This window comes from Convolutriloba macropyga, chromosome 7, assembly GCF_964194025.1.
Source record: "Convolutriloba macropyga chromosome 7, txConMacr16.3, whole genome shotgun sequence".
In the NCBI taxonomy this organism is placed as follows: domain Eukaryota; kingdom Metazoa; phylum Xenacoelomorpha; order Acoela; family Convolutidae; genus Convolutriloba; species Convolutriloba macropyga.
Window position 1 is genome coordinate 14596258 of NC_134474.1, and position 60948 is coordinate 14657205.

Genomic DNA, 60948 nt, shown 5'->3' on the forward strand with positions numbered 1-60948 from the left:
CTTAAGCAGATCGCCTACGGCCTTCAGTGCTTGTGTAAACAAACATCTTCATGCATGCGTTGCAAGCGATAGATGCTTTGTCTATTTCGATGACTTAGGATCAGGAGCAATCGATGAAATGCACTTATTGAAAATTTGGAACACATTTTCGTTAAAATAGAAGGTCTCGGATTCAAATTGTCAATAGAAAAAAGCGAATTCGGAAAACCGGAAAGTAATTTTCTTGGTCATAGAATTACAGCAGATGGTATCAAACCTAATAAAGACAAGCTAGAAAAATTTCTAGGAACAGTAAAATTACCAAAATCTGTAAAACAGACAAGAAGATTAATTGAATTTCTTTAGTACTTTCAGAAATTTATTCCAAACTTGGCTGAAAAACTGCAACCATTCTTTAAGCTACTACGAAAAGAAAGCACATTCATTTTTACTTCTGAACATCACATAAGTCTTGAAAAGCTGAAAGATGACCTAGAAAAAGCGTGTTCATTGTCACTAAAGTTGGCAAAACCAAACTGCCAATTCGTTATCATGTGTGATGCAAGTTTCTCAAATACTCATTGAAGATTACTCTATTCCCAATAATACCACTTCAAAATCTTACGCACCAGTAGCCTTTGGTTCCCATTTATTCTCACCAGCACAGCTGAAACATTCAATCTATGTCAAGGAATTTCTTAGTGTAGAATATGCCTTTGAATTGTTTGAACATTACATATGGAGAGTCTCAAACAAACCAATATTGTGTTAACAGACAACAAAAGTGTAACACGTTTCTTACAAGCAAAACGGCTACCGGGCAAGCTTTGGAACGCTGTTGACTACGTACTTTCATTCAATTTTGTATTAGGCCATATTCCAGGCAAAGCAAATGCAGCTGCGGATTACTTGTCTCGAGTACATATAAATCCGCCAACGAAAATGAAAATGAAGCTAGAAGATCAAATACCACTACATAAAATCCAAATTGACGTTTTATCAAATACACCAGATAATTCAATAATGTCAGTACATACTACTGAAGAAGTTGCGCCACAAGCTACTCACCACAAAAATCAAGAAATCATAGTTACAAATGCGGATAATGAAATAGAAGCAGAAATTACCGAGCTGAGTTCACTGCATTTTAATCAAATATGTGCAGTTTCGGAAGAAAACCCGCTGGATAAATTAGACTTGAGTGAAAGCCTTTTACCATTGAATGTTGAGAAAGAACAACGCAACGACCCAGACATAGTGAAAATAAAAACTTGGATATTGAATAAAATTTAAAAGGAAACGACGTATTCAACGTATGACTTGAAGAAATACCATAAGCACCTTAGCCAACTAACATTAGAACATGGTATACTGTATAGAAAATTCTTTGATCATACAGGACAAAATTACCATAAGCAGTTGGTTCTTTCTAAACATTTACGTACAGAGTTACTGTACCGTACTCACAACAGTAAAATTAAGGGACACTTGGGAATACAAAAAACAGTACGTGAAATCCGCAGAAAGTAATATTTTCCTGGTTTCATTGACTTTCTAGTAGTGTATTTTAATAATTATTTAACGTGCGCACAAGCAAAATCTCCACAGCACAAATACTTAACACCTCCACTAAATCCATTCAGTTCCAACACCAGCCTACCAGCTGACATGCTCCAAATAGACATTGTAGGAAAATTACCCCATAGTGGCGGGTATTCCTATATATTGACCCGAATGGACGTTTTTACAAAATACATGTTCGCGCAATCACTCACTTCAAAATCAGCAGAAACAGTAGCAAAGTTTCTTGCACAATGGTTTATGCGACACTCATATATACCACTTCTAATAGTCACTGATCAAGGTTCACAATTTATCTCAAAATTACTCCATGAACTCGCAAACATCTTAGAAGTAAAACTCGAGCATGCTACAGTAAAGCACGCACAAACAATTGGTGTAGTTGTGCGATCTAACGGACCACTGAAGCGCTATTTAGAAATATACGAAAATCAATTACCACACGATTGGCATAAGCACATAGAGTTAGCAGCATTCAAGCACAATACTAGCTACCATACAACTATTGTTTGCCCACCGACGCTACTATTTCATAGCCGCATTCCAATGAATCCTATAGATATAAGATTTAACAACAGAACATTGTACCATCATAGTAGCAGGTATGACTACATATCTGATTTACAGAGCAAAATGACGACACTTTTTGGGCATACAAAAGAATTACTCGTGAAATCTTTCAACAAATATAAAGAGTACTATGATAGAAAAGCAGCAGCCGCGCCATTGAAATTACATGAATATTGTGTCATGTTGAGCCTAAAACTGTCTAACGAGCACGAGAAAATGGGCAACCTCCAATGTAAATGGAATGGGCTATATCGTATTGAGAAATTTCTTTCCAGAAGCAATTACGTAGTCAGAAAAGTTAATACAGTCCATACTCAAATAGTCCACAGAGTTCGATTAAAACCTATCATACCACACTACAAAATAAAAGACCTTGCTAATACTGACAGTAAACAATTCCCTCCAGATCTTTTAGTGCCTCAAGCTTTACGATAACCCGAAATTTTTTACAGTAGTTTAGGCGAAACGCTTTACAATCCATGGGATTTAAATAGAGTAACCAAAGTAGAAACAAAAATAACAAAATCGAAACCAAATGATCAACCAATAGATAATACCCCTGAAATGAGAACGGCTGATTCAAGCATCTCTAATAGCCAAACACAATCAAGTGCTGACTCATCAAATTCGATCTTTAAAACTCCAGAATCAATTAGAAATGATCTTGTACATTCAACATCAAGTTCAGAAGTTTTAAGTCCAGAACCCGTCACAACCAGAAAAGCGACCCCATCACCTGAACCAAAAGCACCAGTACCAATTTTAGCAAAAGTAATAGCAGATAAAAAGGCTGAAAGAGCGGCACAATAAAGTAGTAATAATTCAACTTCACTTTCAACGGCTCAAAAACCAGTTCAGCAAACTGTAACAGTGCAAGCTAAACAACATTCTCTGCAAGTTTCCAACATGGTTCCACGATATGGTCGAGTCAGGAAACAGACTCAGCACTTTCAATCTAGTTAGAGATTTTTCTGCCAAAAAATTTTTCTATTTGAATTACCACAACATTATTTCTTCTATAAAGCAACGCATTGATATTAGAGTATGTTTATATTCATATAGATTACTTTCCTATTTTAATTGCATTACACACTGAATGAACAACAACCACTCCGAACTTGCCTCTGGCAAAACTGTAAAATGCACAAATCGAAAGCGAAGAAATGAAAATCTTTATCCCAGATTATTCATGTTTATAATAAAATTATAATTAGAAAAACCCACAAAAATGCAATTATTTCAATTTACATTAAAAAATTGAAAAATCCGTCTGCATACGATTGTAGCTTAGGTTCTTGTGCATTGAATTAACCCATACTCATTATCGAAACTTTTATATGCTAGCAGCGTAAATTACAATACTTTACAAAAACGTACTTTTATTGGGAATTTTGGTCATTTGGTCATTTCAATTCCAGCCCGACATGTTTGATACGCATTCCAGAGACCTGTTATTCTGTAGAAACTAATTGAATGCAGTTCATTCACTGCTGTACAGTCTCTGCCAACACCACGGTGCAATCTTAGCTGAAGGCTTTCTAAATAATACAAACAAATTCTTATAATTATATTCCTATATTCCCTACTTTATTTTTCTAAATTATTTATACCTATATCCTTATTTCGGTTTTCTTCATTTTGTGCTTTCTGGCCAGGCAAGAAAAAACTCCGCTCGCGGCTTTTACTTGGACAAGCAGGGCGACCGCGTTTACTTGTACTACTGGTAATAACAACATTTTGTCCAGAAGAAGCATAAGATTGTAAATGCTCCGTTATTCCACTGACTCTTCCAAGTTGATTATCACAAAAACTACTCCATTCAACAGCTCCCTTTACGCCATGAAAGTTAGGCAGACATTTGAATGCATTGTTTTTTGTAAACCATAGTTGCTGAGTGTTTCTTATGCGCGACTAATATCATTTATATTATTCGCCTCCCAACCCAAGACAAGTGACGGACCGGTTGTGTAGGTTAAAACTGAATGCGCGCACAAGACAGGCTGGCAAAGGAAATGAGATTTGCTTGGAATGTAATAGTACATGGAAAGTTTGTATTTACCCGGGCCATTCTTTACAAATTGAATGAAATTCTTAACACTTCTAAGCTGCCTTTCCAATAAAACACTTTGTTTGCCACGGTTACAAATTATGAACAACTTTTCACCAACAGGAGTATTTGAAATTGAATCCTTTCCACTAGTTTCAACGTGTCCATCTGTATAATATGGATTAAATTGAAATAATGCATCAAAATTAGTAAAAGTTACCGACTCAGAAATACAAAAAGTACATAAATTTAACAAAGAAAAACTTGCAGAAAATGAAAATTCGTTTAAATCAGAATCAGGACAGCAATGAGTTTGGTAAATTCGTGATTCAAGACAACTGTTTATTACAGTTGAAGGCAGGGTATAATAATTATCAACAATTTCACGAAACTGATTCAAACTACTAATATTTTCAACATCGTCTAAAAAGCTAGTATCAATTTTGAACAAATTATGATTTGTTATTGCAACGGGTACCTTCATCCAGCTGGTACTTATTATATAATTAAAACCTTGATTGTTGAACTCCGCCATAACATCAGCCCAATTTGAAGCGCCTTGAAAATTGATAATTGGTACAGGTTTCCAGCCAATGGATTTTAAAGTCGAGTCATTATAGAAGCTGTTCTTAAAAAATTCAATTTCTTCATATAATGATAACGGAAAATTTCGTGTATTTGGCATGTTTTATCTTAAATAAAAATTACGTCTCATTACATTACGAATGAAGAATATTTTACTTGTTTTCCTTTGAATCGTTAAAAATTGAGTTACACTGAAAGATTAAATTTCAGAGGTACTTAGCGAAAGTACAACAAGAGAGAAGCAATTAAACACGGCCAGCAGCATACACACAATACACAGGCCAGAGAGAACAACCACCAACTCTGAATTACAGAAGACTCCACAACCTCTGAAATGCAGGGATACTCTACACTATCCGAGGTGAAGACAACCACCCCGGACTCGAAGAAAATGGTTGCATCTTTGCAACACAAAATTTTTGTTTCAACGTCTACATTAATTTCGTTACAGGCCGAAGCCAACATAAAGAGAAACACAAAGAAGACAAACATGTTTCAACTGAAAACATACTTACCATTAGTGATGAGTTAAATTATTTCATACATTACGTTACAACAGAAGACAACTGAAAACAAACATTTCACTTCAGTTACCAAAACATTGCTAAAATTATGCAAAATTTAAATAAACGGTTACACGTTGAAAGGCGAGGTCTAGTCTAGACCCCCATTAGTTTTAAAAAATTGCAAAAAAAAACAATAAAATTCAGCTATTAAACATTTACGACAAAACAGCAAAATTACACGCTACAGTTCAACAAGACTGCTTTCGGCATGAGAATTGCAACAAATTAATCCTAGAGTTATTTTGAAAACAAAATTATTACTGCAGGATATTTCTTTAAAGAACCTAGTTACCTAAAAACGCTTTTAGCAGAGCCCGCAGATATTTTCTTGTAAGTCTCAATGCTTGGATTTATTATTATTTTTAATTACAATGTCTTGATGAAAACTCAGTAGGTACAAATTATTCTTAGCTTGGCCACCTAAGGATAAAAATCAAATTCTACCAAAAATCTGTCATATTCTCAAAAAATGGTTTTGCTGCCATATCTGAGTCTAATAGTTACAGTAACTATTTTATCGAGTTATTGTGAATATCAAAATAATGGCATAGAATTTGTTTACCAACAAAAACTTTTGCTAGCTGAAAAATTTATCAAGGTTCAATTTTTGGTTCTTTTACCAAAACTTAATGAAACAATTGACGAGCAAATCAAACATCTGACAACTACGTTATCAACAGCATGGAGCAAATACGAGTTCGGTTGCGACCTGTCAAATATGTCAACGAATGAATCATCGCTGGATTTTGAATTGATTTCAAAACACGTTGAAAAACAACTACAAGCAGCCAAAATTGACATTGGAGAACTTCAAGAAGAGCTTATTGAAACAATGGGATCAACAACATCAGTGAGTAATTAAGCATCTTAGAATAGAATCAAAAGAGGAGCTGGCTTAATAGCGTTCGGAGCATTAACTGCTTTACCAGCAGGGGCAGGCATTGCATGTACGTTAGGGTCAATATTTGGAAGTTGCGTAGAACCAAGTCACAGTCAAGAAGACATTGACTATGCCTTACAAGAACTGGAAGAAAATAAATATCGCTGGACCGAAGTCAACTCGAAATTAAACGAAAAATTTTTCATAATTGCATCGCAAATGAAAGACATACAAAAAACGCAATCACTTCTCACTGCAACGCAGAAAAACCACAGCATAATTTTAAACAATGCTATCAAATTGCTAAATGAAAATACGAGACGCTTAATGGCATGTAATCAGAATTTCTACGCACGAGACGAGCTGCTACAAGTTCAAACAAACTTAGCAGCTTCACTACTTGCAATTAACAATGAATTTAAAGCCTACAGATTCGCCGTTTACGCCTACAAACTCAATATACTCGATTCTGTCATGTCAATGGTTAACAAAGCTATACCGATGTCTCTACTACCGCGATCAATGCTATTCGAAATTCTTCAAAAGATAGCTTTAACTCAAGTTCACCAGACAGATAGATTAACACTTCCTATTCCAACGAACCAAATTCTTACATATTACGAGACAAAGATCTTGACAAATGTAGCTGTAGTCAATTAAGGAATGATTTTCAACCTGGCAGTGCCCTTTGCATCCTTTGCATCTGGATCCACAGCTCTCAACTTATATAGAGCAACTCCAGTACCAATGCCAAATGGAGAAGATGGTTACGCCTCGCAATATGAATTGGAATCAATTTATATTGCAATTGCTGAATCTACAAACCGCATAGCATTACTCTCACAACCACAAACTGACAACTGTGTGGGCTCCAGTAGCTTTTCTGTATGCATAAATGGATTCTCATTGGAAACCGCAGAAAAAACATGTCTTGGTTCACTACTAATTGGTAATCAGTTCTCAGCATTATGGAATTGTACTATCTCGACGGTCAAACTTCCGCTTAAAAAAAAGCGAAAAATCTTGGTAATGGTAAATCGCTGATAACATTGTCCAGTAAAAATTCTGATCTTTTTCTCAGTGATTTGAAAAATACGGACCATCTTAAACGAACAAAACTTCCTGGGTGTCAGGTATGTGTATTAAAAATAAAATGCGGAACTAAAATAGAGACTAGCTCAATGGAACTGAGAGCGGATAAGTTTTCTTGCAAAAATGACAGCGCAATAAAGATTGACATTAAACTAGCTGATCCATTACAGCATCTCTTTAGTAAGCTACCAGATTTGGCGAAACTCCCACACATCTCATCAATGTCTGAAGCTCGCAGACAAATTGTCGAACAAGTACAATTAAAAATGCTAACGGTGCCTGAATTTCACAGAAAATAACTCGATAAATTGGACAAAATTTCATAACCTATTATTCTCAACATGAAAAACTTAAGACCAAGCATTCAGAACAAATTTCTAGAAGCTGGAACTTGGAAAATGTCAGTAACGATCGGATTTTGTTCTTTTTGTATTTCCTTACTATTGCATTTTGGACTAACATATGTTCGCCTATGTTATCGTCAAGGATATGCTAGAGTTTTTACATCAGTGGTTGGTGAAAAGAGAGTTAAATCAAAGCCGTTGTTGGTTGTGTCCGCAACAGATTATCAGTATCTACAACTACATCCAAAGCGTAAACTTGCAAACAATAATATTGTTTTGAGTGAGCAACAGTTGATGCAACAGTTCAACCTGACTAATCAAGCGAGTGCTCCAGCAGATATAGACAACATGCAACTTGTTTGCAAACAAATTGCACGAAACCTGAATACCCCATTTTGATTAATTTATATCTTAAAATTAGATACTTATTGCATGCAAAACTGTACTGTGCCAACTATAACACCAAAAGCCGTCCTGTTGATGTGGTTTTTTTAAAATGCTTCAAAGAATCAAGGCTTTATGAATGAATGGTAAGTAGTATAATCTTTAATATTAAAGAAGCGCAGAGTAATGTCTAAACTTTGATTGGATTTAAAGTTAAGCCGTTTCTATTTAGATTTAGTTAAATCTTATTGGTGGAAAAAATGTATGAATTATTGAATGAATTAGTTGTACATAACTTGCCGTTAGAAGGATTGGATTTGTAGAATTGAAGTAGTAGAAAGATTTTGAATAGTTGAAGAAGATTTAGAAGGAATGAAGAAGAGAATTGATTGTTAGAATTATTATTGTTTTAGGATAACTGCTAGACCCACATCCGAAGACCTGAAATTTATTTTAATTATTATCAGATACTCAATAACATAACCAGAGGGATCCAATATAAGTCATATTGCCCCCTGCTCCTAGACTATCGACATAGAATTGGAAAAAATTGAAAACAATCTATGCCGGAAGTATCGGTCGGAAAAAGAACTGCCTGGCACGCCTTATACTGCATTGCAGGAGTTGATCCTACCCGTCTCTGGACAGACCTTGAAAAAGCTGCCGAAGCAATCCAGTTTCTTTGGGCTTAGAACAAGGGCAAAAGCCAAGCAACCATTACCTGGACGTTTCTTGCAAGCTGTTTGTCCGCAAACAAACGGTGAAATTGTGTAAACTAACATTCTGGGACAACAGTAGGCTTCATACGGATTCAAAATATGTTAAGTTATCTGAGAAATGAGAAGCAATAGGAGCCGTGGCATTGCTTTGTTAATCAAAAATTGCACTATTCAGTTACAATAACGTATTGCAGCAAACTGATCGCTTTAAATCAATTAATAGCCGCAAAGTGGTAGCTGTGGCTATTATTAAACTTCTCTTGGTTTTTTTGTGACGCGAAGAATTTCTGGTAGAGCGTCTGTATTTTTTGATTGCTAATTTTTGGGAGTGTTTTCGAAAATCAAAATAAGATAAGTGAAATTAAAATAATTAGGTCCCAAATGCAATCTTCATATTTTGTCCCCTGCTCTTAGACTATTGACATAAAATTGGCAAAATTGAAAACAACCTATGCCGGAACTACTTGTCTCTGGACAGATCCTGAAAAAACTGCCGAAGCAATCCAGGTCCTTCGGGCCTAGAAAAAGAACAACAACCAAGTAACCATTACCTGGAATTTTCATGCAAGCTGTTTGTCCGCAAACAAATGGTGAAATTGTTGAAATAACACTCTGCGACAACACTAAGTTTCATGCTGATTTAAGATTTAAGGTTCTCTGAAAAAAAGAAGCAATAGGAGCCGTGGCATTGCTTTGTTCACCAAAAATTGCACTATTCAATTACAATATTAACGTATTGCAGCAAACTGGTTGCTTTAAAACAATTAATAGCCGCAAATTGATATTTAATAGCCGGAAAGCGGTAGCTGTGGCTATTATCAACCTTCTCTTGACTTTTTTGCGACGCGAATGATTTTTGTTAGAGCGTCTGTATTTTTTGATTGCTAATTTTTTGGGAGTGTTTTTGAAAAACAAAATAAGATAAGTGAAATTAAAATAATTAGGTCAAATAGCTGAAGAGCTGAGAGATGTTTGTATTGTTTACCCAAACCAGTAATAATGGTTTTGAACGCTTTTTTTTAGCCATCTGAATAGAGAAAGTATGTTTTTATTTAAGTCTTTTTTTTACCATTTTGCCCCGATGTAAATTTTTATTGCAGTTTTTGTATGCTTTAAGTTTTTTTTGGCTGTGGCTGTGGTTCAAGTTAGCTGTTTTAGTGCTCTTGTTTCTACTTTCTTGGTGTTTTTTGCCCTTGCTTTCTTTTTCTTTTCTATCGTTTTCTATGTATGAAATGTTCGTTTGCTCATTTTGTCAATTGACAGTCGTTTATTGAATGAGAACTAACTGTGTCGAAAAGTTTTTGCCAGTAGTTGTTTTGGAGCCGCAATTTTTTTATCAGTTTTGAATTGATAATTTGCTATTGCTTCAAATTAATTAGCATAAGCAATTAGGGGGTGCATTATGTTAGTTAGGGTAGTTAGTTTTCTACTCGAAGTCGTTTTCGGAAGTCTTCGACTATGTTTCCAAGATCTGTTCACATAATTTTGTGATTTTTTGAAGGCAAAAAGGGTGAAGATCGCAGAAGTGGAACGGAAAAAACTAGAAGATTTGCGGCTTGAATGTGTTTGCGCTAATTTCAAAGAGATAAAATGGCTGTTGAAAAAAAATTGCTTTCTTGCTACTGGTTTTTTGTTCATATACGGCATTTTTTCATGACTTTTACAGCTTTTTCAGTTTTTTCAGTTTTTTTTTATTCTAGGTCTTGTTAGTCAAGGAAGCCTTCTATTGTTTTTTCAATTCAAAGAAATTGAATTAAACTGGGGCACTGGAGTGTAAATTAATTGGACTGTATTTGAAACAGGAAGTGAAATGCGTGAAAACAAAGCGTTTAGGTCAAATTGGTGAAGAACTGAGAAAAAACTTTTTTCTTGACCGTCAGATATCAACAATTTCTGACTTTCAAAAAATAACTCAGATTAAGTTTGAGCTGTTTTTACCATATTGCCGTGTTTACGCTTTATTAAGCAGTTTTTGTAATCCTAATTTTTTTTAGCATTTGTGTGTTCAGCTTGAAAGTTTTTGCTAATATTAGGCTTGCTGCCATATTTTTGTTCTTCAATCTATAGTGTAGAGCTGATGTTTAGGCGTTGTTCCTAATAGATACCATTAAAGGTCGTAGACGGAATTTTCACTGAATTAAATAAATTTTTTTTCATATTCTTTTTTTCGTTCGGAAGTTTTTTTGTTGTCTTTTAAGTTTCTGCCAGGTGCCGAATAATGGATTGGAAATAGCTTCTAGCACTTTTTGGATAATTTTGTTCTTTTGTTTTGAATATTTTCCCGCCTTGTCCTTCATTTATTTTTCTTTTCCTCGGTTTTTTCTAATTGATTTTTATGGTCGCTTTTCCGTCAAATGGCAATTGTTGGTTGAGTGAGAATTAATTGTGGTGAAGAATATTTGCCAATATTTTTCTTGGAGCCGCAGTTTCAAAAAAAGTTTTTTATTAGATTCTTTCAGTTTCTGTCAGTTACTTTTTCACCGTTAATTTACCTTTTATTGTTTTATATTGACTAGCAAAATCAATAGGAAGTTTATTAGTTAGGGTGGTCAAATGTCTTCTCAGAGTTGTTTCCGGAAGTTTTCCGGCACTTTTATCATAGTTCTTTGCCAAGATTTTGTAACGACCACATGATCACAATCACGTCCTATCTGCGTTCTGTTCTTTCATTAATGCAATTTCATTTAAATTGGGTACTTGAAGTCATTTTTCAACCATTTTCGAGCGAGTTTTTGTTCATTAGCTTGATGAAATTTTCGGTAACACGTGGCTTACCTCACTCTCAATCATGACTTCCTCCTTCTGAAATTGACTTTTCTTTACTTAAATTAAAGACGATATGGTAAAGTAAATGTTGGTCACTCTAATTGAAGGTTTTCTGAGGGCAGCTTAAAAAGAAAGCAATAAGTTATACATATTCCTAATCAACATATAACATCCCTGCACTTAATGAGAAATTTCTGTTCAATAGCCGCACAGCGATATCTTTTTGTTCATCTGCTTTTTGTTTATTCGTTCATGCAATTTCAACTGAAGTGCGTGTGTGACGCCATTTTTTGGTCTTAGTGGAGCGAGTTTTTTTGATCATTTGCGTGATTAAATTTTTGGTCACACTTGACTTACCTCACTCTCAAAAATGGTTTCCTCACTTTGAAATTGACTTTTATTTACTTTAATGCAAAAAGATAAGGTCAAATGGTCGTGTGTCACTCTAAATGAAGGTTATTAGAGGCAGCAAAAACTTATACAGATTTTTAAAATCAAAATATAACATATCAGCCTTCAATGAAAATACTAATTTTTTTGGTCTGTCTTTCTTACTGTTTTTTTGAGACTGCAGATCTACAAAGCTATTACGGATATTTTCTGGCAATCTGCCAGCTATGTTTGTTTTTTTGGATCCTTTCCGTTTTTGCCCCCCCCCCCCCCCAATTTAGTGGGTGAATAATTATTTGCACCCCCAGACGCCCCTGGCATAATAATTTACTGTATAATGACAGGTGCTCTGTTACTGGGGGCGGGGCGCATAGCGTTATGGGGGCACTGGTGCTATCTTTTTGAAACTGTAGATCTACGAAGCTATTGCTATAGCAATCTACCAGCTATGTTTTTACGGATGTGCTATTTATATATATTGGTGCTTTACTCTCCACTTGTTAGTTATTTTTTTTGACTGGGCCGTCTTTACACTGTCTGGAGGGGAACAGCTTGGAGTGCAGCATCCGGCTAAGTGCTACTCATCATCCCTTATGTTCAGACTTACATCATCGTTGCCGGATGGTGTACACGGTCCTTTTTATATTTTTTAAAGAAGATACATAAAGATATTTTTTTACGGATAGCATGTTTGTAAATTTTGCTGGGTGAATTAGTGATATTTGGAGTTATCCATGCTAAAATTTTCTTTGTGTATAATGTCAATTTTCATACCAAGAGAATTCATTGTAGGTTCAATTCAGGAGGGGCATCTTTTGACTTTTTAAAAATTTAAAAATTTAAAATTTATGAGATACTAGAAATATTTGACAAGGTACTGTTGGTTCTGAACAAAACTTTTGCACCGTAACGCTCTTCAGGTTTTTCACTGGTAGATTGCTTCTTCTTTGACTTCACTTTATCTTCAGGATTAATGCGAGTGAGTTTTAATGATTTAAGAACTTCCGCTATATCTTCGTGCCTGTGTTTCATTGCATGATCTATTGCTGAATACCCGTCGTAATCTCTTAGTTTTCGCTTGGCTCCTAATTGAAGAAGCGATTCTACGATTTTGTGAGTGCCGTGTACGCTTGCATGGTGCAACGGAGTCATTCCATTCATATCACGCGTGTTTATGTCAGCTCCTTCTCGAAGCAAAATCCCTGAAAAAGTGTTTTTATCATTAAGATATAGTAACCTGAGAATATGAACTAAAACAATAAATGCGACTTGGTCACCGGACAATAGATCGAAGACGGAAAAATTGAGACAATTGATCAAAAATAATCTCGGATATATTCTCTTCGGGCCCCAGTGTTTTTATTCCCCCCCAGTTACAAAATAATGTGTTGTTATATAGCATAGAACGTGTTGTTGTTGCTGTAACCTGCCAGAGAGAGAGAGAGAGAGAGAGAGAGAGAGAGAGAGAGAGAGAGGGTGCAGGAAATTACAAAAGGTGAGGCTGGCGTATGAGGTTGTATCGTCGTTGCGGTTCGTCGGTTTGGGGGTGCTCTTGTCGTTTTGTCCACCTCCCTGATCTGCCTCCTCACCGGTGTATCCACGCGAGGTGCTTACTTACTTATTATGATACAAATGCAACTAGGTACCAGTTAAAACGGCAACAAGCGCCTGTATCCCGCCAAAATTACCTGCGAATCGCAGCTCTGTGCGACAGCTATAACAACAACAGGTGCTTACTCATCGGATCAACATCTGAGCAGGCGGGTCCCAGGCAGCCAGGGCTTGTATCTCGTCCTGAGCTCGTTTCAGCTCCGTTTCTGTTTTTCGTCCGTGTTGGAGAATAGTGTAAAACTCCCTCAGATTTTGCTTTTTCCGGAGAACCGGTGCAAAAAAACACGCCCAGTGTCAACTTTTCCTTATTTAGAAACTGCGCAACTTCTACTGGGTCGAGCCACACATCTTCGCCACTCAGTGTGGTTGGGTTCGAAGGGCAGCTGAAGATGTGAACAGTGGTGTGGACACTCAGGTGACACAAATCAGACATTTATCTTTCGGTTAATTTTGCCGAGGAAACTGTCTAACATGGAGACGTACCCCGAGCGTAGTTGTGCTAATTTGCACCTTGTTTTCTTCGACAGTTTCTTTTCTTCGTCGCTCAATGCAGAGGTTTTGTAGGTCAGCAGTTTCGACTGATTAATTATTCGATAGTTCTAATGACGTCTTCAGCATTTATTGGGTGCACACTTCTCGTGTAGTTGATTAGATGAAGTTCTCCTTCTGGGTTCAGATTGCTTATCTCCTTTGAGTAGCGCGTCTGGGGGGATTCTTATTATTCGGCGTGCACTAGGATGTGGTTCATAAACTATATGGTGGTCAACCCTTTCAGGGAGGTGACAGCTCAAAAGAAATCGCACTGACCCTGATGATGATATTTTCTACATGTAAGTGATCTATTGGGGTCACGTCGACGCTGCCAGTAATAGTTCTGAGTGCAACGTTTTGTGTTGACCGGAGCTTCAGCCAGTTAGTGTCGCTCAGCGTTGCAGTCCAAATGGGCGCACCGTACTTAAGCACGCTTCTACCAATGGCTTCGAAGGTGAAAGTTAGGGTGTCGTTTTCACAGCTCCAACTGGTACCAGCTAGATCCATGATGCTGTAATTTATCGCAAACTTTCGAGTAATGATTTCCAAAATGCTGTCGGGTCGGGAACAAAACCCAAAATTTTAGAGTGCTTCACTGTTTCCAGGGTGACTTCATTGATTCTGATGTTTGGCTGAAAGTTGAATTTCTTGTTCCTTGTATTGAAGATGGTGACACTCGATTTCGGAAAAGAAAAGTACCAATCTTCTTCCTACTATCCAAACGTTTAGGTCATGGAGATCTTGATCCAGTGGAGCTTCCACTTTCATATAGTTTTGGGCCTGTGGCAAAGACGGCGATGTCATCAGCATATGAGACCACTCATGCCCTCATCTTCAGGGACGGGCATCGATTACATTTATAAGATGAGCAGCGCGGGAGATAAGATGCCTCTTTGAGGGACTCCTTGTTTAACCTTTCCTGCTGGAGGACTTGTTCCTGAACTCAACGCATGTGTATCGTTCTTACAGGTAGGCAACTGGACGTCTTTTGGTGCTGCTGGTCAGGCCGAGACTTTTGATGTCTTCGAAAAGGCTTCCATGACTATCTGTTGAAGGCGGCTGTCAAATCGAGAGCGACCATGCGGATACGGTGACAGGGCCTTGGGTTGTTCAGACCCGACCTAATGTGGCTAGGGATGACGTTGAAAGCTGTTGAGGTTGACCTGCTTTTCCTGAATCCATGCTGGTGTTGTCTGTACTGAGCATAGCACGTGTGCCTGAGAGGCGCGTAAAAGTTATACCCATCAAGCTCTGGCGAAACAGAATAGATTAATCTCTATTTTGGTTGGCTGAAATTACATGCAAATGAACAAGGAAGTGCTGATCTCTAAAAGTTTTAAAATTGACCTTTGAAATTTTCGATAGCGTTACAACTTTATGGAACTAACTATAGTAGTATTTCCGAGCTGGCATAAAATTACCGCTTCTGGTCATGCATCGTGAACCATAGGCAGCATGCCTTAGCGGCCTGTGGGAATTGATGAATCTATCGCAACCGAACATAATATCTCGAGCAAACATGTTATGCTCTGTATTGTAAGTGAATAATTAAATCTGATTGGCCAATAAGCAACTGGATTATTTTCTAGTTTTCGTCCCAATTTTAGCTTTCGATATATTGTCCTAGCACGGGGACTCTTGTATAGAAATATTTAGAGTTGATTTTTAAGTGCAGAAGAAATTGTTGAAATAATTTTACAAAAATTTGGCATCGATAGAGAAAATGCTTTTGGAAATTTCTATGAAGATGCAAAAAATGCAACAATGTTTATCTCAGTTATCTATACTACTACACTTTCCGCTTCTGCGTAGAATTTTTCAGGCGCATTTGCTGCTATCAATGCCGAATATTTTTTTTAAATGCAGAAATTTCAGCAATATAGATAAGTCTGGTAGACTAGACTGACAAACGAACGAAAACCCTGGAGCAATGGTTATCTACTGAAACTAGTCACGAATTCTCCTAATGCACGAATTTTTGGTTATAGCTATATCTATGTTTTTAATTATTTTATTCTACACAATACCTGCAATAGTTGGCTGGTTGGCGAAGCAAGCAACATGCAAAGGTGCATAACCATCGGCAGAAAGTCCGTTAATATCGAATTTCATCCTCGGAACTGCGAGTATTACCTCAACTACCTCGACGTGACCTCGTCTACAAGCCTCGTGGAATGCTTTCTTTCCTTCTTGATTAGGGATATTGATATTTGCTCCCGCTTCTTTCAATAATTTCACCGCATTTGCCCGTCCGTTGATACATGCAAGGAATAGTGGAGTTTCTAAGAAAGTTGAAGTTCTGTGAACTTTGGCATTGCTCTTAAGCAAAACCTTCAAAATTTCCACGTATCCCCTGGATGCAGTATAATGTAGAGACGAATATCCCAATTTGTCAAGAACTGCTGGGTCGTGATCTGCCTGTAATAGCATGCTCGTGAGTTCAAAGTTTCCTGCTTTACATGCCAAATGCAAGGGAGTCGTTCCCGATACAAAATCGTCCGGTAAAAAATTCGGCAGCATTTTCTGACAGACTGAGACCATCTGGTTTTGAACAGCGTATTGTAATGGATACCATCCTTTACCGTCTATGAGTTTTATATTTGCGTTTTTATCAATCAGAAAGTGAGCAGTATCACTGTTTCTAAATATACAACTTAAGTGTAACGGTGTGAAACGACGCTTTTTTGTTTGATTATTAATATCTACTTCATCATGTTTCTCTAAAACCTCCATGCACTCTAAATCGCCGTACTGAGCCACAATATGGGTCGGCGTTAAAGTGTCTCTAATGGGCGTTTCATAAGGCTGAACTTTTTTAGATTTGTAATATTTTGTCAACAGAAAGTCTAAAATGATAGCTTGCGAGGCGGCACATGCTAAGGTTACTGCCGTGTGTCTGTCAGCGGTCAGTAAATCTAATTGATGAGTTCCATGCTTTAAAACTTCTTTGGCGGCTTTCAAATTTCCGGAAGTTATTGCGAAATGCAGGCTCGTGCAATCTCGATCGTCGGAGACAGTGTAAAAGGTCCTGTATTTTTTCAACTGGTGGAAAAAATCCTCGTGCATTGCCATGAAGTGGAAAACGTATTGGCCTTTTTTGGTACGCACGCCCAGGCAAGCATTGTGTTCCTTTAGAGAATTAAAAATAGCTAAATTGCCTCTTAGTGTCGCCAGTAATATTGGAGTGAGACCCTGTTCATCTTGTATATCAGGATTTGCGCCCATTTTGAGAAGCGTTTCAACCATGAGTTTGTCGTCGTTACTGACAGCTATATGTAGTATCGTTTCTTCTGAATGTCCTTGAATGTTGATGTCTACGTTGTAGTCACTTATAAGCTTTTGTACTGTCTGAAAACAAAGAAAACCGTATTTACTATTATACCTTAAGAGTAAGCAAAAGGTTTTTATAGCTGCGAAGCTGTAAGCTGAGCGTAGCTATATTGCGGTGCTCTTGGTTTTTTACAATTCAAAGAATTTGAATTGTATTGGGGCGCTGTCTTTTTTTTACGACTCGAAGAGGAGTATTGGCTTTCTTAAGGTTTTTTTTTTACCGGAAGTACTATTCGTTCAGACGATGTTTTGACCTAAAAGCGAAAGCGAGTAAAATTGCAGTGTGAACTAATTTTTTTTGAGCGAGAGAAGTTTTTTGATCATGCGCTGCGTTTAGTGAATGACTTTTTGACATTGAAAAGTAGTTTTTGACTGAAGGGCACATACAGATAACCGTTTTTAGCCGTTTTTTCGTCTAAGTGGCCTAGTTTTTTTGCTTGTAATTTGGTTTTCTGTAGAAATGATTTTTATTCGATGCTATATTGAAATGTAAACCCCGGAAATTGATAGCACAGTATTTTGCATAGCCTGAAATTGCGTTTCAAATGCGAAATTGGCACATATTTCTTGATTTTTTAGTTAATTTTTAGCTTTTTTTCTATTAATTTCGTCATTTTTGGATCTTTTAGCTGTTTTTTTGTCAAAAATCAGTTAATATGGCAACTTCCCTTTGATAATTCATATACTCAATGCCTCTTTCTACCTCGATGTAATTTTGTTTCATAAAATTGTATATTTGCTAATCCGATTTTCGTAGTTTTTTGCCAATTTTTTTCAGTTTTTTGTTTGTATTTTGCTTTTCATTACCAGAAATAGTACTTTGGGGAACATGAAGGACTTCAATTTCGTTTCAATAAAAAATCAATCATTTTTTGGTGTTAAGTTTTTGAAAAAACAGATAAATTTTTTTCATAAATGCAGTCTTAATTATTTTCTGACCACTTTTTTGCAAAATGTTTCATTGTTTCGTATGTCTGAATTTTGCTTTTTCTTGTTTTATTCGGTTCAGCAAGTTGGATTTTTGTCTCGAATGACTCGTTGTCTTTTCTATGTCTCGAATGCTGATCAATGAAATGTACTCGTTTTTCTTGATTTTTTTAAGTTTGATTTTTAACTTTCAAAAATCAAGATTTGGTCTTTTTGTTACGGTGTTCCTAACATTGTGTCCAAATTCTTCACATTCTCGTTTGTATCATTCTAGTATTGTCCTGGCACCTACTTCTATATTCGTTATATTGATTTTTTCAGTTGTTAAAAAATTGAATGAATTCAGCTTTTTCTTAGATCTTGGTTTCTTCGGTTTGCAATTGATTTAATTCAAAATAAGGCAGTACTGGGAGTTTGCTAGAAAGTCTTTTCCAACATTTCTAGTTATTACTATTCATTGGAATTTTCTTCCGGGCTTGGTATTGTTTTTAGACGATTTTTCGCCTTTGAATAATATTCTGTTGCGTTTGTTTTTCTATGATTAATATTTTTGAATTAGTATGAAATCATGTTGTCTAGCATATATACAACAAGGAAGAATCATGTATTATTTTTGTCTTAATTGCCGTGATTAGAAATCTAATTGTAGTGGTTCTCTGATTCCTAAGTTTGAGCACTCTTTTTTGAATAATTTTGACTTTTGTCTTTTTTGAAAAGTTTTTATCAGCCGTTTGCTTTCGCGATCTTTTTGAGATTAGAATCATTAATTATCTGAGGGCAATTGATGGCCCTGTGAACTTTGTCAGGCTATCAGTTTTTTGATCATCCTAAAAGTTTCAGACTTTTTTAACGTTACCAAACGTTTTCAATAATAAAATTTTGCTGCATTTTCCTTCTCTTGGTGACAGTGGTTTAAGTTTCACCGATTTTTAGATCAGACCCGTGGAGGTAATGAGTTATTGGTTTAATACAAAAGGTAATGGCTTCAGCTTTTTGTGAAGTTTGGGTGCTTCGAGTCGCTTCCGGAATTCTTCCGGCTATGTTTTTTTTTAATATCTGTTCACACATTTTCATGATTTTTGAAGTCAAATTGGAGTGGTGATTTTGGTCACGCCGAAACAGGAAATGGAGCGGAAAAGCGAGTGGTTTTGCGGCGTGAATTTTTTTCGCTCTAATTTTAAAGTAGAGTGAGAAAACGGTGTTTGAACAAAAATTCGCTTTCTCGATAGTGGTTTTTTTGTTCACATGCGGCAATTTCATTCTGATTTTTACTGTTTTTTCGAATTTTTGGATCGGATTTTTTTCTAATTGGTTTTCCCAATCCATTCACAGCTCATTCTAGGCCTAGTTTCTTGTTTGAATTAAAATTTCATTTCTCGCTAGTGGTTTTTTTTGTTCACATGCGGCATTTTGACATTGATTTTCTGTTTTTTTCTTATTTTTTTATCTTATTTTTTAATATGGTTTTCTCAATTCACTCATAGTCCATTCTAGGTCTAGTTTTTCTGTTTAGTCAATGAAAATTTTTTGAATTGTACGTCAGGACTTGTCCTGCTTTTTTTTTTTGTTTCGTCGTCTGACGCTTCATTTTCGTTTTACATTTGTTCTAGAACATTCTGTCTCGTCACTGCTTAAATGGCTTTTTCGCGCTTGATTTCACGCTTTCTGCGTGACCTAAATTGCGGTTATTCAGAAACAGAATCTGTTCCTAAAACAAATTTGATTGTAAGAAAACAGATTGTATGGTCCGACAGCCGAGTGGTTAAGGCGACTGGCTGGTAATCCGGAGATCGCCGGTTCGAGACGCGACAGGGAAACTTTTTTTGCACCCAAAAACAACCTCCTTTGAAATAAACTTGTAAGTTTTATAGGCGGCGGCGATAACTATTATCAACTCACTTCTGTATCTTTTTCCATCTGTATTTTACGGCACGCAAGTCTACTTCGCAGCTATTCCGGCAATCTGCCGGCTATGTTCTAATTTTTTATTGATTTGTGTTTTTACAAAAGAAATCGCTCTGTCAATCTGAGTGAAGACGACACTCAGAAATTGACGACACTCAGAAACTGGACGTGCTTTTTCTGAAATAGTCCCTTTTCACCCGTACAATAATACGTTAATAAACAAAGTTTGCTTAATTATTTTGTGCTCAAAATCTGTGATTTCAACATTGTAACCTTAATGCGGCCATGTATTGCTGCCACAAAAATCGGATGAACTGGCGACTTTTCGGTAACAAATGCCGCCCCGTTAACTTTCAAGATATCCAAAATTTCATCCAGGCCCAGCTGAGCTGCTATATGTATAGCTCGCAGCCCACCGATCAAAGTAGAATTGATGTCGAAATCGCGTCTTCTGTGACTGAGTAAAAGGTTTTCAACTTGAAGCAAATTGTTGTCCATAACTGCCGCGTGAAATTTCTGATTTAAGTCGTGCTTTGATTTTGCTTCGACTCGAAAGCTTCTTTTCGCAGAATGAGGTCTGGTCGTTGTGTGAGGACTGGCGTCGTTCGTGGTTTGTGCATTTATAACCAACGACTTAACTTGGTCACTGAATTTGGGGTAGTGTAAATCGTACTCAACATGGTCGACTTTTAATCTTGACTCAAGCATTTTAAGCAGCTGTAAAAACAAACTGGATTGTACAGAAATGCTCGAAGAAAATGATACTGTAATGGTTTGCAGTTGTAATTAGTTTAATGTGTTTAGATTTTGTTCGTAATTTGCAGTTAGTCATAGAAGCCATGGTTTGTCATAGTCGCTTTTTTGTTTTACTTGAGCACCGTAATGGCACCGATTAGTAATAAGGTGAATGAAGTTATGAAGTTGTCAGCCAACTGCTTTACAAATGTTCAGTTTTCAGTTTTTTTTTAAACTTCTGGAAATTCAGTAGTGTTGACAAGATATGGTAAAGCTTGAAACTTAGTTAACCCTTTCATCTTGTAATTATCTGCAGAATCTGTATGTTGATTTACTCAGATTTTAAAAATTAGAATGTAATTTTAATAATTGTTAACTAAAAAGGAAGAGGCGCTGTTGACTCAGTGACGTTACCAATTTATCGTTAAACCAATTGTTGTTGTATTCGGCTCCTTATATGCTTTAATAAATTTGGAAACTATTGATAATTTAAGTTATGCTAATGGTTTTTTGCACTCAGTAATAAAATGGATGGAAACTGGTTATTAATTGCCCTGAAACGAAGTTTAGCAATTATAATATTCGTGGTCTTTTTAATGCAATTTTTTACTTGACCGATTTTTTGTCTGACCCGTTTGAATTTTCGTCCTCAATAACGGTATAAATAGGTAACGCTTGGAGGGCATTAAGTATATGTTAGAAAAGTCGCCCGAGTGCTGGGCACGAGGCCCGAGGGAGACTAAGATTTTGTTCTAACATATTAAAAGGACCAAAAGGTAGGAAAGTGGCAAATTTCATTCGAAACTGAAGTTAAGTGTACAATTTTCAGATTAGTGAAAGAAATGTTTTCTTCAATTTTGACAATTTCATGTTTTTGTTTTTCAATAATCTTTTTCTCCAATTCATCGTTACTGTCGAAATCTATTGACCCAATAGTACAATAGTACTATTCCACCACTAAGCTCTGAGTTGCTTAAAAATATACAGGAGTTGAAATAAACCGAGCGTCTCCTATAGAGAAGCAGCTGATTTTTTATAGCGGTCTGATTCAAGTGTCAAAAGTTAGATTTCTTAGTTTGAAAGATTAAACTTAGACTTGAAGACGTGAAAAACTAATTTTTTGTCCTAAACGTTGTGATCTATAGGACACTAAGTTTAGGACAAAAAAATTGGTCTTTCTTTTCTTTAAGTCTAAGTTCAATCTGTTTCGCCTAGAGTCATAAGCCTTGCTATACTCTAAGAATGCGATCCTAGCATCTAGCCTTCGCAACTCTACCCACATTCGCTTGACCCCCCCCCCCCCTCACACAGACACACTCAAGTGCCCTTTAATGCTAACATCCCCAAATCCCAGCTGACTTCTACCAAATACAACCTCTCGCGGGTCGTTTGAGGCAATTCACCCGACGTTAGTCGGTTATGTTTACGCGAATTTTGGCCGATCGATCTTTTGTAGAGAAGGAAAAGTTTTATCATTGAAAAGTTGCTGACGAGACGTCTCTATTGTTGACGTTTCGAGGAAGAGTCCAGTCTAATTTTGTTCAAAATGTAGTAGTTTGCTTCAAAGACGCTTTCTCTGAATGCTTCAAAATTGCCAAAGATACTCTAAATGATAGAACGGTGTTTTTCATACAATATACTTGTTTTAAATAAAAAATTTTCTCCATATGCAAACGTTTTTTGATCTCCAATTACGAATTTCAATTTAATGGAAATATTTTGGGCACACTTTGAGCCTCATTTTCTTAAAAGGTACTTTAGATACTTCTAGTGACCTCGTGTACTATCCTAGAGAATGCAATCAATTAAAGAAGTTTTCTTTCTTCACTTTTTGTAGTCCGCACATGACAGCCATAAATTTGTTTAGATATTGTATTATACAGGATAATTTTATCAAATTAGCACTCGCTCTAGAACCAAAAACTATTTTTTGTTGCATTTTTTTGTTTTATTAATCAACTTTTTGTCCTAAAATACAGGATAAACAGGTAGAGCACGGTTAAGCTCTTGGAGCTTTTTTGTACGATTCACCGACTCTGTCTAGGAATAGCAGGAATACATGGTGGACATTTTAAGCAACTGTGGACCCTGGTCCTGTTTTTTTCTTCACTTGTCTTTAGCAAGTGTGGAGTTCTCGTTCTCTACTTTCCCCCTCCCTAAATGTCGGTTATATCAAGCTACAATTTTTTTTCACTTTTAAAAATTTATTTTAAATATCTCTTTGTCAAACACGAATAAGAAAGTAGTTAGTTGTTGGATAGCGAAAGGATGAACGAGAATCCTCTACTCAAGAGTACATTATAGTGATGATGGGATCAAGAGAAATCCTAGATCGTTAATGGTCTACTAGCAGGGGTCTTCTGTTTTAGCCCCACCCCCCCCCCCCACTTTATTATATAGCCAATCTGTTTGCCCACCCCCTCCCCCCGAAATTCAATTTTCGTTTCTTATCAATACTTGTTTCGGTAAATGTATGTCCTCATCGTTAGCCTAATTGTTGTGATAAACTTATTAAATAGTCTCCATGTGCACCCGGGAGGCTTTTTAATTTCGTTTCAGCTTCTGATTGCAATCATCTACTGGATCAATAGAAGCCGGACATATTTTGGGTAGCCCCAGTTATAGGGGATTTCAGATTCCGGCGGAAGGTTTTCTTTTGCGATAATCGTTGGAATTTATCACTTGTCAAACCATACGAAGTCAAACCATATTTATTACTTGTTAAACCATACGAAGCCTCAGATAGGTTTCACAGGTATCTGACTTTTTTCTCAGTCAACATTTGGCGTGAGGGTTTTCCACATTTGTTGTTCTGATTTTTCTATTTTTCTTGTAGTTATTTATTTACATAGAATTTAGATTATTCGTTTAATTAGGACCTATTCGTTTAATTAGGACCTAATCAGCGCTTACTGCGGTCTTCGGACTGCATTTATTTGTCCCAAACAATGACGGCTTTATCCCCGCCGCCTCCCCCAACCGATCCGCCATGCACTGTCTGCATGGGTTTATCTACAGAACAAGAACGTGTTATGTGTTCGGTGTAAATCTAAATGTGTTCATGGATCTTGCCTTGGAATTGCTCAGAAAAATTGCATTGGAATGATATTCTTGTCTTGTCCGAGTTGTTTGCCAACTTTTACAACAGATTTATGAGCCATTGATCGAATATCTGCTCTTGAAGTTAAATTAGAAAAAGTAGATCTGCCGATTTCTGAAATTTAATCACTGAAGCTGGAGTTAAATTCTCTGAAGAAACCGGATTACCCGTGTCTTAGAGCTGCTTTCAGAAATCGGACTGACAGCTCTGCTGGCGATCGTAATTCAAAGAAACGGAACGCTGAAGCCAATGAAAATTTGTTTGCTGACAAAGAGTCCCAGAACAGAAAACCGAAATTTTTCAAGACGGGCACAAATATTAATCATCAGACGACAGTCAGCGCAATTAAAAGGCCACCGAAAAGAAGGCATCTCTTCATTGGTTGTTTAAGCAACTCTGTCTCTACGGATGATATAACAGAATATTGCAAGAAAAAGGGAGTTGATATACTGTGTATTCGTGCAATATCCAGAACCAAATCTCGTCTGAAATCTTTCCTCTTTTTCAAATTTGATAATGATCAAGTTGAATCTCCCGATTTCTGGCCCAAAGATGTTTCATTTTCTCGATTTTATTTGAATCAGAAAGCGAGGGAGTGGCTGGCCTCCTTTGATACATGACTATCTAATGTTAAATCCGTCAGTGTTTGTGTAAAAGTTTGTTTACATAATGCAAGATTGGTTCGCAATAAGACCTCGCAAATAAGAAATCTTATTGAAGCTAATGAATTTAACCTTATATTTTTAACAGAAACTTAGATCGAAAATAACTCAAATGATGAGTTTTTTCTCCAGCAGTGTTGCCCAAATGGTTATTATTACTTGATTGCAAACAGAAAAGATAGGAATGGTGGAGGATTAGCGGTGTTCTATGATGGAACTGTACGTGTCGATAATTTTTCCAACAAGTGTTTAACAAACGCGGAGCTGGCTTCTCTTGAGTTTAAGCTTCGCAAATTGGTGTATCTTTTGGTTTGTATAATCAGACGACCAAATACTCCTGTCTTTATAAATGCTCATGTCTTTATAAATGCTCCTGTCTTTATAAATGGGCCTGTCTTTATAAATGAGTTAACATCATTTTTTGAGGAGAAAGCTGTTTTTCAAAAAATTACTTATTGTAGGTGATCTCAATATTTCTATGCTGCTATCAAATGATGCGTCAAGAAATTGGATTTCTTCTTTGGATGAATCTGGTTTGCAACAGCAAGTTACTTTGCCTACTCACAAAAGTGGTGGAGTGTTAGACCAGGTTATAACATCCGAGGAGGTTGAAGTATCAGAACCTCTTGTAAATTTCATTACAAGCTCTGATCATGGAGTTGTGCACTTTGACCTTCTACAAAAGCATGAGAATTCAGCTATAAGGAAGGCCTCGTGCAGAAATTGGCAAAATTTTAACGTGGAAGCGTTTGCAGAATATATTGTTGCTCCAATCGACAGAGATAATCCTGAAAATGTTTGGAATAATGTTTTAATGAACGAAGTTAGTTATGTCGATAAGAACCATCCTCTGAAAACTAAATATGTTCGAAATCATACGTGCCCTTTCTTTGACGATGAGCTAAGAACCATGAAAAGATCGAGAAGAAAATTTAAGAAAGTTTATCGAAAGAATGGAAATTCCCAAGACAAAAGCCGGTTTATTAATTCAGTTTTGGAGTATTTTGAGCTGTTTACCAAAAAGAAAAGTGAATACCTCTACAAATGTGTCGCTAGTGAAAATAAGAGTGTTAGGAATTCTATGCTTCAGCAACTCTTAGGAAAAAATAATGTTGTCCCGCCGCAGTCACTAGGGGAACCTGAATGCCTAGCAAAGAAGTTTAATGCTTTCTTTGTTAAGAAAATAGAAACCGTGTTAGTTTCAATACCTCTAACGAATGGTTTAAAGATGAACAATTCACATACAACTACCCTGGAAACTTTTTAGGTTTTTACACTGAGCGATCTGAAATTACTTCTACCAAAAATTTCGAACAGCACAGCACCCAATGATGTTATACCAACTAGGTTATGCAAAATTGTTTTGACAAATTCTCCGGACTACTTCATTGCATTAATCAGTTTATTTCTCCAGACAGCGTACTTTCCAAATCAATTCAAACAAGGCGTCGTGAGGACGCTCATGAAGAAGTCAAACCTTGATCCTGAATTGTTGTCGAGTTATTGTCCAGTTACAAATCTAAGATTCATGTCAAAAGTTGTTGAAAGAGTTGTTTTTGAGCAAATTAATTTGTATCTGGAATCTAATAATCTCAGGAGCAAGAATCAGAGTGCTTTTCGTTGCTCGCATTCAACTGAAACGGATTTACTGAAAGTCTTTAATGATCTTCTGTGTTATCTGGACGAGTCGCGTTGCGTGAAGTATATTGGATTCGACTTGTCCGCAGCGTTTGATATAATTTATCATCAGTTTTTATTTGAGATATTAATGAAAAAGATTGGTTTGCAATCTGTTGCGTTACTGTTTATTAAAATTTATCTTTCGAATCGCTCGCAACAAGTTATCATAAATGGATGTCTTTCTGGTGATGTCAAAGTTAAGACGGGTGTGTCACAAGGATCGGTTCTTGGTCCTTTACTTTTTTCTTGTGACATGTTGCCTTTAGAAGATAAGCTGAAAGAATTAGAAATAAACTACCATTTCTACGCACATGATACCGTTCTTTATTTTTTATTCGGTTCGGCCCTCAGTCAATGCGTGTTTGATAATATTTTGACCTCGATTCAACGTTGGTTCAGCAATGCAAAATTGAAGTTGAATGCGGATAAGAGTGAGTATATGATTATTCGGAAATGTAAAATTGTTAAACATGGTCTCTTACGTCTGCCAGAAGATGGTAACTACACTCAACAGGTAAAAGTTCTAGGATTTGATATTGATTGTCAACTTACTTTGCAACGACAGATTAACTTTGTTTGTTCGAATTCGTTTTATTATCTCCGCAAAGTATGGTCAATTCGAGATCAAGTTAAAACATCAGTCCTAATTGAGTTAATTAGAGTTTTAATGTTATCACGTGTTGACTACTGTAATTCGCTTTATTATGGTCTGCCAAACTTTTTATTAGCAAAAATTCAGCGAATAATGAACCTTGCCGCGCGTTTGATTTTTCGATTGTCACCTTCAACACCAATCTCGTCAAACCTGAAGCAGCTACACTGGTTGCCAATTAGGCAACGCATTATCTTCAAAATCCTATTGTATGCGCATTGCTTTGTACATCAGCCTGGCAAACTCCCACTATATTATCGGATTTAATGAAACTAAACACGATGGTTACAAGGTCTCAATATTTTTTTACAATTTTTATTTTCCCAAATTTCGCTCTAATTTTGAAGACGTTCGTTCTCGCATGCCATCGCTGTTGAGTTGAATAAACTCTCTTTTGAGCTGAAATTTATACCATCTGAAATTTTTGTCAGGCGAAAGCTCAAAACTTATCTGTTTTATTTTTTCTGCACTCTTGAGGTTTTAAATGGTGCTTAAACCAATAATATTCATAATAATCAGACGTAAATTGAAGAGATTTTTGCTCTTGTATATTTGAAAAAGTTCGATAGTAAAACTTCTTGGACAAGATAGATATCGAATTAATAATAACACGCATCCGATTGCCGCGCCAGGGGGTCCGGTCACGGATATGCCAAGTGGAATTCCACACGACTGCACACCAAACATAATGGTCCACGAAGATACTGATTTATTGATCAATGATGTAGTTTGACCAATACTGATATAACTGTCGGCTAAATTTCTCATTTTTTCCTTGTCGGCTAGACGCCCTGTCGGCCCATTTTCCTGGCACCCTCATTTATGAGCGTGTTTACTTTGTCCTATTTGAGTTTGAAGTGTTTTTCTGAAATCTACTGTTTAGGCATATTACCCCCACATCATATTTACACTATTGGATTTAGTTAACTGTTGCTTTTTTCAATTTTGAGTGCAGTGCAATTAAGGCGTTGCACACCATCTTGCTTTATGGAGATCTTTTCCGCTAGCGCCCCCCCCCCCCCAGTAATTTAGGCACACCCCATTTGTATATGTTTAAACATTGTAGGTATTTGAGGGATCTACTTCTTTTCACTCCTATTCATTTAACCCCCTATCGTTTAACCCCGATTTATTAACCCCTGTATCATTTCACCCTTCTATCATTTCATCCCGCCAATTAGCAGTCGACATTGAAGGCATGTTTTGTCATAATTAAGTGGATAAATTAATCCCACGTTCGGTTGTGATAGTTTCATATCGAGTCCCAGGGGCCGCTTAGGCATGGCCATGGTCCGCGAGGCATGGCCAAATGATTATATTGCTAATTTAATAATCCTTACTTTATAGAAAGATTAAAATCGGGGTGAAATGATAGAGGAGTTAAAAGATAGAGGGGTTAAATGATACAGGGGTGAATAAAGCGGGGTTAAATGAATAGGGGTAAAAAAGCGGGACTCCGTATTTGAGTTATTACGTATGCATGCTTGTGAATAGGCATTTAGAATATACTAATAGAGCGGAGGTTTGAAAATAATATGTGTACAGCAATAAGTCCTTGCATATAATGTAAACATCAACCAGAAACTTGTTCATATTGCATTTTTAGTATTTACGAGCTTTGTAAAGAGCTCTACTACTATTATTTTATTTGATTGTTGATGTATTATACCAGGAATGATTTTGTGAAAATAAATAACCCTCTCAGAAGGGAGCAGAAACATTTTTTTTTTTTTTGGGGGGGGGGGGGTGGTGCCTAAATTTCGGCTATATAGGACTGGGGGGCGCTAGCAGAAAAGATCCCTTTATGGCAATTTAAGTAATTAGAGGACTCCATTAATGTTAGATAGATCGAACTATCGATTGAACCACTACAATTATTGATCAAAATTGTGTATCTTTTAGAGAATTAGGGCGACAATTCTCCGCGGCTGTAACTGAGCAAATATCCAAAATTCTCAACAGAAGGCGAGGACTATTTCGTAAACGACAACTTTGTGTGGGAAAATATTTATAGAGAACTTCTGCAAAATCTAGTCTTTGGAGGAAAATTACATTAATTGTGAAGCTGAAAGTCTTGTTCTTAAAAGTTTTTGGTTTAGTTAATTTTGTTTAGTTAATATGCCGAGATAACCCCAGCTTAGTTGGTGCACGTTAAGTGTACCCCCCCCCCCCAGACGCACTTGCCAGGGCATAATGTACTGAGGGGGGGGGACAAACGGAACAGATCCAATTTTTGTTACAGTGTTGTAAAGTTATAAAACTTTTTCAGAATCTGCAATGGGCAAACCTAAAAAGGAATCAAAAGTTTCACGGTCAGCCCATAGTAATGGCGACCCTGGAATGGAATCGAGAAAATTGGGTGTTGTTGATTTTGGACGGAAGCAGATAATTCAGTTCAGAGATGAAATCAAAATACATATGGAGAACATCTCGGCTTTGCGTACCAAAACAGACGAAAAATTAGAGCAGTTAGTTTTTCTCGAATTACTCAATATATATGAATGCACTGTTTGGTTGCTTTCAAACTAAGTTTGTAGCAAGTATTTCAGCCCTGTTGGTCTTTTTAATTCAATTTTCTGTTTTTTGTCTGACTGATATGGCTTTTCGTCGAGAGAAAGATGATAAACTGTCTAAGCCCGTGGAAATTTAAGTCTGGGTTCAGTTCTGCTGGTCTGTAAGTGTCCGATTCGCCGAATTTGATGAGGAGGCATAATTTAATGATGTTAAAAGCAATGATGATAGGCTGGGAGTTTGTGTTCATCGGCATGTGGCGCAAAGAAATACGAATTTTGTAGTGTGTCTGTGTAAAAGCATGAAATTATAGATATAGGTAAATCATTTTGGTATATACCTAATACTGTTTAATTTGCAGGAAAATAATTTTTTTGCGCGTAATTGAGGTTAAAAGCAATTCAGTCACTTGAAATTCCGCTTGATCATGAACTTAATCAGATGATTTGTTTGTATTAGTGTTGTAAATGGATCCACCGAAAAGCGCGATTCAAGCGTATCACTGGAGAACACATTGACAACCCAACATTTGGACAATTCTGGATTTGAAACGTTACCAGAATCGCCCGGCAACGTGGCAAATGGAATGGGTAATAAGGCCCTCAAGCAAAAGTCCACTTCATCAGCTCAGAAGTCGAACAAAATTGAGGCTCTTTCGTCGAAGGTGAAGAAACGAACCAAAGCAGTGTCTATTATTTTGGATGCACAGGATGCATCCTCGATTCTGAAAACCCCAGACGCAACATTAATTGTTAAAGGCTAGTATTATCTTTGCCACTACAAAATAAACTTTTCTTTGTTTCTTGAAGTTTTCTGTTTCTGAACAGAAATTTTGATGCTTTAAACGTTCCATTTTTATTTCGCATATTTTGTATCAATAGTTCTATTGATAATTTCACTTTCTATTTTTGTTCCCTTGGTTTTGCGTTTTAAGATCAATAATCACGAAAATCTCTATACATATAATAATAATAATAATTGTGGTTTCTGCGTAATCGCAGCGGAACAGCATTAGGCCTACAGTAGCCTGTTCTCAGCTGCCCTTTTTCTTATTATTCCCCACATTTCAGACTGATCTTTTTTTTATGAGCAGCATTGCTCTTTTTTTGGTGACTATAGTCACTTTTTTTTGCGTCTGAAACTTTCACGTGGTACCATCATTGCAGCCAACATTGGTCAGGCTATGGTCAACCTGAAATATGAAATAATATAATAAACATATAATAAATAAAGGACATATAATAAGGGAATAAATTTTTCTCTTTCGGACCCAAAAGCAGTTTTAGAAATTAACTCCGTTTTATAAAAATCCGTTTTAGCGACAAAGAAAGCTGGAGCTAGACGCAATCCGAGGATGATACCTCGACAGACGCCAGAAAGCCAGAGGAAGGCAAAGCAGCTGGCACGCAACCAGGCCACTCCCGGCAAGCTGAACCAGAAAACTCCAAGACCCAAGCGGCAGGCTGCCAGTAAAGCCAGTGCCAAAATTCATAACTGTGAGTATATTGTTTGGTTGAGGTCTTTATAAGTAGCCATGCTTCATTGCTGATAAATTGTGAATTGCGAATTTATTGTTTCTAAGTCTGGGAAGTTGTTGAAATCTATACATTTAGCGTAGTCTTTTTTCAGTGTGTTCTTTTTAATGCTACAATGAGAATCGATTTAAGAAGCCGCTACTTCCAGTTGTAGAAACATCTGCGTTAAATCCAACGCTCTGAAAAATTATAGGATAAGCTGAGGAAAAAGTAATGGGTGTATTTTTTTAGGTAGCCTGTCATCAAAAATGGGCTCGGGCAAGAAACGTTTGAAAGTAGAGAATACAGGTGTTATTGACTTATTGGACGATACGTTGGAGGTGGAACCGAAAGTGGGATCGAAGGCGACTGTAAAAGAGGCGAAAGTGGAGTTGAAAAGAGTTCCTCTTTGTACACCCGTGCGACCTGAAGTAATTGATGATGCCTCTGATGAGAAACCTGTCCAGTTATTCGATCAAGGTGAGTTTGAGAGGTTTTTCCAGCATCAGATGTAGATATTTTAAAGATAAAAATTGGAAAAAATCTAAATCTTGTCTTATGAGAGTAAAAAATAGAATGAAAAAGTAGGTATTGAAAACTAATTTCTCTACAGTATTCTAAGATCTTCGCAGAAAAAACTAATTTTACAAAACCTTTATTAAATGATATTTTTAATAGTCGACTCAGCAATGCCAGGCGGCAATTATTGCGGTCCTAATTGGAGCATTCAAATTGGAGTAAGTCAAATTGGAGTATTCATTTTGGTCACGCCGAAACGGAGTGAGAAAACGGTGTTTGAACAAAAATTCGCTTTCTCGCTAGTGATTTTTTGTTCACATTCGGCGATTTCACTATGATTTTTACTGTTTTTTTCGATTTTTTTGGATCGGATTTTTTTCTAAAAGGTTTTCCCAATCCATTCATAGTTCATTCTAGGTCTAATTTTTTGTTTCAACCAAATTTCGATTTCTCGCTGTTGGTTTTTTTGCTCACATGCGACATTTTGACATGCGGCATTTCTTTAGAAATGGTTTTCACAATTCACTGTTAATCCGTTCTAGGTCTGGTTGTTTGTTTAGTCAATGAAAATTCTTTGAATTGTACGTCAGGACTTGTCCTGCTATGTTTTTTTACTTCGTCTAACAGATTTTTGTTTCGTCTTACCCTGACTTCTTGGAATTGACTTTTTCAGTGACTTCAACTTCTTTGCAGTTAAAATTTGTGTTCATGACGTCTTTTATGCTTTTAGGTCAATCGCGTGACTTACCTTACTCAAAAAAATGACTTCTGAAATCACTTAATGAACTTTCGTTAGTAGCACAGAATTAACGGACTTTGCAACTGAAAGGTCCGGGTTCAATCCTGAGTGAGACCAAGCCGGCAGAATTCACCCGGATCGAGGTTTTGGCGGTAAAAAATGGTTAAAATTTTAATTAAGATTTCAAAGTTTAATTTTTATAAGCATTTACTAGTTAAAGATCAAAAGTGTGCATGTGCATCCAAGTAATGCCAAACGTATATGCCTTAATTCTTGAGTATTAGAGTCTGGTCAATCTGTTTATCTTATTTCTTTAGTTGTTTGAACTCATGGAAGGCCACAAGCGTCTATCGCGGCTAATTTCCGGCAATATGCCGGCTATGTTGGGTTTTTTGTACTAGATGGCAATTCTGTGGCTACAGTAAAAGTGAATTAGTGCAACAAAACCGTTTTGTCTGGAGGAAAACCCAAATTGCCTGTGAATTCAAACGAGATTTTCTAATTTTTTAAACTAGTAGGGTGCATTTTGAGGTTGTTTTTATTTTATTAGCAGGTAATTGCTTCTCACAAAATTATCGGCCATTTTAAGTTTTCAGTTCAGCTGTTTTTGATCTGGCTTCAATGATTAATTGATTATTGACAACAGTCCGTTTTTAGTCCAGTACAAAATTATCGGCAATGTTAAATTTAGAAGCGGCGCAGTTTTTTTTTAAAAAAAGGTGGAGTGCACTTCACACATGTAACCCCCAACTACTTGACTCCCCAACATTCTACTACCTATATTTTAACAACCCTGTTTCTATACCCCAGTACTATTTAACCCCGCAAACGGATAAATTCTATGCAGTTTTGCCCCAAATTTAGTTATTAATTGCTTTCGAACGAAGTTTGAAGCAATTTGATGTAAACGTGATGGTCTTTTTATGCAAAATTTTTGGTTGACCATTTTGACTTTCGAGTGATGTATGCGCCCTTGACTTTTACATTTTGCGTGATCTAAATTTGGCTCTCACTCACAAGTGTCCGCACCTGAACTCCAGTGGCAGAATTTCAGTACTAAAAGTCAAATGAAAGGTGCGCCAAAATTGGTGTACTTTTTTTCACTTTAAATTTTGTTAGTTGTTATAATAACCTCTAATGACGTCAATTGAAGACCCCTTATTTATTTTAGCTCCGGCTGAGAGCAATTATTGCGAAGTTAGTTGGTTATGTTCTACTTCTTTATCCCAATTCACAATTCGCTGACGCAGAAGTTTTTACTAATCTTTTCTCTGATGATCTTTTGTGCCACTGGTTTGCCTTTTGAAAAGTCTATCGTTATGTTTCTAATTAAATTGCCCTTCTTATTTGAATGCAATTATGTGGCATTTGACATTTGGAACAAATGCAGGCTCTCAATATGTTTTGTTACTGAATTTATAAATTAAATTTTAATTGAATTATGGTGATTTGTGTAAGAGTTCTTCTTCGTGTCCACTCCACATATAGCGCTTCAGACACGGTCCAATGCAGTTTTTGATACTTCTGTGACAGCATCCTACTCGTACCACAGGTCAAAGAAAGTGAAAGTTCTCGAGAATTGGAAAGCGTAGGCCGTCTTTTTTTTCTCACAGTGCATTGGGTTCAGCTACCTGTCCCGACTTCGAGGGCAGGTGGTAGTCAAAAGGAAGCTCTTGGTGATGGTTGCTGTTCTCACGTCGCGGTTCAAAGAAAAGTTTCTACTTATGGCCTCTTTTGTGGTCAATTGGCGCGTTTAGAGGAGGGGTTTGTGATAGGAAACAGCGTGATAGGAAACAAGTAACGGTACCGCATTCTGGTCAAAAGTTGGGTTATTTTAGTCGGTAATTTGCTTGCACCTGTTCTATCGCTGCTGCCTCCTGACGTACATTAGGAGGAACTATCGCCGCCAACTTAAACAATATAAATTCGTTGTCTGCAGACAACCAGTGATTCTTCTCATTGTCTCTTTTAACCAGATTTCGACTTGCTGGGCATTGGAAGATCATGCCAGGCCGGTCAAGTATATTCAGAGATTGACGTCGCGAGGCTTATGGCCGAAATGCGCCGGGTTATTGGAGTGGTTCATAACCTCGATGTCATCAGAAGACGTGGCATATTATTTCCACTGGAGACTTAGAGACTGGAGACTTTATTTTGTACGTTGCCGCAGTGCCGAATATAACCGTGGTCGGTCCACAACAACTCATTGATAATGCGCTCCTATTTTTTTACAATTCAAAGAATTTGAATTGTTTTGGGGCGCTGTCTTTTTACGACTCGAAGAGGAGTATTGGAGAAGTCCCTTTTTAAAATCAATTTTATTGGAGTGAATTTTGAAGCAGGAATTGAAAAACGTGGGTGGTTTGGTCGCTGACCAAAATTGAAGATTGGAGTGAAAGGAGCGTGTTTTTTAATCATGCCACTGTTTTCGGTAAACAAAAAGTTTTACCAATAAACGGACTAATAGTGTTCAAGATTTTCTGTAAATCAAATGAACGTACAACTTGCTCTGAGCTAAGATTTTGCCCACTATGGCTTATTGAGATCAGTTGCTGCCTTTTTAACAGTTGATGATGAAGTTCCGGACCCGGTTCAAAAGAAACCAAAGAACGCTGAAAAGCAAAAGGGCGCCAAGAAGATGTTGCAGCTGGGCCACAACGAAAAAGAAGTAGCATCCAGTGGATACAAGAGAAGTGGAAGTGGAGCTAAAAGAGATAGAAATGTTGAAGATGTCAATGTCGAGAAAGAGGAGGGTACGTATGATTTTCAGGTTCAAGCGTGTCCATTTTAGCGAAGTTGTACATTGCTTATTGTCAGATTCATAGATCACGGTTTAAGTATGTAGTGCTGTAATTCAGCTAATTGTTGAACTTTTTTGAGAAGTACTTAATTGGTCATGGAATTATTTGATGAGCCGATAGGTATAATTTGATTCTATCAAATGTGTTTCCTTTTAAGGCGGTTTCCAGCTTATGATTTTCATTATCAGTCGTATCGAGTGGCCCCATAGGAGTTATGGTGAAATAATAAAGTTAGTTGTTCACGTGGGTGACAAAGAAATGACGTTGAATGCGGATGTTCGTTTGACCCTCTCTGGGTAGCTGACGAATTATACCTATGCTTACTCTCACTATCAATAATTTTGTTGTTGCAGAAAAGGAAAGCTCAGCAGCGAAGAAACGCATGATAACCAGATCAAGGTCAAAGGAAAAAATATGTGATAACCAAATGAAAGCAACTACTGAGACTGTTGTCGATTTGGAAGGTGAACTACAGGATCTAGGTGCAGAAGATGAATCGAAAGAGACTAAACGGTCACTCGGAAAAGATTCAGAACCAATGTTGGAATCGAAGTTCAGTACCACTAAAAAGAAATCTGCTACTAAGTCAACAGGTGAAAATTCATCATAACCTTTATGAAATCTTTGAAATTTTGAGGGATATCTTTGTCGGATGCCCTAAATGTTAACAATGACAAGGCTTGCATATTTTTACCTGACGAAAAATTTGCTAGTTTTGATTCGTATCCGCAACAGAATTAGATTTGCGTGTGGTAAGCACTGATTAGGGTTATGCCCGTTATTGATCAGTAACACTTCAGTATCTACTGATGTATAAACAGCAGTTCCTCGAAGTGTGAGATTAACAAATGCGACCGAAGAAAACGGAACAAGTGGCTGTATATCTGCTTGATGTTCTTCGCTGCACAATAAATTAAAAGCTTTGTCGTTTTCGTCTACTGTCCCTTCATAGTTTTAAATAAGTGTTAAATATTAGGAAAGAGTTGAGACAGAAAGAATTTTTTCAAATAGAAAGTTGTAATTATTCACTAACTTGGATATAGCAGATATTGGAATCGTAGCAGTTTAAATGCAGTTTATGGTTCACATTTTTTGATGATAGATCTGGTTACAGTTTACTGTCAAAAGTCTGCGCGAAGTGTGTTTATCTTTCAAATTATAGACAATTTTAAATCAGTCTTAACTTCACCCTGTCGAGACTATTTCGGCAACGGTTTTGAAATTTTTCCAGTTGTTTTGCAACGCTTCAGTATCTACTGGTGTGATAGCAGCAGTTCCTCGAAGCGTCAAATTATATTGTGAACCGAAAAGCTGAGTAGATGTTAATCTGCTTTGTTTTCTGATCCTCACTATGTCTAAATGTCGTATGTTGTCGCTTTTGCAGTCGTGCGACTGGAAATGGTGCAGCTTGTGTGCAACTGAAATTTTTTCTAGCATACAGCGGTGATAGTGCTGGCTAAGTGCAGGTATAATTGACTTTCTCTGGGTTTTTTACGACTCGCAGAGGAGCATTGGTTTTTATACCGGAGGTACTGTGTATTCAGGCGGCGTTTTGACCTAAAAGCGAAAGAGTAAAATTGCCGTTTGACCTAACTTTTGCTGAGCGAGAGAAACCTTTTGTTCAGAAAAGTGCATAGAGCGTATAAATGAAATTTCTAACTTAAGCTATCTTGGGAAAATTAACAAAACTTGCGAAAGTACTAACCTTGTGTCAATTTAAGTTACAGTGAAAGAATAATCGTTAAGTGTTTTGGGACTTTATAGGCGTTTATTCAGCAAATATTTACCTTGATAATTAGTGCCAGTTCTGACTTTGCCTGAACTAAACGGTATCCGAAACTTTATTGAAACCTTGATTTCTTAGCTCGAATTAGAAGGTTACTTAATAAACTGGAAATGAACTTTTTTTAACATCTGATTTTTCTGGGAATTTTTGCATAAGAGAAATTTTCAAAAAGCAATCGGTCTTGATTATATCTGTTATTTACTTTGCGGAGTATATATATATATATATATATATATATATATATATACCGCTTGATTTCTGTTCTGTTTCAGAGGTTCTTTTTGAACTAAATTTTTCAAGTGAAGTCTTCTTTCTTTTGAGAAGACCGAGGGTTCCTAGTTAGTTTTCTGTGCGTTTTGATGTAATTTTCTTTGTAGGAATAAGTACTTGAAGTTAGCTGGTTTAATTTCTTTTGGTAGTATAAGTTTATGCACGTTTTCTTCGTAAGTTTGTCTGGGCACTAATGCAATTAAAGTTGCCTAGAAGGCTAACTTTGAGAAAACACTACTTAGAAGTTATATTTCGAAACTTTTTCGCATTTTGCGACTAAGGCCGCAAACGACCGTAGCTGAATTTTAAATTGCTCTCAAACAAAGTGGCCCTGTGGTATTTTTATGCGATTTTTCGCTTGACCGATTTTTCATCTGAGCCATTTGACTTTTCGTCCTCAAAAACGGGATAAATAGGGCATTAAGTTTTCTTAGAGCCCTAAGCCTTACTATACTCTAAGATTGCGAATACCGGCCTTGTTCTCCCTCCTGCGCCTGTCGATTTGAACCCCGCGATAGATATCTCACCTGTCTTCATGATGCTATATGTGCGCGAGGATGAGCTCTCATTTGACCATTTAATTTGGGCGGCAACGTCCAGAAGAGTCTTGGCTGCAATTGTTATACCACGTGGAGTAACACGAAAAAATTCACCATTCGAAGAACGAGCAGTGATGCTCAGTTAATTGATAAAGATGCTCACTAAAAGGAAATCTCAGAAATGAGTTGTAAAGAAAAATTACTGCCAGCAACAGGCCGATCTTGGTCAAATGTTCGGGTACGATTTGCTAAAACTTGAATCTTATACTAACTGCGTGACGTTTTTAACGCGCGCTGGACATCATATTTAAGCGTAGGGCATGTGTTAGAGACCTCTTAAAGACCTGCAGTAGAGAGGCTTCATGTATGTGACGTGTGTAAAGTTTTGCATGCTGTTTTCACAAGTCTTGTTTCTTTTTGGAGAAATCATTTACAGCTCAACAAGCACCACAATGACGTGGACAAATTATTTAAGTCACTGACTATCAGTTACTATGTTGATGGATTGAATTCGAGAAAACAAAATATAGCTGGCGTTGTTTATCTTTTTTCTAACTTTTCATCCTTTATCGCTAACTTTCTCTCTTAAATTTCTTAACTTCGTTTTTTGTTTTCCATTCCTTTTTCATTTCTTCATTTTCTCCCATGTTGCTTTTCTTATTTCTGCTGCATCCTCTCATCTTATTCTCTCTCTTCTCCTCTTGGTCTCATTGTTCAGTTTTTTGCTTGGCCTTTTTATTTCATTTCCTTTTCCTCTTTTTCAGTTTACTTTTTTCTTCAACAGTTTTTTGTTTTTATCTTTCTTCTCTCTCTCCCTATCTCTCTCTCTCTCTCTCTCTCTCTCTCTCTCTCTCTCTCTCTCTCTGCGCGTGTGTCTGTCTGTCTTGGGGTCTCTCTTGTACTCAATTTATCTCTGTGTTATAGCTTTTCCGTCTCACTTCATCGCTTTTTTTCTCTGTCTCCGTCTCTTTCTGTTTTCTCCCGCTCTCATTTCAACGCTTTACCTTTGTTTCTTTTTTGACAAGTGAATTGAATTTTTTGTAGTGCTCTGATAAAATGTAAGGTTGAAGATACATCAAAATGTAAAAACCCATTCATTCGTCTTTGTCGTCTTGCAAGAAATCTCTGGAAAATTATTGCAATCAATTAATTAAATGTTGGTTTGTGTTCTCATGAGTTCTTGCACAATTTACAGATTCTAAATGAAGTACTTTGATTTTGTGTCAGATTATTTAGGCCCTGTTGATCTTTTTGTGCAATCTGTTCTTTCTTCACAATAAAAACTGGATGAACTGGTTAAACCCGCGGGCATTAAATATATGTTCAGTGCTCTTAGAGTTTCAATTGTCTCTAGTTATACGTTTCGCCAAAATTGCCAGAGGAGGTACAGTTTCATAATTCTTAATGTGAATTTTGGGAAGTGGGCACCTCTGTTTCAGGTTCTTTCAGGTTGAATGTGCTTGTTTGACTCAAGTTATGATGCAATAGCCATCGATTTATAAAAATTGATAACTGAACGAAAGATCTATAGAATTCTCCCAAACTAAAGTTTTCATGACTGCTCTTTTACTGAAGAAATAATTATTTAAAAATTGATTTGAAAATAGGGATAGAATTGGCAATGCGTTTTTTTCTGATTACTGATTTTTTAGCTTCATGTTCTTCTTAACGATGGTCTCCACTGTCTCTGTTATCCAGTTCTGCTATTTTTTGTTAATTATAATAATTTTTTACGTAACGAAGCATTACGGAAATTAAACCGCTAATAAAAGATATGATATTGTTTTTCAAGTGATGTTGGTTTCGTCAATCATTTGGTATTTTGAGGGGAATTTCGGGTGTTCTACCTTGCGTTTACCCATTTTGATTCCATTACGAAGCTTGATGTAAGTTTGCGTATAGTCGTTAAGCGTTAGCGTTAAAAGACTTGATTCGCTGCTTTTTTACAATGAGTCAATCGTTCATAAAGAAGCCCACCGTAAAACAATATTAGCTACTCATTTAGTAGTTTGTATTAATTGTTTGGGATCTATTCTGTCCCCTCCAGCTAATTGCATTTAACTCACTATTTTATGCATATCAACTTCTATGTAACGACACAGAAATTTAAATTACATGTCATAAATAGAACGGAGCAGAATAGATTCTTTTTATTGTACTCAGAATTTACAATTAGCAGCTGCGCAATGCGATGAAGTTTTTTTTGTTTTGTCCATATAAAATTAAAAATTCATTGCTATTATGAAATGTGTTTCAGAACCGTTAGAAGTACAGGATGACACCCCAGTTGCTGATGTAGTTTTCCAGCAATCGAATCCACCAACGCAGACTCTCAAAAAGAAAAGTTTGAGGAAATCTAACGACGAAAATGCTATTCATGGTCTAACATCCGAAAACACTTCAGTTAAAGCGGATCAACCGATTACAGCTGAACGATACGGCCAAGTTCTGAAACCTTTAGTAAGCAAATTCAACTGCGGAGGTAGCAAATTTTTCTCTACAAATATCATACCAAATGTGGTCAGTCCAAAAAAGACTCAAATCAAAGCAAAAACACCTACCAAACACCGGGTTGTGGAAGAAGAAATCTTGGAAGAATCTCCAATCGTGAGAGCCCTGAGGTCTAAAACTCCAGTTTCTGCAACTAACAATGCAACTTTCAATGTCAATAAAACGTCGACTAAAGTAGCAGATAGTCAAGAGACGCAGAGGACATTTATGAAAAGCAAGAAAAATAGTCAAGTTACATTCAGAGAAGCAAGCCACGAACATATTGAACGAAGCGGTTTTGTGCGACCTTATTTGTCAACTCATCAATCCGATAATACACATGAAATGAACGAAACTGGTGAAGCTTGCTCGAGCATGGTTCAAACTCCGAACAAGAAAAAGTACCCCGTTTCGCCTTTTGTGTCACATACCAAGAACAATCGGGTATTGTTGTCTTTAGCAGAAGAAGAAAGTGAATCTGAAGAAAGCTGCGGTCCAAATGACGACGCTACAATGTCTCACGCGAATGAGAAATTGTCAAACGTTCAAGCTGCGGCGATTCAGAAGCCACCTGTTCAGTTAGGCGGTGCCAAGATTGTGAGCTCATTTAAAGCTCTGACATCGTCTAGTCACCAGTCAAGTGTCAGCAATGCGCTAAATGCAACCAGAGTGGGTTTTGGAGGTCTGATGAACAGCTCTCGCTACATACAATCACCTATGTCCAAGGTAAATGAACTACGAAAGACGGTGTTCCGCTTTTCGCGAATTGGTCCTCTAGCAGAGGGGTTTAAAATGAGACATATAAAGCAGAATAATTACTAGCGTTCTACTTGGATGATTTGAACAGCTTTGTTAAAACAATATCCGTGGTCGTACACCGTAAAAAACACTAGGCTAGAATTCTCATTTCTATCTCATAGCCCTTGGTGCCTATGGGGCTAGAGTTTCTAGCTCTGTGTCGAAGACGACTAATGGATGTCAAACTTCCAATGAAAAGTATTTGTAAGTCACTGCTGATTTAAAAGTTTACCATTTCATCGTAGGTGATTGTGCCAATATTGCGTTGCTGAGTAAAGTCTCAAGGCAGGTTTATGGAAGCATATCTTTGCATAGGTTGAGTTCAATCCATCTAGACTTTCAATTAATGATTTTATGATTCGAGGTTATAACATCGGTTGGTATCATCAACGCATAATTGTTGATATTTTAGACTGTGGCAGCTGGAGCATGCAACACCCCATTGTCAAAGAAATTTGGAAAACTGAATTCAGCTTTAACCGGGTGAGTTATTTATTATAGCTGCGAAGCTGTAAGCTGAGCGTAGCTATATTGCGGTGCTCTTGGTTTTTACGACTCGAAGAGGAGTATTGGTTTTCTCTCGGTTTTTACGACTCGAAGAGGAGTATTGGTTTTCTTAAGGTTTTTTTTTTTTACCGGAAGTACTATTCGTTCAGACGATGTTTTGACCTAAAAGCGAAAACGAGTAAAATTGCAGTGTGAACTAATTTTTTCTGAGCGAGAGAAGTTTTTTGATCATGCGCTGCGTTTAGTGAATGACTTTTTGACATTGAAAAGTAGTTTTTGACTGAATGGCACATATAGATAACCGTTTTTAGCCGTTTTTTCGTCTAAGTGGCCTAGTTTTTTTGGTTGTAATTTGGTTTTTTGTAGAAATACTTTTTAATCGATGCTATGTTGAAATGTAAACCCCGGAAATTGATAGCACAGTATTTTGCATAGCCTGAAATTGCGTTTCAAATGCGAAATTGGCACATATTTCTTGATTTTTTAGTTAATTTTTGGCTTTTTTTCTATTCATTTCTTCATTTCTGGATCTTTTAGCTGTTTTTTGTCAAAAAAAAGTTAATATGGAAACTTCCCTTTGATAATTCATATACTCAATGCCTCTTTCTTCCTCGATGTAATTTTGTTTCATAAAATTGTACATTTGCTAATCCGATTTTCGTAGTTTTTTGCCAATTTTTTCAGTTTTTTGTCTGTATTTTGCTTTTAATCACTAGAAATAGTATTTTGGGGAACATGAGGGACTTTAATTTTGTTTCAATAAAAGTTCAATCATTTTTTGGTGTTAAGTTTTTGAAAAAACAGATAAATTTTTTTCATAAATGCAGTCTTAAATATTTTTTGACCACTTTTTTGCAAAATGTTTCATTTTTTCGTATGCCTGAATTCTGCTTTTTCTTGTTTTATTCTGTTCAGCAAGTTGGATTTTTGTCTCGAATGACTGGTTGTCTTTTCTATGTCTCGAATGCTGATCAATGAAATGTACTCGTTTTTCTTGATTTTTTTAAATTTGATTTTTAACTTTCAAAAATCAAGAATTGGTCTTTTTGTTACGGTGTTCCTAACATTGTGTCCTTATTCTTCACATTCTCGTTTGTATCATTCTAGTTTTGTCCTGGCAGCTACTTTTAATTTTCGGTATATTGATTTTTTCAGTTGTTAAAAATGAATGATTTCAGCTTTTTCTTAGATCTTGGTTTCTTTGGTTTGCAATTGATTTAATTCAAACTAAGGCAGTACTGGGAGTTTGCTAGAAAGTCTTTTCAAACATTTCGACTTAATACTATTCATTGCAATTTTCTTCCGGGCTTGGTATTGTTTTTAGACGATTGTTTGTCTTTGAATATTATTCTGTTGCTTTTGTTTTTCTATGATTAATTTAATTTTTGAATTAGTATGAAATCATGTTGTCTAGCATATATACAACAAAGAAGAATCATGTATTATTTTTGTCTTAATTGCCGTGATTAGAAATCTAATTGTAGTGGTTCTCTGATTCTTAAGTTTGAGCACTCTTTTTTGAATAATTTTGACTTTCCTGTCTTTTTTGAAAAGTTTTTATCTGCCGTTTGCTTTCGCGATCTTTTTCATTAGAATCATTAATTATCTGAGGGCAATTGACGGCCCTGTCAGCTTTGTCAGGCTATCAGTTTTTTGACCATCCTAAAAATTTCAGACTTTTTCAACGTTACCAAACGTTTTCAATAATAAAATTTTGCTGCATTTTCTTTCTCTTGGTGACAGTGCCTAAAATTTCACCAATTTTTAGATCAGACCCGCGGAGGTAATGAGTTAATTGTTTAATACAAAAGGTAATGGCTTCAGCCTTTTGTGAAGTTTTGGTGCTTCGAGTCGCTTCCGGAATTCTTCCGGCTATGTTTTTTTTTACAGGAAGTAGATTTGTTCACGCGGCATTTTGACCTAAAAGCGAAAGTGAGAAAAGCTGTCTTGGTGAACAGATTTTCGCTAAGCGAGAGAAGTTTTTTGATCATGCGCTGCGTTTAGTGACCGACTTTTTGACTTTGAAAAGTAGTTTTTGATCGAATTGCACATATAAATAACCGTTTTTAGCCGTTTTTTCGTCTAAGTGGCCCAATTTTTTTGCTTTTAATTTTTTTTTCTTGTAGAAATAACTTTTATTCGATTCTATATTGAAATTTCAACCTCGGAAATTGATGCCACAGTGTTTTGCAGAGCCTGAAAATGCGTTTCAAATTGAAAATTGGAGCATATTTCTTGATTTTTTAGTTAATTTTTGGCTTTTTTCTAATAATTTTTTTTCATTTTTGGGTCTTTTAACCGTCTTCTTGTCAAAAATCAGTTCATATGGCAACTTCTCTCTGATAATTTATATACTCAACTCCTCTTTCTACCTCAATGTAATTTTGTTTCATAAAATTGTACACATGCTAATCCGATTTTGGTAGTTTTTTCCGATTTTCGTCAGTTTTTTTGTTTGTATTTTGGTTGTAATTGCTAGAAATAGTTTTTTTGAGCAACATTTGGGACTTTAATTTCGTTTCAATGAAAATTCAATCATTTCTTGGCGTTAAGTTTTGGAAAAACAGTTAAAACTTTTTCATAAATGCAGTATTAACTTAATAGTTCTTTGACCATTTTTTTGCAAAATGTTTCATTGTTTCGTTTTTGTGAATTCTGCTTTTTCCTATTTTTTATTCTCTTCAGGAGGATAGAGGTTTGTATCGGATGACTAGTTATCTTTTCTATGTCTTGAATGCTGAACAATGAAATGTATTCGTTTTTCTTGATTTTTTGAAATTGATTTTTAACTTTCAAAAATTAAGAATGTCTTTTTGGTACAGTGTTCCTTACCTTGTGCCGATTTTCTTGACATTCTAGTTAGTATCTTTGTAGCTTTGTCCTGGCACCTACATTTATTTTTGGTATATTGATTTTGTCAGTAGTAAAAAATGAATGATTTCGGCTTTTTGTTAGATTTTCGTCATTTCTTTGGTTTGCAATTGATTTCATTCAACATAAGGCAGTACTGTGCGTTTGACAGCAAGCCCTTTGCAAAATTTCCACTTATGACTATTTACTGCAGCTTTCTTCCGGCCTGGGTAATATTTTAACCGATTTTTTGCCTTTGAATATTCTTCTACTTATGTCTTTTCTATGATCAATTTTATTTTTGATTTAGTTTGAAATCATGTTGTCTAGCACATGTACAACAAGGATCAGGTGTGTGTTATTTTTTGTCTTAATTGCAGTGATTAGAATTGTAATTGTTGGTGTTTTCTGATTCTTAATTTTGAGGTTTCTTTTCTGAAAAGATTTTAAACTTGGTTCAAACTTAGAACTTAGTTTCTAAGATTATTATCTCCCGTTTGCTTTCGCGATCTTTTTCAGATTAGAATCATGAATTGTTTGAGGGCAGTTGATAACCTTGTCAGCTTTTTCAGACTATCAAGTTTTTGACCACCTTAATTATTTCGGATTTTTTAACGTTGCCAAACGTTTTCAATAATTTAAAATTTTGCTGCATTTTGTTTCTCTTGGTGACAGTGGTTCAAGTTTCACCAATTTTTAGAGCAGACCTGGAGAGGTAGTGAGTTAATGGTTTAATACAAAAGGTAGTGACTTCCGCTTCAATAACGGTTTTTTAGTGAAGTTTTGACGATTCGAGTCGCTTCCGGAATTCTTCCGGCTATGTTTTTTTGTTTCGTCGTCTGACGCTTCATTTTCGTTTTACATTTGTTCTAGAACATTCTGTCTCGTCACTGCTTAAATGGCTTTTTCGCGCTTGATTTCACGCTTTCTGCGTGACCTAATTTGTGGTTATTCAGAAACAGAATCTGTTCCTAAAACAAAGTTGATTGTAAGAAGACAGATTGTATGGTCCGACAGCCGAGTGGTTAAGGCGATTGGCTATTAATGATTTCAGCTTTTTCTTAGATCTTGGTTTCTTTGGTTTGCAATTGATTTAATTCAAACTAAGGCAGTACTGGGAGTTTGCTAGAAAGTCTTTTCAAACATTTCGACTTAATACTATTCATTGCAATTTTCTTCCGGGCTTGGTATTGTTTTTAGACGATTGTTTGTCTTTGAATATTATTCTGTTGCTTTTGTTTTTCTATGATTAATTTAATTTTTGAATTAGTATGAAATCATGTTGTCTAGCATATATACAACAAAGAAGAATCATGTATTATTTTTGTCTTAATTGCCGTGATTAGAAATCTAATTGTAGTGGTTCTCTGATTCTTAAGTTTGAGCACTCTTTTTTGAATAATTTTGACTTTCCTGTCTTTTTTGAAAAGTTTTTATCTGCCGTTTGCTTTCGCGATCTTTTTCATTAGAATCATTAATTATCTGAGGGCAATTGACGGCCCTGTCAGCTTTGTTCAGGCTATCAGTTTTTTGACCATCCTAAAAATTTCAGACTTTTTTAACGTTACCAAACGTTTTCAATAATAAAATTTTGCTGCATTTTCTTTCTCTTGGTGACAGTGCCTTAAATTTCACCAATTTTTAGATCAGACCCGCGGAGGTAATGAGTTAATTGTTTAATACAAAAGGTAATGGCTTCAGCCTTTTGTGAAGTTTTGGTGCTTCGAGTCGCTTCCGGAATTCTTCCGGCTATGTTTTTTTTTACAGGAAGTAGATTTGTTCACGCGGCATTTTGACCTAAAAGCGAAAGTGAGAAAAGCTGTCTTGGTGAACAGATTTTCGCTAAGCGAGAGAAGTTTTTTGATCATGCGCTGCGTTTAGTGACCGACTTTTTGACTTTGAAAAGTAGTTTTTGATCGAATTGCACATATAAATAACCGTTTTTAGCCGTTTTTTCGTCTAAGTGGCCCAATTTTTTTGCTTTTAATTTTTTTCTTGTAGAAATAACCTTTATTCGATTCTATATTGAAATTTCAACCTCGGAAATTGATGCCACAGTGTTTTGCAGAGCCTAAAAATGCGTTTCAAATTGAAAATTGGAGCATATTTCTTGATTTTTTAGTTAATTTTTGGCTTTTTTCTAATAATTTTTTTTCATTTTTGGGTCTTTTAACCGTCTTCTTGTCAAAAATCAGTTCATATGGCAACTTCTCTCTGATAATTTATATACTCAACTCCTCTTTCTACCTCAATGTAATTTTGTTTCATAAAATTGTACACATGCTAATCCGATTTTGGTGGTTTTTTCCGATTTTCGTCAGTTTTTTGTTTGTATTTTGGTTGTAATTGCTAGAAATAGTTTTTTTGAGCAACATTTGGGACTTTAATTTCGTTTCAATGAAAATTCAATCATTTCTTGGCGTTAAGTTTTGGAAAAACAGTTAAAACTTTTTCATAAATGCAGTATTAACTTAATAGTTCTTTGACCATTTTTTTGCAAAATGTTTCAATGTTTCGTTTTTGTGAATTCTGCTTTTTCCTATTTTTTATTCTCTTCAGGAGGATAGATCTTTGTATCGGATGACTAGTTATCTTTTCTATGTCTTGAATGCTGAACAATGAAATGTATTCGTTTTTCTTGATTTTTTGAAATTGATTTTTAACTTTCAAAAATTAAGAATGTCTTTTTGGTACAGTGTTCCTTACCTTGTGCCGATTTTCTTGACATTCTAGTTAGTATCTTTGTAGCTTTGTCCTGGCACCTACATTTATTTTTGGTATATTGATTTTGTCAGTAGTAAAAAATGAATGATTTCGGCTTTTTGTTAGATTTTCGTCATTTCTTTGGTTTGCAATTGATTTCATTCAACATAAGGCAGTACTGTGCGTTTGACAGCAAGCCCTTTGCAAAATTTCCACTTATGACTATTTACTGCAGCTTTCTTCCGGCCTGGGTAATATTTTAACCGATTTTTTGCCTTTGAATATTCTTCTACTTATGTCTTTTCTATGATCAATTTTATTTTTGATTTAGTTTGAAATCATGTTGTCTAGCACATGTACAACAAGGATCAGGTGTGTGTTATTTTTTGTCTTAATTGCAGTGATTAGAATTGTAATTGTTGGTGTTTTCTGATTCTTAATTTTGAGGTTTCTTTTCTGAAAAGATTTTAAACTTGGTTCAAACTTAGAACTTAGTTTCTAAGATTATTATCTCCCGTTTGCTTTCGCGATCTTTTTCAGATTAGAATCATGAATTGTTTGAGGGCAGTTGATAACCTTGTCAGCTTTTTCAGACTATCAAGTTTTTGACCACCTTAATTATTTCGGATTTTTTAACGTTGCCAAACGTTTTCAATAATTTAAAATTTTGCTGCATTTTGTTTCTCTTGGTGACAGTGGTTCAAGTTTCACCAATTTTTAGAGCAGACCTGGAGAGGTAGTGAGTTAATGGTTTAATACAAAAGGTAGTGACTTCCGCTTCAATAACGGTTTTTTAGTGAAGTTTTGACGATTCGAGTCGCTTCCGGAATTCTTCCGGCTATGTTTTTTTGTTTCGTCGTCTGACGCTTCATTTTCGTTTTACATTTGTTCTAGAACATTCTGTCTCGTCACTGCTTAAATGGCTTTTTCGCGCTTGATTTCACGCTTTCTGCGTGACCTAATTTGTGGTTATTCAGAAACAGAATCTGTTCCTAAAACAAAGTTGATTGTAAGAAAACAGATTGTATGGTCCGACAGCCGAGTGGTTAAGGCGATTGGCTGTTAATCCGGAGACCGCCGGTTCGAGACGCGACAGGGAAATTTTTTTTGCTCCCAAAAACAACCTCCTTTGAAATAAACTTGTAAGTTTTATAGGCGGCGGCGATAACTATTATCAACTCACTTCTGTATCTTTTTCCATCTGTATTTTACGGCACGCAAGTCTATTTCGCAGCTATTCCGGCAATCTGACGGCTATGTTGTACATTTTCTAATTATACTGAAAACAGGATTAGATTTCAAATTGGAATCACAACAGTGACTCTAATGGCACAAAAAATAATTGTCAACCGTCGACTACCACTTAAGAGAGACAATTCGGTTAACTCAGACCTGCGAATCTTGATTGCATATCTGGATCGCTTTCAGTAATGATGCAGATATTTTGATCATACTCTAAAGTTATCGCTGGAAAATATTTCTGTAAAGTAACTGAAGAGACGTACTTTTCAGTGGTGAAAGTCTTTTACTGGGGTCATTAATAAATAATAATACATTTTCAAAAGTTATGAAAAAAAGATTAGAGAATAAGAATTTTACAAACACAACTTTTTGAGAGAAAACCGTGTACACGTAATTTTAAAGGAAGACACTGTTTTTGATTTTAAAACATGAGATTTAAAGCATTTTTTGTGCTGAAATCTCGGCAAACACAAAGAAATACGTACTCTTTTAGTAGTAATGCATGCAGTAGGGAAACAATCTCGCAAATATTTGAGAGAGCAGTTATTGAAATTGAATTACATTGTTAGCACGTAAAATTGTAGAAATTCAACAGGAGAGTAATAAGAAGTTGTGCGCTATAAGTTATGAGAAACTATATGTTTGCTATAAAATTTTTAGCTTGATTCAGCTGCATGATTACTTTTTACTTCCTAAACTTGCGTAATTTTGCTGGGTTTTAATTGACATTTTTCGTGAAAAAAAGTTTAGCTGATTTCATTCTATCAGGAAGCGTTGTGAAGATTTCTTCATTGCGTTTTGAGAACTTGACTGTTTTGCGCTTTTCTACTAGAATAATCTTTGACTTCGTAAGTGATTTTCGCATGCACTTTTTAATTTTGAGTGGTTTCAATTGCTCTCACTTCGAAATAAAATTTGCTGTTCAAACAAAACCGATTGCTAGAGCGTAGATGACAAGGCCTGATAGCCGAGTGGTTAATACCTCCAGCGAGGTTACCGAATTGGGCTTAGGAGTTAGGGGTCCAAAATCTACCTTCGCTTATGTTTTTGCACCCATAAAAACTTTATTTAGGCTACAGTCCCTGAATTAAGTTGCGCCGCCTGTCATTCAAGAGCAATTTTTCCGACGTTAGTCGGTTTATGTTTGATGCTAATAAGTCTGGTCAGTCAATAAGATGTCGTTATTCAGGAATACCACTTCCTTATGTTCAGAAATGAGCCTTGAGAGCTTGTCAAGCACGCTTGCGAATCTTTAAGTTTTTTCTTGCTATTCATGAAAGATAGTGTTTTTTTTTCTAAAATTTCCAGGTTAACCCAAATTTTTCTCAAAAAACGCGGAAAACCATTTTGCGATAGCATTCTACTCTCAAAACGATACTATTCATTTGCTTCATTGTGTAATAATGTATTGTATCAGTGAAAGGTATCGTTATTTCTGTGAGTATGACGAATACTATAATTGTTTTAGGTCTGCGCATGGCAGTCAGCCACGCTCAAACATTGTGTCAAATGTATCATCATTCTGGAACCCTGATTTGGGTAAAGGCCTGAAAAAACAGAAGTTGGATGCCTTGAGCAAGGAACGAGTAAGTGGTTATCGAGTTATTATGCAAATTAGGATCTTTTCCGTTTGTACACCCCCGCCCTAGTACGTTATGTACCCCTTGTAAGAAATACCTGTGAGTCTAGAACGGTGTCATTTTCTGAGCGTCCTATCATTGATTGTCCAGCATTCTAGACATCGCCATGTGTTTAATAGCCGCACAGCGATAGCTGGGGCTATTATTGGCCTTCTCTTGGTTTTTTTACAATTCAAAGAATTTGAATTGTATTGGGGCGCTGTCTTTTTTTTAAAGATCTGTTCACACATTTTCATGATTTTTGAAGTCAAATTGGAGTAGTGATTTTGGTCACGCCGAAACAGGAAATGGAGCGAAAAAGCGAGTGGTTTTGCGGCGTGAAATTTTTTCGCTCTAATTTTAAAATAGAGTGAGAAAACGGTGTTTGAACAAAAATTCGGTTTCTCGGTAGTGGTTTTTTGTTCACATGCGGCAATTTCACTCTGATGTTAACTATTTTTTCGATTTTTTGGGTCGGATTTTTTTCTAAATGGTTTTCCCAACCCATTCACAGCTCATTGTAGGCCTAGTTTTTTGTTTGAATTAAACTTTCATTTATCGCTAGTGGTTTTTTTGTTCACATGTGGCATTTTGACACTGATTTTCTGTTTATTTCTTATTTTTTTGTTCTGATTTTTTTAAAAATGGTTTTCTCAATTCACTCATAGTCCATTCTAGGTCTAGTTTCTCTGTTTAGTCAATGAAAATTCTTTGAATTGTACGTCAGGACTTGTCCTGCTATGTTTTTTATTTCGTCGTCATGATTTTTGTTACGATCATATGACGTCACAGCCACTTTTTGTTCATTCGTTCATGCAATTTCAACTGAATTGCATTCGTGACGTCATTTTTCGCTCTAAGTGGAGCGAGTTTTTTTGCTCATTCGCGTGATTAAATTTTTGGTCACACTCGACTTACCTCACTCTCAAAAATGACTTCCTCACTTTGAAATTGACTTTTATTTACTTTAATTCAAAGAGATAAGGTCAAGTGGGTGTGTGTCACTCTAAATGAAGGTTATTTGAGATCAGCTAATAGAGGCAGCAATAACTTATACAGATTTTTAATCAAAATATAACAGATCAGCCTTCAATGAAAAGACGAATTTTTTAGTCTGTCTTTTTTACTGTTTTTTAGACTGTCGATCTACGAATCTATTGCGGCTATTTTCTGGCAATCTGCCAGCTATGTTTATAATTAGAAATGATTAAAATAATATAAACAAACTTATGCTCTAGCAATTTGGCTGCAATGTTTGAGATGTCACTGAAATGAAACCGATTCGCTTGCTCAAACATGCTTTGATAAATGATACGAAATTACGTCAATTTTGCTAATTTTAGAGGCGTATTTGCAAACCCCAATTGCCTAACAAATAAATTAAAGCAAAAAAATGAATGATTTGAAAGTTTACTGTGTGAATACTGTTCATTCTTATATAGTTTTGATGAAATATCGATTCCTTTCATGTTTTGTAGGAGCTAGAGATGAAGAAATTGGCACTGGAGGAGAAACAGAAGAAGCAACAAGAGAGACTGAAGCAGCTGGAAGAGAGGAAGAAACAGGAGATGCTGGAGAAGAAACGCCAGAATGAGGAGAGGGCTCTTAAGGTATTATAGTCGAAACACTCACCCATTTTCCCAATTCAGTTGCAGCTAAAAATTGTGGCGATAATTGAAAATGGTTTTTTCTTTGTTGTAGGTTGAAGGGGTTGTTCAGTACTTGTGAGAGTTAAATGTTAGATCTTTTAAACAATCGCGGTGGCCTGTAATCTGTCTCCTCTTGATTCAGGCTCTTGATAGTTTTGGTCTATTTAGTCTCATATCTGATTGCTTTCATGGAATTAATGGAGTGAAATCAATTGGTCGGTTAACCAACACACTGTAAATAATTTAAATACATTATATTACAGGCCAAACAGAATATGGCGAACATTGCGTCATCTTCAACTAATCCGCAGCAGACGACCTCGAAAGCCAAACCACCTCTACCTTCCGCATTGGCGAACCCACCAACGTCCAGTATTAGTAGTAGCAATAGCAACAACAAACAGACCACGGCCTCCAATTTCAAAAGCAACCCGGGACACAAATTGAACAGTAACAGTTCGGCTGGACCGTTGCCTGCAAATCAAGTTGGCAACCTAGGTATGTTACTCCAAAAAGTCTTTCACGCCAGGAGTACTAGAGGAAAATTTGAATGCGCGACCTGAGACAATTTATATGAAGGTCAAATGATCTTGCAATAGTGTCTCGGTGATTATGTTATATGGGCTTGGAGGTTTACCTTTGATTTACACACACTGGTTGATTGCTATTCACTAGTGAGTTTTTTAATGTTTAAAAGCTATTGCAGACCATTTCAACACTTCTTGCCCTCACAATGTGGACTTCATTTTCGGAGTTTTTGCATAATTAATCCGGAACCGGCGTTTCGATAATTCTTTTAACCTTATTCATGAATGTGCTTTAAATTTCAAGTAGTGAAATTTGAGGAAGTAAAATAAGTCAACGGTATGGCCTATATTACAGGAGTCCAACAAGCAAGTATTGCGAATCCAAAATCACTCCAATCGTCTACAAACGCGGATCACCACCGTCGAATTCCAATCCAGCCCGTGAAACGCCTTCCGATGCCTAGAGCGAAGCATATGTACACCAGATTTGCGGAGTTGGTACCCGAAAACTCTGACGATGAAGTTGAAACGGATGACGAAGAGCAACCTAAACACCCTGTGCCTAGATGGGCAAAACGTAAGACTTTAAAGTTGATCGTATAAGTGAATATTAGGTAATGGCTGCTCTCGTCAGATATTTGCCTAAGATATGAGCTTTGAATATTCAGGTTTTTTTCTACCTTTATTTTGAAATAAATGACCAGTGCTTGTGACCAAATAAATGATTGCTTGTGTAAAAAACGAAGTGCAGTCGTTATTTGGGTCCTGTTGCTTTTTTTCTCTTTTTAATAGTCGCCCTCATCTCAGTCGGCTATTATAGCGGCCCTTTTTACAATTCAATAATTAAATTGTATTGGTGCTTTGTCTTTTTTTCTCAAATCAAAAAACTTGAATTATTGTGGTGCTGTCTTTCTACGACTCGAAAAGGAAACGGAGAATTTTTTCAATCAGTTTTATTGGAATCAATTTTGAAGTAGGAATTGAAATGGAGATGTTTTTTGTTTAGTTGTTTGAATAGACTATAATAATAATTTTAAGCATTTTGAGATTTGTGTAATTGTAATAAATCGTGTTTTATAATAGCTGACGTCATCTGTCTCTCAAAGGTTATTATTTGGGCGCGCTCCTTTTTTCTAATAGTTTTACCTTCTGATTATGTTTTTCTCAGGCGACTACCGACTTACCTCTCACTATTTCAACTGAATGATTTTCAAATTTTTTCACTAATTGAATTGAGCAATATAGTGAATAGGGTAAACCATTCAAAATCACAAGAAACGAGATTAACCGATAAAGCCCGATCACTAAGTCAATGTGCTTTAGATTATCAAAGTTATTAGAGCGTTTGATAGATGGCATTTATACATTGCTCTCGAACGAAGTTTGAAGCAATTTTTGTAAACGTGTTGGTCTTTTTTATGCAATTTTTCCGCTTGATCAATCTTGCGCTTAAGTTCTAGAACAATCTGCGACTTCTCAAGTGAATTTTCTAAACTTCAATTCATTTTGAGTGATTTCAATTGCTCTCATTCTGAAATGAAGCTTGTTGCTTAAACAAGTGATTGTTAGCGATTGAGTAACAACGCGTTTGTAGACTAGTGGTTAAACTTTTAAAACTTTTTACTGTCAATTTCGTAACGTAAACTTTTATGAGCCCGGCAAGGCTTACCTATTGCTCTGTGAGCAGCTTGATGTTTTCTTTCGCACAAAAAAGTTTCTGTCGTGTTGTATTATATAAAAAAGTAATCACTGATTAATTGCTCTCAAACGAAGTTTAGCAATTATATTAGTCCTGTCGATTTTCAGCGTTGTATTATATGAAAAAGTAATTACTGATTAATTGCTCTCAAACGAAGTTTAGCAATTATATTAGTCCTGGCGATTTTCGCTTGAACAAATATTTGTCTGACCCATTTGATAATTTGTCCTCAAAAATGGGATAAACAGCTAGCACCCAGCGGGCATTAAGTGCTCTTAGAGCCTTTCAGGTCACTGGTCTTCGAGTATGCGATTCCCAGATCCTGTTTTAGAGACTTATACTTATGGTGTGAAGGGAAGTTCTTAGAGCTAAACCCCCCTCCCCCACATCAGCCCCCTCAGTCATCCCCTATTTATCCAGACCCCTGCACATCGTTCAGGGCGTAAGGCCCCCGTGAAGCCAAAGACCCCCACCGTTGCCCTTCGCCGCTGTTGACCCCATCAGCCCCCCCCCCCCCCCCCCGATGACACTCACGCCCCTTCAAATAAGCTAAAGCTAGCCCCACTAATCCGTTGCTAGCTTCTGACGAAGCCAGCCGCTCGCTTGTCGTTTGAGATCAATTCGCCTGACGGTAGTCGGTTATCTGCTGTTTTTGTTGTTTAATATCCGCCGTCAGCCTCTGAACGGCTATTATTTAGGCGCTCTTTTTATTTGCTTTACCCCTTTTGGTCACGTTTTTCGTTTTACATCTGTCACGATTTTCACGTTTGACTTCTGACTTCTCTCAATGTTTCAACTGAATGGATTTTAAATCCCTTCACGCATTCAATTACGCAATGTGGTGAATTCTGTCAAGTCAAAAGATCAAAATCAAAAGGGACGCGATAAACCGATAAAGCCCCGTCATTAAGTAATTGAGAATTAGGTTATCAAAGTTCGTTAGTGTTTTCGTCCTCAAAACGGGATCAGCAGGTACCGCCAAGCGGGCATTAAGTGCTCTTAGAGTCTTCCAGCTCACTAGTCTCCAAGTATGCCTTTCACAGAAACTGTTTTGGAGACTTATACTTATGTTGTGAAGGACGGTTCTCAGAGGTTGACCCCCCCCCCCACAACAGTCCCTCTCTCTCAGCATTAGACCCCCTCACTTCACGCCCACAATCCCCAACCCTGCACATTGATCAGGCCTTAGAGGCCCCGACCCCTCACCGCCCCCACATTTGCCCCCCTCCCCCCCCCTCCCTCCACAACACAGCCCCCCCTCGTTGCACCCCCACTGCGCGCATCTCACGCCCCTGGTTAGCTACTGACGAAGCCAGCCGCTCGCCGGTCGTTTGAGAGAAATTCGCCCGACGTTTGTCAGCTATGTTTAAAGTAATTAATATAGTTAAGCAGGACGTTCATTATGTTCTACTGAGATTCAACTCAGGATTTCTGCCGACTTTTAAGATCTGCTCAATTATTTTAATGGTTTTTGATATCACATTGGAGAAATGATTTTGGTCACGCTGAAACTTTAAGTGGAGCTAAGAAAATGAGAGTGTTTGTATGATGTGACATTTTTTTCACACTAATTTTAAAATTGAGTGGGAAGTCAGTGTATGAACAAAAATTTGCTTTTGCTATTGGTTTTGTTCGCATGCGACAAATTTTATCTTGTGTACAGCCACCTCTGAAATAAGTCATCCGGCCTGTCAATCGAAATCAATTTGTCCGATGTAAATTGGTTTGTTGGTTTGTGTTCATGCTTTTTCAACAACCCCATTTTGTGTGATTTTTTTGAATATTGGTAGATTGCGCTAAAACGTCAAACTGTATTGCTCTATATAGTCTATTGAACGCAAGTTTGTTTAGCAGTCATTTTCTAATTCGGGCCACTATTATTTAAGTACAAATTAAGTCTTTTGTATGATTTAATTATTTCTTAAAACTGTTTTTCAATACACACCTTTCCATATTTTTTCGTGGTGTCAACTACCGGTTTAACATTCTATGCGTCCGACACACTACTGGCATTGTTATCCTATTGCATTGAGGTTTTTAATCTGCAGTCCTGCGAAATCCGTGAGTTTTATTGAAAGGTATTAGTTTATGGCTGTTCAGCTGGAAAGTTAAGGCTTGAAACTTGTCAGTTGCTCTGGAGCAAAATATTTGGAAGTATAGTAGTCGTCAGAATTTTCATATAAATTTTTGCTTGACATGTTTCACCCTCGACTGCATGTGTTTTGCGTGATCTAAGTTGTCCTCATTCACGGTTTCCAGCAGCTGAACTTATCAGTGACAGTTTGCTTCTCACTTCTAATGAATATGATACCAGAGGCTGTTCTGCCTAATCTAACATTAGTTTTCGGACAAGATGACTATAATGCTTCACGGTAACATGTACCTTGCTGTGCTCAATTCTTACAAAAGCAATTATTACGAACGTTTCGTAAATTCGAAACCTTTGACTGATGTAGTGTAGATCCATTTTTTGACATGTTGCAGCTTGTTGACTAAAGCAGTTTTTGATGTGCGTATTTGCCATGTTTCAGACAAGAGCACGTTCCGCGAAATAAAGCGACAGAAAATGGTGAAGCGGATCAGACGTCATAGGTTCAAATTTCAGCAGGAAGTGGATCTACCCAGTCTATTTAATGCAATGAAACCCAGATACATGCAGAGACGAAGCACAGCCATTTGGGCACCTGTGATTAACGCAAAGCCCAATGACTCTATATCATTCATCCAAGAATAACTTGTCAAAGGCAGAAATCATTGATACATAGAGACCATTTTTGGTTAAAGAAAAATGAAATTACAAGCTATTATGGTTAATATAGGGCTGGATTTTCTGTAACAAGAGCCAAATTGCTAAAAGCAATATTTCGAAAGTTTCATGAACTAAATGAAAAGCCTTGTTTTCAAGTATGTCAAAACTTTAAAATTCAATCAAATAGTTTGGTGAGATGTAAAGTTTCATATTTTGATTTTTCCTATGCTGATTTTATTGAGTTTGTGTTCAAATAGTGCAATGTATGACTTCGATGTATTAATTTTTACTCTGATAAGGTTTGTGTTTTGAAGTTAATTGTTGATTGATATTTTGCTTTAGTGTAGAAAGTAACAATTTGTCTCGTTTGTGTCTGACATTATACTTGTGATGATTGATTTTAGAGGAACTATTTACAGCCGATTTTATTAACGCTATCACAATAAATTTCAATTTATGTTTTAAAATGCTACTTTTTGACTTTCTTGTTGCCTCCACTTTTGTGAGTTTAGTTCTACTATACCGCTAAGTGTTTCAAATAACTATGTAATCGAGTATGGAATATGTGAGCCTTGCTTCATTGTACAGACAATCGATGCTTATGCGGAAGGAAAATGCGTTATCCTTAGACATGTCTTAAAAGCAGTGATAGTTAGAAGCTTTTGAATGCCCTCGAACGAAGTGCGAGATAATAATTGTTAATGTGTGTCTATTTATAGCTGCGAAGCTGTAAACTCAGCGTAACTATATTGGGCTGAGCTTCGTTCTTTGTTCCGCTGTCTGGCGGTCATTCCGCTCTGTGTTTTACATTTGTTCTAGAACATTCTATCGCTGGACTTTTTGAGCGACTTTTTAATTGCTCTTGAACGAAGTTCATAGCAATTATTGTAAATGTGTGTCTTTTTTTATGCAAAATTTTCGCTTGACAGTTTTGCGTTTTTCTTCTAGAACATTCTTTGACCTCTCAAGTGACTTTTTCACGCTTTCGTTCTTCATTTTTGAGTAATCTCTATTGCTCTCACTCCAAAGTAAAGCTTGTAGCTAATATAATATAAATTGGTTGCAGCAGAGCAAGAATAAGGATCTGATGGAGCAGTGCGAAGTGCTTGGGGTCACGGCTCGGGAGGTCAATGGTTCGAATCCCGGGCGGGGACTGGATTTTTTGCACCCATAAAAATTGATCTAGGCTACAGCCCCTGAATTAACAGCCTCGCCTGTCGTTGAGCAATTCTTCCGACATTTGTCGGTTTATGTTTCATGCTTGATTTTTTGCTTTTTGCATGATGAGTTTCCAAAGACGGTAGCGCCAAAAGGTTAAGGTCTCCTATTTATCCGGGAGATCACGGGTTGTGAACTTATCAAGCGTCAAAAATTTTTGCACCCAAAAAAGTTCCTGAGGATACTAGGGAAATTAATTTTTCCGGCCTGTAATGTGTAGTTTTTGATCATTCATGGCTTTCCTCAATCAGCAAAATGATTTTTGTAATCTTTGCACTTTGAAATTTTAATTTTTTGGAGTTTATTTAAAGTCAAATTGGCCTAGCCATATGAATTCATCATGAAAATTTGGTTTTATAGTGTTAGGCACCGATAACTTTTTCTTTATTCTAAAGTTCTTTTAACTTTAGCTATTTTTAAGTATTTCTTTTGTTCGGCACCCTCAACTATTTTTTGGCTATTCCGGCAACCGGTCGGCTATGTTTTTTTAATTCAAATTTTTTGCTTGCTATGTTTTGACTTTTTAGCTTGAACATTGTTTTGCTTGAGCAATTTATTTCTTTAATTTAATTTTCCACCTTCAATAGTGGGATGAACGGGTAAAGCCTGGAGGGCATCAGTTATGTCAGTGGCTCTCCTAGATTATTAGTAGGAGCGAAGCTACTGTAAGGTTGACCGAAGCTTCTGAGTAACGCTTAGGATGTCGACATTCATGGGATAAGGGTAAGGGGTAAACCCCTCGTTTTTATCATTACTTGAGGCTAGCAGTCTTCTGCTTGAGCTGCTATCTGCAACTAAGGCTTTCCTTCCCCTGTAGTTTGGGAGCAGCCTACCGGAAAATTGTTGGTTTATCACGTGCCTTGGCTATTCGTGCTTTCATTCAGATAAAAGAACATTTGAATCATGACATGAAAATTCGGGTCCTAAATGCTCTTTGAAAAGAACGATTAATTTTAGCAACATGCAAGTTAGCAAATTGTGGGAAAATTTGTTCAATTACTCCACCGGGTGCTCCTTAACATGTCGATAGTATCATTTGCGCTTGCTGATGTTTTTGTGTGCTGTTCTTGTCAAATTGACCTAGCCATATAATTCATCGCGAAATATTGGTTTTATAGTGTTAGGCACCGATAACTTTTTCTTTTTTCAAAAGTTCTTATAACTCTTCTAAGCGTTTCTTTAGTTCGCGACCCTCAACTATTTTTTGGCTTTTCCGGCAACCGGTCAGCTATATTTTTAATACAAAATTTTTGCTTGATTTGTTTTGACTTTTTAGCTTGAACATTGTTTCGCTTGAGCAATTCAATATTCTTTAATTTAATTTTCCACCTTTAATAGTGGGATAAACGGGTAAAGCCTGGAGGGCATCGGTTGCCTCAGCAGCTCTCTTAGATTATAAGTAGGAGCGAAGCTACTGTAAGGTTGACCGAAGCTTCTGAGTAACGCTTAGGATGTCGACATTCATGGGATAAGGGTGAGGGGTAAACCCCTCGTTTTTATCCTTACTTGAGGCTAGCAGTCTTGTGCTTGAGCTGCTATCTGCAACTAAGGCTTTCCTTCCCCTGTAGTTTGGGAGCAGCCTACCGGAAAATTGTTGGTTTGTCACGTGCCTTGGCTATTCGTGCTTTCATTCAGATAAAAGAACATTTGAATCATGACATGAAAATTCGGGTCCTAAATGCTCTTTGAAAAGAACGATTAATTTTAGCAACATGCAAGTTAGCAAATTGTGGGAAAATTTGTTCAATTACTCCACCGGGTGCTCCTTAACATGTCGATAGTATCATTTGCGCTTGCTGATGTTTTTGTGTGCTGTTCTTGTCAAATTGACCTAGCCATATAATTCATCGCGAAATATTGGTTTTATAGTGTTAGGTACCGATAACTTTTTCTTTTTTCAAAAGTTCTTATAACTCTTTTAAGCGTTTCTTTAGTTCGCGACCCTCAACTATTTTTTGGCTTTTCCGGCAACCGGTCAGCTATGTTTTTAATACAAATTTTTTGCTTGATTTGTTTTGACTTTTTAGCTTGAACATTGTTTCGCTTGAGCAATTCAATTTTCTTTAATTTAATTTTCCACCTTTAATAGTGGGATAAACGGGTAAAGCATGGAGGGCATCGGTTGCCTCAGCAGCTCTCTTAGATTATAAGTAGGAGCGAAGCTACTGTAAGGTTGACCGAAGCTTCTGAGCAACGCTTAGGATGTCGACATTCATGGGATAAGGGTGAGGGGTAAACCCCTCGTTTTTATCCTTACTTGAGGCTAGCAGTCTTGTGCTTGAGCTGCTATCTGCAACTAAGGCTTACCTTCCCCTGTGGTTTGAGAGCAGCCTGCCGGACAATAGTTGGTTTATCACGTGCCTTGGCTATTCGTGCTTCATTCAGATGAAAGAATTTTGGAAGCATGACATGAAAATTCTGGTCTTAAATGTTCTTTTAAAAAAAGATTGATTTTAGCAACATGCAAGTTAGCAAATTGTGGGAAAATTTGTTCAATTACTCCACCGGGTGCTCCTTAACATGTCGATAGTATCATTTGCGCTTGCTGATGTTTTTGTGTGCTGTTCTTGTCAAATTGACCTAGCCATATAATTCATCGCGAAATATTGGTTTTATAGTGTTAGGCACCGATAACTTTTTCTTTTTTCAAAAGTTCTTATAACTCTTCTAAGCGTTTCTTTAGTTCGCGACCCTCAACTATTTTTTGGCTTTTCCGGCAACCGGTCAGCTATATTTTTAATACAAAATTTTTGCTTGATTTGTTTTGACTTTTTAGCTTGAACATTGTTTCGCTTGAGCAATTCAATATTCTTTAATTTAATTTTCCACCTTTAATAGTGGGATAAACGGGTAAAGCCTGGAGGGCATCGGTTGCCTCAGCAGCTCTCTTAGATTATAAGTAGGAGCGAAGCTACTGTAAGGTTGACCGAAGCTTCTGAGTAACGCTTAGGATGTCGACATTCATGGGATAAGGGTGAGGGGTAAACCCCTCGTTTTTATCCTTACTTGAGGCTAGCAGTCTTGTGCTTGAGCTGCTATCTGCAACTAAGGCTTTCCTTCCCCTGTAGTTTGGGAGCAGCCTACCGGAAAATTGTTGGTTTGTCACGTGCCTTGGCTATTCGTGCTTTCATTCAGATAAAAGAACATTTGAATCATGACATGAAAATTCGGGTCCTAAATGC

The 60948-nt window shown here is 36.6% G+C and overlaps 2 protein-coding genes across 2 annotated transcripts; one reads left to right on the forward strand and one right to left on the reverse strand.

Moving 5' to 3' along the window:
* Positions 1-12682: 12682 nt before the first annotated feature.
* LOC142342626 (transient receptor potential cation channel subfamily A member 1-like) lies at positions 12683-21119 on the reverse strand. The gene is made up of 3 exons (XM_075394046.1): positions 20481-21119; positions 16073-17393; positions 12683-13105 (listed from the first exon to the last, which is right to left on the reverse strand). The coding sequence occupies exons 1-3, from the start codon at positions 20913-20915 to the stop codon at positions 12750-12752; spliced, it is 2112 nt and encodes a 703-aa protein (XP_075250161.1). The 5' UTR covers positions 20916-21119; the 3' UTR covers positions 12683-12749.
* A 2313-nt stretch (positions 21120-23432) lies between these two features.
* On the forward strand, positions 23433-57020 carry LOC142342627 (uncharacterized). The gene is made up of 14 exons (XM_075394048.1): positions 23433-23459; positions 29304-29504; positions 30007-30305; positions 30867-31043; positions 31314-31541; positions 34887-35072; positions 35474-35713; positions 39973-40931; positions 41416-41486; positions 49774-49891; positions 51403-51534; positions 51837-52071; positions 52456-52677; positions 56331-57020. Exons 2-14 carry the CDS (start codon positions 29314-29316, stop codon positions 56531-56533), a joined length of 3261 nt encoding a protein of 1086 aa, XP_075250163.1. The 5' UTR covers positions 23433-23459; positions 29304-29313; the 3' UTR covers positions 56534-57020.
* Positions 57021-60948: the final 3928 nt, after the last annotated feature.

Coding starts and splice junctions, on each gene's coding strand:
- LOC142342627 (XM_075394048.1), top strand. CDS start 29,314: ATGGGCAAACCTAAAAAGGAATCAAAAGTTTCACGGTCAGCCCATAGT. Junction 30,306..30,866: donor CGCAACATTAATTGTTAAAG/GCTAGTATTATC, acceptor AATCCGTTTTAG/CGACAAAGAAAGCTGGAGCT. Junction 35,714..39,972: donor ATCTGCTACTAAGTCAACAG/GTGAAAATTCAT, acceptor AATGTGTTTCAG/AACCGTTAGAAGTACAGGAT.
- LOC142342626 (XM_075394046.1), bottom strand. CDS start 20,915: ATGCTTGAGTCAAGATTAAAAGTCGACCATGTTGAGTACGATTTACAC. Junction 17,394..20,480: donor CAATACATGGCCGCATTAAG/GTTACAATGTTG, acceptor CTTTGTTTTCAG/ACAGTACAAAAGCTTATAAG. Junction 13,106..16,072: donor CAACCAGCCAACTATTGCAG/GTATTGTGTAGA, acceptor ACACTTTTTCAG/GGATTTTGCTTCGAGAAGGA.